This window comes from Aplidium turbinatum, chromosome 3, assembly GCF_918807975.1.
Source record: "Aplidium turbinatum chromosome 3, kaAplTurb1.1, whole genome shotgun sequence".
In the NCBI taxonomy this organism is placed as follows: domain Eukaryota; kingdom Metazoa; phylum Chordata; class Ascidiacea; order Aplousobranchia; family Polyclinidae; genus Aplidium; species Aplidium turbinatum.
Window position 1 is genome coordinate 37,877,252 of NC_137474.1, and position 72,089 is coordinate 37,949,340.

Genomic DNA, 72,089 nt, shown 5'->3' on the forward strand with positions numbered 1-72,089 from the left:
AAATTTGTAGATCAAACTAACTGTAACTAACATCCTACATTAGTTAAAAACAGTCTGCAACCACAATAATATCATGCACAGTTTCACCGTTGATAGTAGACAATATGAATATGTCTGTATTTGCATACCTCTCGACAGGGTACTGAAATTTTGTCGTTTTTTACGTTCTTACGTCACAGACAACGTAGCTTCTGATTGGCTCCAGGTTTTCTTGACAATTACTGAAACTTTGCTATTAAAGTGCTTACCGCCTCTGTGGGTAGCCACTTTAACAAGTCGAAATTCTGCCACTGAAATTGACTAGAATGAAACCGCCAACCAATCATAAGCTGCGGTTTAAGTGACGTAAAAAATGGCGAAAAGAAGATCATAGAAAGCAAATTAAGTGATGGATTTTTTGTCAGCTGGTTGGCTTAGGGGTTAGGGTTAGGGCCAGAAAGTAGTCATTTCATTGACGCGTGTTCGATTCTCACCTCTGCTATTGCTCTTTTTCTTCTGTAATTTCCAAATAAAGTTCAAAACAAGCATTAACTCTCTGGATGAGAGCTATAAGGGTCACAATTGGACGGTAGCCTCTTATAACACGTTCTGATTGGTTGGCGGTTGCATTGTAGTCAATTTCAGTGGCAGAATTTCGACTTGTTAAAGTGGCTACCGCCTCTGTGGGTAGCCACTTTAACAAGTCGAAATTCTGCCACTGAAATTGACTAGAATGCAACCGCCAACCAATCATAAGCTACGGTTTAAGTGACGTAAAAAATGGCGAAAAGAAGATCATAGAAAGCAAATTAAGTGATGGATTTTTTGTCAGCTGGTTGGCTTAGGGGTTAGGGTTAGGGCTAGAAAGTAGTCATTTCATTGACGCGTGTTCGATTCTCACCACTGCTATTGCTCTTTTTCTTCTGTAATTACCAAATAAAGTTCAAAACAAGCATTAACTCTCTGGATGAGTGCTAGAAGGGTCACAATTGGACGGTAGCCTCTTATAACACGTTCTGACTGGTTGGCGGTTGCATTGTAGTCAATTTCAGTGGCAGAATTTCGACTTGTTAAAGTGGCTACCGCCTCTGTGGGTGCTTATTTCAACTTTTTAGGGCTAATCTTTGAAAGTACCTACATTCATTGACCCTGTGTTTTGTTTTGGCTTTCAGATGTAGGAAAATAAATTATTGGGCCAAAGTTAGGTTTTTAGGTCCTAAGATTAGCCCATGCATCTTTTTGTAAAAAAAGTGCAGAAGAAGCTTTGTGACAAAAATGTGAACTGGTGCATTTTGAAGCTGGAGAGATAGTAGATGTTTTGATAAAACAATATTGGTAAATTTGTAAACAATGTAAAAGTTATGCAAAATTGAACATGAAAAGTGGGCTAAAGTTAGGAGGTTTTACGGTATCGGCCCGATACAGGCTTTGTAGGCTATCAGACAAACTGTACCATTTTGCCGATACAATACTGTACGTTGCCGGTATTGGCCCGATACAGTGCAAACGTTACCGATACACCCGATACACGCAGACACAAATACAGTATTGGCGCAATACTGTGATGTTTGCTGGGTTATTCATTTGTTGTTGGATTTCGCTTTTGGAACAGGCGTTCAGGGCATAGTCATCCGCGTACAGAAGTTCCTTAATGACAGTTTCGGTCACTTTGGTGATTGCTTTGAAGCGTCTCAGGTTAAAAAGTTTTCCGTCACAACGATAACGAATTGGAATACCATTACAGTCTTCATCTCTGAAAGCATCTATTAGCATTGCTGAAAACATCATGCTAAATTAGGTAGGTGTCAGGACACAGCCCTGTTTAACGCCGTTTGTAACTGGGAAGGCTTCAGAGAATTCATTGTCATCAACAACGTAGGCCATCATTCCATCATGAAATTGTCTTACAATGGAGATGTATATATGTGTTTGGGCATCCGTATTTGTGCATGATCTTCCACAATCCTTCCCTGCTCACTGTATCAAAAGCTTTTGTCAAATCGACAAAGACAGTGTAATAGACCGGGAGCCCGCGACGTCCACCCTAGGTGAAAAAGTTACCAATTTCTATTCATACAGCAATGTCCAGTAGTATGTGGGTACTCATAATCTGGAAGTCTGCCGGGCCGCCGGTGGTGGGTATGGGAATGGGGGGCATTTTTCATGGCCCAAAAAATGCGCTAGGTCAGCTGAAATAGTTACCGCTTGAAACTTAGTTGGTTGTAAAGTAAATTGTTTCTAGATGATTGTCTGGTATGTGACAGACATTTTCGGTGGTGGGGGGGCTCTGACAGACAAGTTTTATACCCCCCAAAATTTGCGCTAGGTCAGCTGAAAAAGTTACCGGATAAAACCAACTGATTATTAATCTGTGAGTGTTAAGCTTCACAAAAATATATGTGACAGACAAATTTGCTGGTGGGTGTCCCCTGACAGACGACCTAAAGTAGGTGACCCCCCTAACTGAGCTAGATCAGCTGAAATAGTTACCGGATAAAACCAACTGAAAATTAATCTGTGAGTGTTAAGCTTCACAAAAATATATGTGACAGACAAATTTGTTGGTGGGTGTCCCCTGACAGACGACCTAAAGTAGGTGACCTCCCCTAACTTGAGCTAGGTCAGCTGAAATAGTTACCGGATAAAACCAATTGACAATTAATGTGTGAGTGTTAAGCTTCACAAAAATGTATGTGACAGACAAATTTGGTGGTGGGTGTCCCCTGACAGAAGACCTGAAGTAGGTCTAAGTAACCCCTTCCCTTTTTGCGCTAAATTAATGACAGGAGTTACCGCTAAAAAAAAATTGAAGAAGTGTTTTGTTTTATGTGTGCACAACAAAAAATAAGTATTACTATTACGTATAACAGGCAATTTAACTACTAATGGAATACCAGAATAAAAATCATGCAAATTGAGCAATCACCCAATTTGGGTTAGGGTTAGTTAGATCTAAGTTACAATAACAATCACTGTTAAGGGTAGCCTATTTGTACTTGAAAAGTTTTTGTCTGAATTTTTCGTCAACACTGAACAGTCTAGCCTATATAAGAAAAAATGTTTGGCAATGGTGGTGAGTCATTGACTAAAAAAATAATTCCAAGTCAGATTCATCTTCCGAGTCGGAATCTCCGCTCCACTGTTCATCACAACTCTCAATGTCATCCTCATCACTTCTTTTCTCCGATTTACTAAATAGCTCAGATGGTGTAGCTGCGCCTTCAAACCAGCCTGGAATGATAACTTCATTTGTTTTCGACCAGCCATAATAGTGACATTTGCTCGTTTTCTTTAACAATTCTGTGATTGCGTAATTGTTTCGCGGCATGCCGGTATCTTCGGCTTGTTCTAAGCCTGCAAGATGACTAAAGTCTGTTACAGAAGCAGGTCTCTGTGTATCTGTGACACAACATCTTTTTATGGCACTTTTTGAGTTCCGAAACCCAATTATTGCTTTTACTTGCGACGCAGCGTCCCTATTCGCAGTTTGCTCTAAAGACTGATCGACTGCCGTCGTAGAGTAATCCTTTTTGGTATGGTACGCCTAACTGAGAAAGCACCATTATCCTGTATAGCCCTCAGTTTTGGATCCGCGTTTTTTAGTTTGTTGTAGAACAACGATCCTCATCTTGCATAATTTAGACCAGTGGTTCCCAACCTTTTTTGTTGCGTTCCTCCCTTTGCCTATTTTGGAACTATTCATTCCTCCCCATATTACTAAAAACAAAAAAGGGAGTCCTAAATTTTAGAAATCCTAGAATTTTAACTAAAATGGTTTCTCTACAATTCCCCCAGATTGTAATAGACACCATTATGTTAGGGTTCTAAGACTCTTTCCTAATTCGGATCGGAAGTAAAAACGGGATCGGGGACCGCACAGCCGGGAGTCTATAAAAATTACCGGATAAGCCAGTTTTTGGTTTGGCTTATCAAAACCATCGTGTCGATCATCCTCATTCTGCGCAAGCGGAACCCAAGGTATGTGAAGGTTTTTTAGTGGCGTGTTGGCGGCCCACGGTATCTGTCTTAAGGGTTTTTTCCCTTCACACGTAGGTTATGCTACATCACTACAAAAACAAAAAGAATTATTTGACATATCAATTTAGTTCACAGTAGCCTACAACTCAATGCGAAATTTGCTCTTGTCTGTGCTCTGTAAGTAGTTGTATGCGCGGTAGGGTGGAGCTTAAAACATACAAAAAAAAACAAATTTATATTTTTGAAAGTCTTACCCCTTGAATACGTTCCTTTTGATATAGATACAATGTGTATAAAGTTTCAGGCCTAAATTCCTACATTTAGAGGTAGCTCAATGACCTCAAAGATTATGAAAATGATAAAAATTCAATGGTTTGGGAGTAGGCCGTTGCAAATTTACTCTACTATCACCAATTTTTTCAATCCCTTCTAAAAGTTGCGATATGGTCCAACTAGAACACCCATAAAATTTTGGGCCGATTGTCCAACCTTAAAGGGTCCTTCAGACCTTCACCCCATATTTATGATTTCCGGATACTCGCAGGAAGTATTGCTTTCCAAATACTCATATTTTGGCTTAGGAATGACCCAAAGACTTGGTTATAGGCTTAAAACGTGCACAGTTGCCAACTTTATATTAGCTTGTATAACAACTCTAAGCTCTAGGAGGCTTTGTTTTTATGTTATTTGCGAAAAACTGTATTTTGAGCCAATTTGCGACCATTTCAATTTTTCGATAGATTAAATTCAATTTTTGATGATTTTATAAGGAAACAGTCAATAAGACACAATTTAAAAGTTACTAAGTCTCGTGGTATAGATTAGCAACTAAGAGTAACTCATTGCATTAATCAACTTCTTTGTACATCGCTCTCCTCTTCCATTCTTCAGCAAATCCTTCTGACATGTTCTTATCCCCTTGACAACTTGGAGCAAATGCTGCCGTTGTTCCAGGGATCTGGTGATTCTATCAAGATGATAATTGGTTAGCATACCATGGGCTCTCTCTGCTGAGTCGTTAATTACCTTGATTGAACTGGCCAGAGCCGACAGCATCTGCTGACCATCGTGGCAGCGGTTTAAAGAGGAATGTTGGCTCTATGCCACAAAGTCCAAAAAATGTCCAGGAATCAGGACCCACAAAGCTTTTCAGTCGTACTGAACTGAAATTCTTAGTGATTGGCTTATCCTGTGAGGCTGATAGTGTCTTCCCTTTATACCAGACAAGCTCCTTCGCCATCTCAGCCTTGTCTTTCTTGTCTGTGGTGTCGCTGAACAAGGCTAGTATAGCCAACCACTCACCCAGATACCACAAATGTGCTTGGAGTTTTTGCTGCACCACACACCAGCTCAGCAACATGATGTCGGCAGGCTAGTTGGAGCAACTTGCGACCGAAAATCTTCTCAAGTCTAACAACTATTCCTGTGATGCATCCTGAGTTTGTACTAGTGGTGTCGAATATCAGCCCAATGATCGATGTTCAGCTTCTTGAGGGTATCCACTTCACGTTGGTAATGGATTCAGCATCACTGCCGGAAACTGGTGGGATTTCTGAAACACATTGAATTATATAATCAGAAACTAATTACGGTGTGTTATTGTTTATAAGTTGTTATTGAAAATTAAAAAAACTGTACAAAAATAAGCTACCAATAAACTAGACTTACCAAGTAAGACTTCATCGCCCTCCAGCTCTAAAAGTATAGCCACCCTCTCCTCTGATTTACCGATGTGTGTGAAGCTCTTGAGATGTTTCCCGTCCCAGTGCAAAGTACAACCTCCAGTTAGCTTTTCCAAATTGCTTTTCAGGAATTTTGTCCCAGCTTCGGTTCTAGTTTTATCTCTCCTTCGTTTTGATGTAGCTGCAGAAAGAGTTATTTCATCTAGATCCCCACCTTTGTCCTTGTGAGCGACTTCAAAAAGCTCAGTCAAACCTCTCAACGAGATCTTGTGTTTGTCTGCTACTACACAAATACCTGGAGAGAATGGTGAAGATTTACCAGCTCGAGATTCTCGCGATCTCGTTGGAATGGGATTGTATTCATCATCATCATTTCGATATTCTGGTTCAGTCTCTATTGGATTGGTGCACGGTCGTTTGGTCGACAGACATTTGGTCGACAGGACGTTTGGTCGACAGGACGTTAGGTCGACAGAACGATTCATTTTTGGGTTAGGGTTAGAGTCAGGGTTAGATTAGGGTTATGGTTAGTTAACTAACCCTAACCCTAAAATAAATCGTTCTGTCGACCTAACGTCCTGTCGACCAAACGTCCTGTCGACCAAATGTCTGTCGACCAAACGTCCTGTCGACCAAATGACCGGGTACCATTGGATTGGGGGTCATCTGGTTCGATAATTTCAGCACGACTGTGAGATGGTCCACACTGTTTCGCTGCTGTAACTAGTTCCCTTTCGGCTTTCCTCGTCAGTCTCCGTTGATATTCAGTATCTTGGCAGCCAACACTTCCGTCACAGGTTATCTTCATGTTCTCGAGAAACTGTTTGTCTTCTACTTTTCTGGATCAATACTGTTTTCAAGTAGCTTCTCATAGTCAGGACTCACTGCCCAAAATGTTTTATTGAATTCTTCCAGGAAAGTATCTCTTTGTTAGCTGCTGTATAGTAGTCTTCTTCCTTTGAAAATAAAGCGTCTTCCAATTATTGTTTAGCTTCTCAATCATTGAAATAACGTTCTTCAATGTTTTCGTAGCAATATGAGTCCTCGCTCACCATTCAATAACTTGTTCTGCAGTTTGTTTGTAGGCATCTCTGAGTGAAGATGTTTCGTTAGAATCAGCCTGGAGAACGTTATGAGTCCCCTTAAATTTGCAAAGTACATCTTTTACAGTTGGAGGTTTTGACCCAGGGTTGAAAAAAACCTGGGTTTTTTTAAAAAAGCCCAACCCGCCCGAGTTTTTTTAAAAAAACCCGGGTTTTTTTGGGTTTTATTGGGTTTTTTTAAAAAAGATGCAAAAAAAGTAGATTCATGCTTATTTCACCTCAAAACTACTTTTTACGAGTGAAGTGCCTTTCACTCATAGTACATGCTTGCATAACTCAATAAAATAATGCACTAGGGCTGTTGTTGCTTGAATGTTGCATCATCCATTAGTTTCAAGATCAAGTTGGATGTTGCATCATCCACTGATTTCTATACCAAGTTGATGCTACCGTGGTAGAAATCACATTATTGCATCATTTGTTTAGATTTGAAGGCAAGGAGCATTTATGCCATCATGTTTAAATATTTTTTATCATTTATATATATATTATATATAGTAATGGATGAGCAATTGAGTGATTGCGTGGCCAATTAGGCAAATGCTCTGAAACAGCCATGCATTAGAATCCAGAATCTGTAATTGGTAAATAGCCTCCTAAATTGCATTTCACATCATATATACAGACTACAGTAGAGTAGTACTTTCACCAATTTAACTATAAGGCCTTCTTGCATAAATGAGTTTTAGTGTAGTATACACAAAGTGACATTACTTGATTTTTGTGTACTGTGCAATATCCACTACGTTTTCAGTTTATTCTTGGAAATTACTTCACAATCACATCCTTAAGTCCTAATTTAAAGTTTGTTGTAAGTGCCTTGTTGTGTTTTTGTAAATTTTTTTAATTTTCCAATAAAAACTGGACAAATATGATGCTCTGGGTTTTTTTATGGGTTTTTTTAAGTGGGTTTTATTAAAAAACCCACCCGGGTTTTTTTGGGTCGGGTAGAATACCAACAACCCTGTTTTGACCCGAAGAATGGATCAGGCGCATCAGCATTATCATCAAGGAGCCAGATCTTCTTTCTTCGATCTATTTTGAATAAAAGCACGTTCACCAATTATATACCAGTAGCCCACTTTCAAAACAAAATATATTATATATACTCTAACAAATGTAAATTGTTATTTTATTGACTGTTTCCTTATAAAATCATCAAAAATTGAAATTAATCTGTCGTAAAATTGAAAATTGGCCGCAAACTGGCTCAAAATACAGTTTTTTGCAACTAACATAAAAAACTAAGCCTATAAAGTTGGCAATTGCGAACGTTTTAAGCCGATAACCAAGTCTCTATGTCATCCCTCATTGAGCTACCTCTAAATAATGTTCAATTGCACTGATTTTTTTTCTCAATTGTTATTTCATATAAAGGAACAATTTGAGAGGGTAAGAAAAACATATTTCAAAAATCAAAAAATAAGCTCCACCCTAATGCGCGGCAAAGTTCGTGACAGTGCACAACATAGGTCATCCTCAACATTAATTTGGTTTCTTTGTTTGCTCTTAATCTGCAACAGAGCAGAAAATCCTGACTTACATTCACATAGGTAAGTCGACACAAAAGGAATTAGAATACGAAAAGCTGTTTCGGCTGTTTTGGGGAAAGAATCTTTGGTAATAATCTGCACAAGACAATGATATGTAACTAAAATATTGAAGTTGCAGAAAATTGCAAGTAAGCTACCGATAGAAAACTTGCAGCCAAATAAAAAGTTAAGGTAGCCCAAAAAGTCGCAAGTCGCCAATCCATATTTTTTGCAGCCTTGCCTTATAAAAAGTAGCTCAATCGGGCAACATTAGATGCTCCAATGCTTTGACAAAGAAAAAGTGTTTCGTCATCATAACAGCTGTGTTGTCGAACTAATTATGTAGTTACAAAATAAGAAACAGTACTCCATCGCAATTACAACACTTCACGATTATGCGATGCATGTGCTCGCTTGTCTTAATCTTTGCTCAATATTTTGCACTGATCTGAAGAAAATATTTAGTGGCATCAGTGCAGTAAAATTTTCAATGTAAATTATTTTAAAGTTTAATGAAATTCCTCCCCTGAACTCATGAAATTCCTCCCTAGGGAGGAATTCCTCCCCGGTTGGGAACCACTGATTTAGACGATTCAGAGCGAAATATATTTCTAGAAGTATTGGTACAATAATCATGTAACCACTTACGCCGTTCATCCTGACTCACCTCTACACTTCTCGATAGAGTTGGTTTATTAAGAACACGTATAGTGTCCAGAACTGACAGGTTTCACCAAACACTCCATTCATGGACCTGTTAAAGCATTCTTCATACTTTTCCCGATGTTCGGTGACGGCTGGATTGGCCAAGCATACTTCTACTTTATCAGGGTCAGTTGGAATAGTGGACATGACTTGCTGAAAGTTGTCAATTTCATCTGCATCTGAAGTTGTCAAGAATCGATCGTATAGCTTTCTTTCCATGACCTTGACTGTAATTTCGTGCACATGAGTACAGTACACCTGTTGTAAAATTTCTTATAATGAACCCTTGTAATGATCCCTCGGCAAGGATCTTTGACTCCGACAATATGGCCTCTATCCCGCAATCATTTATGAAGGTTCCTTCTGCTCCGAAAAATGCAAGATCCATATGAAAATTCCCAAGTATAATGAGGAGATTGTCAAAAAGAGGAGCTTGAATGGAGGCGGCTGTTTGTGCAACCAGGGGTGTGCAACAGCTACGTCAAACGTCACCACGGCACATTGTTGGTGAGTTTCAGTTGCAACCTTCATGGTTCTAGCCAGTAACCAGTTTTTCTTTAAGAACGTTATTGTTGGTTGGTAATCTTGTTATTGGGTCCTTGTAACATATTCGCTGTCCCGGATTCGGTAGACGGTAGACAATCCACAAGAGTAGCGGTAGACAATCCACTCTATTATTGCTCATGAAACCAGCATAGAGTGGAGTTGCAAAATCTCTACTTTTGCTGAACCAATATATATCTAGCGGTTTCATTTTGCATGTCAAGATGGACTCTTTATCCATTATTTCCTTAATATAATCAGACGCTTCTCCCACGGAGCGTGATTCTTACTTTCTGCCTGTGCTAAAAGCGGAGTATGCAAATTCCGGTTCTAAACTTTTCACATCATTGTAGCCATGTGTGGCCTACCCTGTTAGGTATCTGCAAAGTTAACTTGGAACCTGTCATTGCTCCTAAGCCAAGTATTGTGTGCTTCCATGGCTTTACATGACCTCGACTGACGTTATACACAGCATCTGACTACATTGATTCTACTTTTCTTTCCATTGTGTGTGTGAGAATCACTGAATTTGGATTTCAACCCGCATAATAGTGTAGTATAAAAGAGTTGCAATGATTCGGAAAGTTTTGGGCCATATCCTTCAAGCTCTCTAGGTTTGTTGGATATGAGGTTTTGGTTTTGAGTAGCTTCAATATTTCACCTCGTAAGAGAAGTGCCACTGTTCGAATCTGATTATCTTGATTGGCCTTGTAATCACCTATCAGAGCATATTTTTCTTCTTGGGCAAAGAGAAGTGAGGTGTAAATAAAATTGCCTACTTATTGTTAGTGCTTTACCAAACTTATGAGAAATTTTCCTCACAAGGTTCTGTGTGGTGTTAGACCATAGCTCAACATCATTTCCTCCATTTTACCAAATGCTCATCTTTGTAAAGATCAAATAATATTGAATATAGCATTGGCGTTTGCTTTTGCATCTCTTCCCCAACAAACTCGCATATTGTTAGAAAAGGAAGGTTGTGAGTTTGGCGAGATGAAATATTCCAGTTTGTGGTGGTTTGGGGATTGCTTTTAGTCTCTCTATCAAAATGAACCCGGCAAGACTTGTGATACTCTGCTTCTTTGGCAATTAAGTCCACACCACTACGAATAAGTGATTTAATCCTTTCGTTTTTAGAAAACACTGCTCTTGAATAAAGTGATTCGCATCCATCCATCGTTGAGACCTTAACGGTATTTTTTTTTTGTATTTCTTTCGCTTACGACAGCAAAATATACAGAATCCTTTCAATAAACCTACTTTGTCTGACTTAAGGAGCGAGCTTCTGCATCTTGTTTCAACTTTAGCAGAAGATGAAGCAACTGCCTTAGGTTGAAATGTTCTTTTAACTGCTGTACAGGTAAACTTTTTGTGACATGACTGATGATAGACACCTATGGGTAACGCAGAGGAACTTGTCTGAATGATTCTACGTGTGGTGACAGAACAGCAATCGGATGATAATAATTGTAGTCGAATGCTTGCAATATTTTTCCATGATGTCCAAATTGTTACATTCACAACTTTACATTTTGCATCGTCTGACGTCGTGCTACAGCAAATAAAACATAGGTGATGTTCTCCAGGTCTTTCCTAATTGACCTGAAAAAAAAATTGTGTGAGCCTAAAGAGTTTGACCTATGTCAACGTAAAGTAAAATTAGCAACATGTTGGTTACTAATCTATATTTTGCGTTGCCAATCGCGATATAATTGTATACGAGTTAATCTCAAACCAAGCGCTTCCATGTCGCGTACGAAATACCATCCTTTATCGTGATAGTTACTATGCAGTACGGTACTTTAGTCGCATCCTCATCGGTTGGCGGAGTTACGATGACTGTAGGCAACTGAACAATGACACACTCTTCCATTTGGTAGTTGTTTGTCTGTAAAATATCACTCCGAAATTCGGACACTCTTTTGAAGTCTGTCCAGTTAAGTTACTGCTGCTTTTCCAACATGCTTGTTACAAAAAACCTTGCCAATCTTTTGAGTAACTCCTAGAATTATGGGTAAATAAAACCTTGGTGTGATAGGCGAAACATTACTGGCTTGAAAATAATAAAGTAGCAAGTCACCTGATAACTCTTGTAAAGTTAGGAGTACGTATTGCAGACATTACCTGGGCATTACCAGACATAAATATCGAAACTATACAAATAGTAGCAATACTTGTATTGGCTAATAACGTACACTAATTACTCCCAGACATCAAATCGTTTTTTTTTATTGATTCAACGTCTGCAGACGTTGAATTGATGTAAAAAACGGTTGATTTGCTGTCAATGTTTTTTCGAAAGGATGCTTTTTACACTGTTTTTGTATCATATTCTTCAACTTAGCCTACTAATATTTATCCATACTCGTTGGATCGCTGATTTGTTGCGTACTGAATTGTCACTGACTGCCTCTTTGAAAAGTCTTGTTCATGGAAAAACGGTTTGGAGGAATAAAAAACGTAGAGTACAAGATTATTTATCATTGTAATGTCATACAGTAGCTTATTGTAGGGAGTTTCGAAAAAAGTGTTATCACATAGCTAAACGGTTAGGGTATAGTCAGATGATCAAGCGCTTTGAGGAGTGAATTATTAGTAATGTGTCGTTGCCCGCTGTGACACAAAGGCAAATGATCCCTTTCAAACTAATTTAACAGCTTGCACTAGGGCTGTAAAATTCCAATCACCAAACTTGCTAAAAGTAAGACAACCTGATTTCTCTATCTCAGACAGCAAATCAACCCTTTTTTAAATTGAATCAACGTCTGCAGACGTTAAACCAATGTAGAAAACGGTTGATTTACTGGCTGAGATTGTAGTGAGCCAAGCAGATGCAAAAACACTTGATATAGTTCCTTGCACTGAAACTATTTTTATTTGTGTGGACAAATGAAGTAAATAAATCACGTTGTGTCACTTAGTTTTGTATACCGTACTTCAAAAGCACAGCTAACAAATAGCTCCTATCAATTGACTTAGTGCAAACCTGGGGGTTACCTAGGCCTACTTCAGGTCTTCTGTCAGGGGACACCCACCACCAAATTTGTCTGTCACATACATTTTTGTGAAGCTTAACACTCACACATTAATTGTCAATTGGTTTTATCCGGTAACTATTTCAGCTGACCTAGCTCAGTTAGGGGAGGTCACCTACTTTAGGTCGTCTGTCAGGGGATACCCACCAACAAATTTGTCTGTCACATACATTTTTGTGAAGCTTAACACTCACACATTAATTTTCAATTGGTTTTATCCGGTAACTTTTTCAGCTGACCTAGCTCAGTTAGGGGGGTCACCTACTTTAGGTCGTCTGTCAGGGGATACCCACCAACAAATTTGTCTGTCACATATATTTTTGTGAAGCTTAACACTCACACATTAATTTTCAATTGGTTTTATCCGGTAACTTTTTCAGCTGACCTAGCTCAGTTAGGGGGGTCACCTACTTTAGATCGTCTGTCAGGGGACACCCACCAACAAATTTGTCTGTCACATATATTTTTGTGAAGCTTAACACTCACAGATTAATAATCAGTTGGTTTTATCCGGTAACTTTTTCAGCTGACCTAGCGCAAGATTTGGGGGGTATAAAACTTGTCTGTCAGAGCCCCCCCACCACCGAAAATGTCTGTCACATACCAGACAATCATCTAGAAACAATTTACTTTACAACCAACTAAGTTTCAAGCGGTAACTATTTCAGCTGACCTAGCGCATTTTTTGAGCCATGAAAAATGCCCCCCATTCCCATACCCACCACCGGCGGCCCGGCAGACTTCCAGATTATGAGTACCCACATACCACCGGACATCGCTGTATAAATAGAAATTGGTAACTTTTTCACCTAGGGTGGACGTCGCGGGCTCCCGGTCTATAAAGGTCTTGGTGTTGGAGGGGAATCTACATTAGAATCGTTGCACCACGCAATAACTGCTTTATTGGGATTACAATCCAGTACTGCGGGACTATCTAACGACACTCGCACGAGTGTCTCCAATGTGGCTGATTTTAAAGAAGTTCGCCACTCCCCTAGAATTCTTTTTAGCAACGAAAAACAACGTTCGACATGACGTGTTGACGATGACGGCAAGGTAATAAAATAAATATTTCAATGATGTGAGTGAAGGACATTACTGAAAGAAGCATAATTTTTGCAAAATATGATCAAAAAATGTTTTTCCCTCGGATGTCAACTAACCTAGTTCTCCTTTTTAACAACGATTCAATGTCCGACAACATCAAATCGACATAAAAAACGACAATATTGCCAACCGATGTAAATTAGCACTTCGGATTAAGACTTTGTTAAAATAAACGTCGGGAATTACAAACAAGACTTACAGCGCTGGTGATCGCAGATGGATATATTCCATCAATGACAAATATTCCCACACAATGCAACAGTGGCGATTATGACGCGCTAACCTAATTTTGCGTCACTCTTTGATACTAACTTACATATTTTCGACAGTTAATCCACGATCATTCTATTGCGAAATTAAATAATTGGCTAGAAGAGACCGGCGGCCAAACTTGGCCGATTGAGGAGGTAGCACCGGCGGTCATTCAAGCACTACTTAGCGTCCATGGCCGCAGGCTGTTTTAAGGCTTGACAGTAGGTTACATCATTATAACATAGCATGATGCCCTTTTTTGTATACCGGACACTTGTAGGCTATCATTACTCAATAAATAGTGAGCTGATAGATTAGCATTATCGCTATATCTTATCTTAACACTTGAAAAAAAATTTGCTTTTTAGTAAACAAAAGTGCCCTTTTTCGTAATCTTGCCCCCCAGTCAAAAATCGTTCCGGCGCCCTTGCTAACATCATAGTGACGTAGGCTAGCTGGAAAGAAAATTGTAGAGGAGAGACAAATGTTGGGGGGAAGGGCAAACATTTCAATATCGGTAAGCCTACTTGAAATAAAGAGTTTGTTCAAAAATATAGCTGTTGAATGTAGCCAAAAATTTATGAAACGTCATTCAACATGTAACTTAATTAAAACGTTTTAATAGCATTAAAAACACATTTTTTGTGGATAAAGATAAACTTTTGGAAAGTGCAAATTGCTCAAGCAGTGAAAAAAACCCTCAAGCCATTCGTGGCTACGCCCCTGCCTAATAACTTTTAGCAGTTTCGCACACGTAGCCTACAGACGTACGGTAAAGGTTTTGAACCACAAACGACGATCACCTACAGCTTAAAGTTTTCGCTGGTTGAAGTGTTGTTGCCTTTAAAATTCGTCCATCGACTAGCAAGTTCCGCTAAAGAACAAAACATACATAGCCTACACCTACAAAATCATGTGAACACCTTCTGATTAACTGAACAATATAACTTAATATGAGCAACAATTATGTTGAAAAGGTTTAGTGGAGTCAGATTAGTTAGAATTAGATTGGCCGAATTAGTTAGAACATTTATTTGGCAGGCACATAAGTTAACTAAATCAATTAAAATATAACAAAAAAAAAAACTCTAAAATAAATGTAACAAAAGTCAAATAAAAGTGACCAACAAAGAACTTATAAACGTACACACAAACATAGGATTAATAGGTAGGCTATGGTAGCTTTTTATTCTTCATCTTGCTTAGGCCTAAGTGTCTGCAATAAACTTGCGCTTAAGAGATCTACGAGAGTGAACTGCAAAAGCATTATCGCGTTTAATAGACCAGCAATAGTCAGCTAGCATGGTAGCATCCCATCTCTTTTGATATTTGACTTCCATCTCACTAATGTCTTGATGAAATCGCTCCCCTTGCTCGTCAATCAAATAGCTAAGATTATCAGGAAAGTAGGCTAGTCTAGATGATTGTGCAGAAAATAAAGTTTGATGCTTATTAATATAAATATCCTGGAGTCTTCTGAGTAAGTTAGACACGAGCTCTTTGTAATAGGTTGCCTTTTTATTTACCAAAAAATTCTTAACAACTTTCACAAAAGCATCCCAGGCACAGTTCTTTTTCATTCATAAAAGATGGAAATTTGGGTCATTAATTAATTTTCTGATTTAAGGCCCATCACATATGCCGGCTTTTAACTTTTCAATTGTTAATCCTAGAAATTTTGTGCAAATATATCTGAAACAATTTCCATCTTTATCGAGTGCTTTCACAAATTGCTTCATTATACTCAACTTCCTACGTAGGTACGGTAAGTTATCATGAAGGTTTTTTTGAAATGAAGGTGAAATATTAGCATTACTGTGCTTGCAACGAAGAGGAGGAAACATAATTTTTGATCGTTCCACCAGAGAATGAGCTTAAACATTTTTCTCGCCAGGAATCATTTCACTTCTCATGTAACGATCCATTATTGCGTCAGATACGTTTTACTTCCTAACAAGTGAACCATTTTAACCTACCTACTACACGTCATCTTCCAAAGATTTTGTATTTTTCAATCTAAGCTAACTTGCTGTAAAAGGAAAAAAGATAACAGAAAATAAAAACTGTTCACATTCGCCTTTTGAACACACAGTCACCAGTTCAGCTCCGCTTAGAAAATATCAAATCGACTGTGTACTTTTAGTTTTATATAACATTTGGGCGACTACTAAAATGTACTAATTCGTAATAAAGCTTTACTATCCTGTAATGTTTAATTTCAACTTCTGTCATAAACCTACAATATAATATGAACACCTTCCGATAACTAGAAATTATAATTCGAACAACAATTGTGTGGTAAGAAATAAAGTGACTGACAAAAGCAGTGGTTGAGAACTATGTGGCAGGAACTAGTGATGCGGTACTGATGAGCCCAGCCTCATGGACGAAACACGTGTCTATCGCTGAGTTCCTGCTACACTCGACTGCCGAGAAACACATGTTTTTAGAAAAGTCTTGATGGCTAGTGTAGTGTGGAGGCTACACTGGTATGGTTAGCGAAACACAATGCTCGCTGTTCTATAGTGAGTAGTCAGGTAGTGCTGACGCCAGGAAGATCGCTCCTTTTCAACAATTGTGTGGAAATTAGTTAATGGAGTCAGATAGCCTAGCCAAATTAATAGAATATCCGTTAGACAGACATAATTTCATTAGATAACTAAATTTAGACGGGTAGAATTTTCATCAGGTAGAAGAAATGTGGGACCTATTCAACAATGCCGTATTTAGACCTCTGCAAAAAACATTCATTTGATTTTGGTGTTTCCAAGTTTTAATTTCATAAAGATGATGCATTGTGGGTTTTCTTTACGATCAGGCACGCAGTTAAAGAGAAAAACAAAGTTTTCGATTTTGAACGTAAAAAGTAATTTTCGAAGGGTGCAGTTAATCTTTGATTTTAGTCTTAGACAGCACACAGACCAAGCCTTGATGTTGGTTAATATTGCTTGGCAGTTAGTGTAGGCAGTTGCATAGTTTCATATCTGACACTATTACAAGTAGAACGTTTTTAAGTAAAATATAAAAATGGCTGGTTGTGGGACCTATTCAACACTCGACTCAGGGACCAATTCAATAGTAAACAGACTGTTGAATATTTAAGTTCTCATCTGAAGGGACCAATTGTGTGGTTTAACCAGCAAAACCGTTGGTGCCATAGACATTCACTTGTCACATGGCTTCCCAGTGGCGTCGCCAGCTTATCAGGATCGGAGGATCAAACATCAATTAAATGGGAGCGGAATTTTTTCTTTATTGAAAAATTTTCGGCGTGGGGAGCGCCCACCACGCTGGCGAAGCTCCTGAGGTTATAACATATTCATGTGCGTGTAAAAATACTTTTCTTTTTGCATTTTTTTTTATTAAAAATAAAAAATAATAATCAGACGTTTTGGTCGGATTGATGTTGAATTGGTCCCCTGGGGGTGGGACCTATTCAACAATTCAGAAAAAAATATAATTAGAGAAAAAATGTGTTAGAAGTTATTAAAAAATTTTAATCTTTTTACGGAGCGTAAACGTTAATGTTATTTGTGCTCGGAACAAGTTTCGGGAAATTCGGATGAAAAATAGAGCTTCCAGGCAAATAAATCAAAATTTGTTGAATAGGTCCCACATCTCCCCTACTGTAGTCAGACAGCCTTAATATTAATTCAAATATAAACAAACATTAGACCTTAAATAAATTAATAAAGTAAAACCACACTCATAAGCCAATGTTTCCTTTTCCAATGCTGATCTCTTGCCCTGCTGTCCCACAAACAGAGAAAACAAGGAAACTTTTCGTATCCACCTTGCATTCCAAGCAGAAATCCAATCAATTTCAAATTAACGCATAGTCCAATTGTGTTCACAATATGAAATTTTTTCCAAAACAAATTTGACTTCGTTATAGCCTAGGCTACTTTTCTTTGAGAGTTGTTGAATGTCCAAGTACATGGTACAGATCCATAAACATTTCCATTATGCAGTAAAACATATTTTAGACTTCGTTTATAGCTGTCAATATAAAAAGTCGCCAATCTTGAGGATTGTATTCTGCTGCACCAAACTTTTTAAGAAGACCTTCCACATCGATAGCCTACAGTAGGCTATACAATATCATTTTCCTGAGAAAAATAGGGCAAAAATTCGACGTGGCGTTTCCAATAGAAAGTGATTACAGTACCTAGTTCAACAATATTTTTTTCTTTGAGTCTTGAAGCCAGTAACTCAGAAGATTCCTTTGATAAATTTAAATCCCTCGCCAAGCTATTGAGTTCTCCCTGAGAAAAAAGTTGACAAGGTAAAATAGCAGGAGAAAATTTGATTTCAGCAAGGGTGGAATCGCTGTCAGTGGAAGCTTGCAGGATCAGAAAGTTTTTCTCTGGGTAGCACTAGCCTGATAACCTGATTGCTGAAGCTAGGTTTGGACATTGTTTGTTTTAAAATGTCATAGGCTACAAGCAGAGGTTGGCAGTAGCGAGCTACTTTTTTGGTAAAAGTAGCGGTAGCGGCGCTACTTTTTAGTTGGAGTAGCGGCTGCAGTAGCGACGCTTTTTTTCCAAAGTAGCGGTAGTGGGAGAGGAGCTACTTTTTTTCAGTCGCACTCTCGCTACCCGCTACTTTTTAATTTAAATTGAAAAAAAATGCTTGTTTTTTTGCAATACTGGCGTGGTCAAGCAGCTATATAATCGGTTTGGTTGCAAAGTTTCGGTCTTTTCTAGCTGACGTCAACTTCTTCGGCGAATATCTCCGTGTGATGAAGCCCAACTGCCAGGTTTTAGACATTTTCCAGGGCGAGTCCAAAACATATTACGGAGTCTTGCTTCCAACAATCACAATTTGCGGGAAAAATAAAGTTGACCGAGATCAGTGATTTTGTGACCTATGAGGAGTTGAAAGTGAAAGTCCTTGAAAGGGTGAAGAAACGATTCAACAAGTGCTTCAACGACATGAAATGCGTTATGGCATCATGTCTTCATCCCTCCGTCAAGACGTCCTGGCTACATTTCTGCAGTACGTTTCCACGGATGATGCTGATGCACTACGAAAAAAAGTCAAGACAGATGTAATTCGACTGTTGCGGGAGACATCAAGTCAGGGTGATACCGAAAAGAGTGACACCAACACCAGTCATGACTCCGAGGATGTATTTTTTGGAGTGTTTGCGCCATCCCGTGAAACGTCGGTGCAAAAGGAAGCAGCAATTGTGGACGCCTTTTTTTCGGACAAGAGCAAGTCCGAGCTTTTCGAATACCGAATTAAAACATCTGTTCATTAAATACAACACCCCCATTCCTTTCAGTGCTGCGGTGGAGAGACTTTTCTCTGTTGGAAAAGATGTGCTTAAGCGAAAGCGGGCAGGACTTATAGGCTAATGACTCTCATTTTGAAATGCTTGTGTTTTTGAAAGATGCGTAACAATAAATTTCCCTTAGAATGTGTTTTCTATAACGATCGACGTTAAAATGACAGCGTAAACGAATGATAACATTCGTTTTCAAGGCGATCATTTTTGCGTCACTAGGGACTTGAGTGTTTTCTAGTGTCATTTTATTAGACAAAAGTAGCGGAAGAAGTAGCGGTAGCGCACGATACTTTGGCCCGATTAGCGGGTAGCGTGCTACTTTGGTCCAAGTAGCGGGTAGCGGTAGCGCGCTACTTTAAAATTAGCGGGTGCCCACCTCTGAATACAAGAGTAATAATAAAGGTTGTAATCCCACAATTACAGCAATAAAATTAACTATTGTATTTGACTACTTTGTAGGGCAATTGCAAAAAAGTCAAAATCACTGTAACTTAAAAAGTTGACTTGATGGAGAAAAACTGATTGCATTTTCAGAGTCAGCGCCCCAATGTTAGTTTAAATCAGTTCAAAAACTGCCGGCACCAAAAATTGTGTCGGCCAGTGTTATCTATCATATTTACGATGTCATCACATTAATGCCCACCTTATTATCACTACATCATGCAAGAAAGAACACAATATGGATCAGAAGCGTTTTCAAAGTCTCCAGTGTGACCTGACCTGGAATCGATCTCACATCTGCCAGCACTGGAGCCGAAAACGAAATCCTTCAGCTCCTGAGCTGTAGTTACGCTTCAAAGAGGCCATCATAATCACCAATCAAGGACCGAAGGTCATGCCAGGTTGTTTCACTTTTTGACCATCACAACAAAGTTGAGAGAAGAATTGCAACACTCAATCTACCCGTAGGCCTACTAATAAACTGATTCGACAAATTACAGTTATCACGCCTGACCGCCCACAAGCTCAACACACCGCAATTTGGCAGCAGCCTCAAGCCAAAAACAGGAACCCTAATAAAACATGGATACTCAGACTCCAACTGCATTTCGAAAGCTTGTAAAAAACTGTACCCGCTTCATTTGACTGCAACAAATCGTTTTTTTCCACACTTGAGAAACATCTATTATGTTGAGGGCGGCACATTGCTCTTTTCCACAATTTTTGGAAAAAAAATGTTTGACTGACGCCGTGTTCTACCTGTTGAAAGCAAATTGTTGCAATCAAAAGTGACAAAAGCAATGATTTTTAATTAAGGATAAAAGTGTATATCTTTGAGACAGTTTTTGTGTATATATTTGTGGTATTATGGAATGCCCAAATTATTATCATTTACAGCACAATAAGGTGTTGGTTGAGGTTTATAGCTACGATTTATAAGATTTTAAAACTTAGTTAATTTTGTAGCATCTGGTGAGACGCCAGAAGATTTACTTCTGGCAACAACCTATTTGAGTGATCATCTGGCAACATCGTTAAGTCATTTTATGTATGATCATAGACTTTACATTTACATAATTCAATTCAATTTATTTTTCTTTGTCAGAATGCAAAAGAAATGATATTGTGAAAAAGAAATACAGTAACAAAACCAACAAAAGGAAAAGGTGGCAAAACCTTTAATAATGGTTTAAGACGTGCATGAAAGGATCTAATATTGCGGTATATGCATCAATAAATATAGTTAAGCACGGCCACCAAACCTGATACTTTAAAATAAGTTGATGAATTAGTTAAGAATCAGTCGCCTCCTCGTTCCTGGAACAACTGGAGCGCCAATTGTTAAAGCAATGAGAACACGACTGAACCCAACATCACAAAAACAAACTAATATACACAGTTACACACACATATTGAAATTACGTAACGGACTATCAAAACAAGGACTATTTACAGATTTCATACAGAAATAAAGTGTTCGCAGCAACAATGGTATGATGTATCAGAAACAGGGCTCCCAAGTCCCATTCCTGGATTTTTTGCTACCCGTGTGGGTTGTTAAGTTGTTTTTTTTTTTATAAAACGTTGATATCTGTTTTTTTTTCTGCACTTTTAACTTTTCTTTAATATCTATTGATTTTGCATAAAATTATAGGAATCGCGAGCTGAATTAACCATTCTAAGTAATTATTTTGCTGCAAAATATAGCCTAGGAAATCTAAAGTAAATTCTGTCTAATTTGAAAGCTATAGGCTAGTTCCACCTCCTGATCACAAGTAAAGCATTCAGTTTCTAGTTTACGGTAAGTAATGAGTGAGTACCGGTACCGTATCGTACCACTAGTTTTGGTTCAATTGCTAGTTTTGTGGAAGATTTGTTGATAGCAAAACAGGCCATAAAAAGAGCGGGGCAAAACTGGTATACCGTACTGTACCTAGGTACCTAAAAGAAAATTGGTGAACGAAGTAATAGAGGGTGTTTGGCTGTTAGCCATCAACGTTATGAAAAGCAAAGGTAAAGTAGTTTCACCCTATTTGTTTGGTTGAGTCCTGTCTTTGTCATGAGTTATCAAGGGGGGGTGGGGGGGAGGGAGACTTGTATACCAGCTCCCAAAGTTTATAGATAGCAGAAAGTGTAGTCGACATCTCGAAGCTTTTCTAATAGCTACCGTATATTATAAACATCTGGGTTTTTTTAAGCCACTTTGTTTTTTTTAGATAAAATCTAGGTTATTTTCAAATTTGTAGATGGGACTACTAATCAGTAGGGACTAGGGTGGAGTGAAAATAACTTTTTTGCAAAATTCAAAAACATAGCCCCCTAAAAATTTGCTTTTGTTCATGAAAAACACATTTGTGAAAAAAAAAATAATGTCTTGATGAAGCTCAATCCACAAATCAAAGATGGCCGCCAACTTTGCTTGAAAATACAGTAAATTCACCATACCTTTGCCAATACTTGCCCAATTTTTATCATACTTCAACAAGCTTTCCTCGTTCATGTCATAAAACACTGGAAATACATATGATGACAGTCTGAGCAAATTATGACATCACCAAATCCAATATGGCCGCCAAATTCAGTTTTTCACATTTCCTATCCATGTTACACACTTCTTCTTCGATTTGCTCCAACGTTTGACAGTTATATGGTTATGCTGTCTTCTGTCTTCTTCAATCGTATCCATACGATTGTTCCTCAATGATAATAGTAAATACAGATATGGAAGCTTTAATTAGTAGCCTATAGTATTCATCTAGAAATTAAAAATACCTTCAATAATTGCAACAGAGTAGGATATGACGTTAAGCCCGTAGAATTAACCTTTCCAGTTCACGCCACATGGAGGCAGTCCTACATGTGAACGTTTTAGGGGACAAACCGGGGATGGAATACATTTGTCGCATAAGAGCATTCTGGGAAGTCCAAGGGATATGAATTTCACCTCAGAATGACCTGTTCAATGTAACCTTCACTGAAATTCTAAACTTTGCAATCAGCCTTGCTGTCAAACTTTGGCATTTTGCGTCTGCTCTCTAATCGAGCCCTGATGAAAACATCTCTGTTATCTTCTCCACAAACGGGGTCCACGTCTTTTAGGCGCAGACAGTTAGGCGTCGGTCAAATAGGCGCGCACACTGTGGCGTTTGGATATTTAGGTGCGTAGCACTGTGGCGCCCGTTCATTTAGGTGCTATTCCTAGTAAAGTATGCAGATTGTATCAGCTTGGCAGATAGGGCAATGCTTTTCACACAAAATGTTTTATTGAACAGAAAAATATATTGTTTTGTTAATGCGCGTGTGAAGATGACGTGCGAGACAACGCTCTACTACTCTTGATATTAGCACATCTCCACAGGACATTTGCTATTCATCCTGAACACCGGTTGCAGCCAGATGGAACTCTACTTAATCTGTTATCTTTCGCAATTAGGCTACTTCTACTCGGGATGGATTGGTCGTGTGGCGAGTAGCCTACTTATGAGACAATGCTCTACTACATGAATACATTTCTATAGGGCATGTGAACCCTGGCTGCAAGCATAATGGTGCGACTTCGCTGGTTATTAAACATGGTCAGGGTTTTGACGGAAAACTAAGTTACTCTTCACTCAAGCCTACCAACCATCCGCTTGAATATAGGCTATTTTATTATATTTTTTACTGATGTTTAGCGTAGATAATTATTTGACTTACCTAACTAAAAGTGAACTCAGTCATGTTTGGAAACTTGAATAATTTATTGATAAAACTTTCGCTGACGCAAACCTGGACTAACAACAACTAAATACCGAACATGCGCAATTGCGCATTAAAATACAATATATTTTTCTGTTCAATATAACATTTTGTGGGAAAAGCATTGCCGGTTTTAAGCAGCATTTGCCGGTTTAAGCATTGCCGGTCACTCACGGAAGCCATGACATACCGTATTTTTTTGTTCAATATAACATTTTGTGTGAAAAGCATTGCCTTACCTGCCAAGCTGATACAATCTGCATACTTTACTAGGCATAGCACCTAAATGAACGGGCGCTACAGTGCTCCGCACCTAAATATCCAGACGCCACAGTGTGCACGCCTATTTGACCGGCGCCTAACTGTCTGCGCCTAAAAGACTTGCTCCCACAAACGGAGCCTGAAGCCTCTGTCACAAGCTTAACATGGCGTTCCTCAGCCTAGTTATGACAGGGAAAACTTTCAACTGTGAGAGGACTCATCGTGAATGGATTTGTTTTGATCATATTAATAAAATCTTTATTGCTAAGGTTCTTGATGTGAGGAGGTTCAGTGATATCTTCGGTCTGCCAGTCAATTATTTTTATATAATTCCTAGCGTGAAGGTTCAAGGTTGGCACTCTAAAAACTCGCACTGTATTGCTGCTCTTGCTTTCTCTGGACTTCAGTATTCACCTGAGAGCCTGTTCTCTGATACTGATGTTGTCGTCTGCCAACAATCCCAACATTGCCAGCAGAACGTTTTCAGGGTGCGCAAAAAAGGCATTTCTCTGGATAGCATTCATAACAACTTCCTTAAGCTCATCCTCAAGATATCTGGCCTTGTCTACCATGTTGTACACAAAGATGCCTGCAAGTTGCAGGCTAGAGGCTTTAAATCACTGACGCAGGCCTGGTCACCAATTGACAGAGTGAAGTTTCCAATTGATGTATAAGACTTTTATGATACTATAAGTGCTACAAGTAGAAAACTCTAAGAAAAATCTAGATTGTGGTTTATTTTTGTGTTGGAGTCAATATTCCCAAAGTATCTGGAACAGAAGTGGATTTGGAGTTGCAAACTTTGTAGTGAGAATGGAGCAGGAGTCCAGAAAACCTGACTCCTAACACCTCTACAGATCTTATGAAGCATGAGAGAGAGAAATAACTTTATTTACGGTACCTATCAGATTTTATAATAGTAGCCTATGTACTGTAGTATGTAGGCTACATAATAAGATTACATCACAACAACACACAATTCCGAACATGAAGCTGGGTGCATAGGTACCCAGAGGATGCAACCTATTTCGTCCCTGAACACTGCGTCTCCCGATTTTGGCCCTTGAAAAGATCGAGAGAAAAAATAGAACAAAATCAAAGTTGCTGATTGGAGTTCCGCAAACATTTTAAGATAAGACACCACAAATTAAGTGTGACTTTTTTTGTAATTTTGCCTAGAAATGTTAGTTGGAAGTGAATAGATCATTCCAGTGTGATAGGTCATGATCATTTGTAATTGAGGGGCCTCATTGCTACAATTTTAATTTGATAACCCTAACTTGAAAGTGAGGTGCGGTTTATCAAAACAACCCCAACCCTAACCCGAAGTGAGGTTCAGTTTATCAAAATAACCCTAACCTGAAGTTCGGTTTATCAACTACGGTAGCCTATCATTTTAAGATACTTAGCGTTGTCAACTGTTTTGGAAACTCCGATCAGCGACTTCGGCACGTCCGGATTTTTTTTCAGGGAACGAAATCGGAGGACAAAGTGTTCAGGGGACAAAACAGGTTGCACCCTGTACCAGAGCTGGTAGAGCGGCAGGTTAACATTTGCAATGTTTATATACTTGTTTAGTTTGATTTTGTGAAACTCTCTGATTTTTAGGGGATTATATCAGAAACTAATTTGTAATATTTCCCTATCATATTTTTTATTTTAGATTTCAGGCCTGGTAACTTTGCACATTGTGCAATTGCAAAGTTATATAGTATAGCCAAAGCTATACCTGATAAGTAGATCTCCATTGGCTAATTAAAGAAAAAAAATTGACCTTACTGAATACTGAATCTTACTGAATTTGCTTTAATAGTTCACATATTCTTGTGCAACTGAAACTAATAGCCGATTACATCTAAAACAAGATTTTTAGAAACGTCATGGCAAGTAATGATGATCACAAGGAACAGGATTATTTAACAGGTGAAGTTAATTGTTTGTAGAAATATTAGGCATATTCTTAGATTGAAAAAGTTGCAACGGTGTACAAGTCTCCACACTGGTAAAAATATCATGACGTTATAGAATATAGATAGGAGTCAACCACAACACATTGGTTGAAGTGTGTGAACAGTAAAGCAAAAGTATAGTAGTTTTACCCTGTATGTTTGTTCGATTCCTGTCTATGACATCATGGTACTTTTTGACCAGGGCGGAGAATTGTACACCAGCTCCAAAACATTTCTTCTGACCTTGATCTTAGTATGGTACAGTGGTTGTTCAATGTTCATGCTTGTATGTGCTTTGGTATATACAATGCAGTCGATCTGTGTTTGATTAATTCAATACGTCTTTGGGGCAGGGTTTAAACTAGGTCCATTTTAAAATTCTTGGATTTTTAAATTAAAAAAAAAATGTGGTTATATATATTTACTATGTGGTTATCGTTAGATTTTGAGTTATAGCGATTTTGCAAAACCTAATTCTGGTGGCTGAGGAGGTGGTGGTAGGGGAGTCCAGTGGCCCGGTGGCCCCCTTATTCTTTTGGTTGAGTCTGACCAGGCATGGTCTGGTCACCATTTCCCAATGACACAAGTTGAATTTCCAAAATGAGAGGGAAATGATGCACCCTTATGTGTATGTATAATTGTATATACATTAGAATGAACATATTAAACAGAAATATATATATATATATTGAAAAATATGCGCATTGAAATAAATTTGTTTAAATTTTTACTTATCAAAATTATCTGTGTTCAAATGTAATGTGAAGCATAATAGGCAATGTTAATAATCTATGTATAATTGTATATATAATTGTATATCTGAAGATCCTTTAGCCCTTTGAAGTAAAACCTTTTTCATTGTGTTAAGCATAAAACTATTCATGTAAATTGTAAAAATTACATTAAACGTAAGTCCAAGATTTTGTCTTACTCAAAGAGCCGGCTGTGATAATAAAATTATTTTTAGTTATTCAACACTTAGTTTTATATGATTTTATTTTTAGCAATGCCTAATCAACAATTTGATGAAGCTGTAACAACAATGCAAAACTCTATACAAAGCGAGGTACTTCATTACAGTAAAGTGTGTTATAATTTGATACCGTTCTTTTGCATTCTGAAAAAGTAATCTCTGCTTTGGTTTATATAATTTTCTTATGATAATGTTTGAATAGGCTCGCCTACCGAATCTGTATAACTCTCACGTAACTAATGTCGTTTATCTGTTTTCAAATATCATATTAAGGCTTTCAATCAACAATATGTTTGAAAGTAGAGTGTTGCAAAATTGACAGTGATACCGGAAGACATTATTAGCATTATACCACTGGTGATTTGTAGATGGCTATACTGGTAATTGTAAATGTTATGGGTAAGGAGGAAACTACACTGATATAACCTGAGTATGCAGTATACTCTGCTAATAAGTGCTACCCCTTCATGCTGATAGCCAGGAAGAACCGCCTCTTTTTACTACGGTACTGTTTGATACCTTTTATTTGTGAAAACTGAGGGAAAAGAACTACACGTGTGCTCTCTACCAGTGCATAAGTCGAACTGATTAAACTTAACATAAACACGTTGCAGTCAGCGCAAGAATGTAGCTTCTGGAGAATCGGACATTCCTCGCGCTGATTGCAACAAGCAGTGCTTCCAGCATATTATTGCAAATACTACAACACCTCCCCCTTAAGTTCAATGACACTACAAAATACAACACCAAAATTAATACATTCCACCAGGCCGGTTAAGGCCAACTCGGATCTTCAATAAGTCGATTCGGTCTCTTAACCTGTCTGCGCGGTCGAGCAGGCAAGTCCACATTGACACTAGCGGAAGGTCTGACATTGTCCGGCGGCTCGATGGGCCAGGGGATAGACTCAGATATTCTTCGTCGAATGAATCTGCGGTTTCTAATTAACAATCGGCCGCTAGCAGTTTTAACAGTGTATTTCCGGTAGTCGTCCACAGTGACTATTTTCCCATAAATGTCCCATAGTCCGGTGTTCGAATTTTGTACGGCGACGTGAGTTCCGATCGGGAATTCAGGAAGACGATGAGCACGATTGTCGTAGTAGGCTTTGGTGTCTTCAACGGACATCTCTTTTCGCGTTTCAGCTTGTTGCCTCTCGCTCTTCCATTTATGAGAGAAGGCCCGTAGTAACCCTAGTAGTAACCCTATCTGCGGTTTCTAATTAACAATCGGCCGCTAGCAGTTTTAACAGTGTATTTCCGGTAGTCGTCCACAGCGACTATTTTCCCATAAATGTCCCATAGTCCGGTGTTCGAATTTTGTACGGCGACGTGAGTTCCGATCGGGAATTCAGGAAGACGATGAGCACGATTGTCGTAGTAGGCTTTGGTGTCTTCAACGGACATCTCTTTTCGCGTTTCAGCTTGTTGCCTCTCGCTCTTCCATTTATGAGAGAAGGCCCGATGATGTACTGGAAGGGTGTCTTGAGTCGGTCGTCCGTACAGTTTCTGAGCAGTTGACAATCCGTCCTTCCTGCATGGCGTATTTCGATACTGCATCAATGCTTTTGCTAGTTGATCTTCGTCGAGGTAGCGATGCGTCCATGAACGACGAATTAACTTTTTCATGCTCTTTACGGTTGCTTCAACTTTCCCATTAGATTGCGGATAGGTTGGAGTAGAAGTACGATGCCGCACTCCCCATTCATGAAGAAATTTGGCGAATTTCTCAGACTTGAATTGGGGTCCGTTGTCAGACCAAATAACATCTGGTATTGCAGTGCGAGTAAAATGGTCACGTAAAGCTTTGATGATCACAATAGACGTAGTGCTATGCCTCATGAAATAAATTGACGGCCAGTCTGTAAAACAATCTACCATAATTAGATAGTGTTGTCCATTAAATTCAGCTAAGTCAATCGCTAGTTCCTGAAAAGGGCAAATGGGTTGATTTCTCAACACCATTGGCTCTTTGCACAACGAGGGGAGGTCATCTTGACATTTTTGACACGATAAAATTACGGTTTCAATGTCATGGTCTATGCCGGGCCAATAAACGGCCAAACGAGCGCATTCCCTGGTACGGGTAACGCCTTGGTGAGATTCATGTAAATTAGCAAGTATCTCACTTCTAAGTTTTTTCGGAATGAATAATCGACCACCATACACAATAAAGTCATTGTCGACTGATAATTCATACCGTATCTTCCAAAAGGGTTTCAACGTATTAGACAATTGAGATTTATAGTTGGGAAATCCATCGACGATGATCTCCTTTAGTTGGCGATAACGTTGGTCGTTTGATGCGACTTCTTTGAGATTGACAAGCCTTAAATTTAATCTACGCAAGCGTTGAGTTCTGCAAACCTGTGCACAGATTGGATACCGTTTTCTGCTATTTCATCATCTGGTGTAGGGTCCGACACGGGGCTTCGAGACAGGGCGTCAGCGGCTTGATTCGATGCACCTTTTTGCCAGTGAGCAGTGAAGTTGTATTCCATGAGCTTCATCCTCATGCGCTGTAACCGTGGATTCTCGATTTCGTCTAAACGCTTGTGGTTTAAAATCGAAATTAAAGGGTTATGATCAGTTATGACGTCAAAATGAGGCAGGCCTGCAAGAAATTTGTGGCATTTTTTTATCGCCCAGGTGACACCCAGCATTTCTTTTTCGACTGTGGCATACCTAGTTTCTGTATCCGTCAGAAAGCGCGATCCGGCTTGAACCGTACGCCAGGTGCTGTCACTGCATTGTTGAAGTAAAAAGCCTAGACCACTGTTCGAGCTGTCAGTCTGTAATCGCGTAGGTTTGTTAACGTCGTAAAAAGCAAGAAGAGCGATTTCAGACAACGCTTTTCTCGCTTGTTTAAAACTTTCAGTAAATTCCGGAATCCAGATAAATTCGTTTTTACTGCTAAGCAGGGGTCTCAAAGGCAATAAGTACTTGCTTACAGTTTTGCTGTTGCTAGACAACTGGTTAGCGAGACCAAAAAACGAACGTAAGTCAGTGACGTTAGCAGGTATTGGGAAGTCACTAAGTGCATTACACAAGGAGCTATCAATTTTATAGCCTTCCTTGGATAGTTCGAATCCAGCAAACTTAATGCGTTGTTGACAAAATTTGAACTTATCCTTATGAAGAGAGATCCCTCGTTCTGCACATCTTTGAAGAAATTTTCTTACTCTATTGATGTGATCGGTTGCTTTAGAGTCAAATATAATAACGTCATCTACTACCTTTCGACAGTTGTCTAATCCAGAGAAAGCTTCATCCATTCTTCGATTGTAATGTTCAGAGATTGAGCAAATACCAAATGGGGCACTTAGAAATTTGTACCGGCCAAATGGAGTGATAAAGGTCGTTAGCAGTTGGCTATTGTTTTCTAAAGGACACTGGTAGTAACCCTTTAAAGCATCAAATGTTGTGAAAAAACGTGATTGCTCTGCATCAATGTCGGCTACAGCTTCAGTCGGCGAGGAAGATGTATAACGTTCACGTCGCACAAATTTATTTAACTTGGAGAAATCAACGCACAATCTAATATTATCCGAATTCTTTTTTGGTGCGACCACGATAGGTGCACACCATTCTATAGGTTCCGTCACGGCCTTTATAATGCCTTGAGATTCCAGAAGCTCTAACTCTTCTTTTAATTTATCTCTATACGCATAAGGCACCACCCTAGGGGTACTCACACAAAATGGTTGCGCTTGATCCATTATGTCGATGCGAAATTCTTCCCCTTTCATTACCCGGATCTTTCCATCGAAGACGGTTGGAAATTCTTCGACCAAGTCTTCCAGTGTAGTGCTCGTCGTTGCTTTCCGTGATACACTATTAATCTGCTTAGGATAAAACGATGGGAGGATTTGCAAAGTTTTAGCTGTTCTCCACGAGATTAACATGCCGCCTGGAATAGAAGAAAAAATGTGTAAAATGTCTTCAGTAGTTACTTCACCCAGCGTCAGCTGTACTTTGAGCTGGCCAATCTCCTTCAGTGTTGATCCATCGACTGTGTATATAGTTCTTGGTGCTGTGGCACGGCTCATGTTCCGTACGTCTTCTCCGAGCAAACGTAAGGTCGTTTCATCCGCGGCCGAGATATCCGCTCCTGAGTCCGGCAGGATGGTGATTTTCGCCGATCCATTAGGTGACCTAACTTCCAAATTTACTCGTGGTGCGCTACCGATTCCACGTAGTGAACGCGTCGTTTCTTGAAACGTCATCAATTTTAGAGCTTTATCTGTCTTATTAGTGCTTAGTAACTGCAATTTATTACCAGATCTTGCCATGTGGTTCTTACATTGAGCCGAGAAATGGTTAAGTTTGCCGCACTTAAAGCAGGTTTTACAGCGAGCTGGACAGTCTTTTAAAGTTTTTATGCCACGGGCGGCCACACATGCTACAAGTTAAGCTTTCTTTACTCGCCGTTGTCCCTTTAGCTGTCTGAGTAAAATTTCTTTTGTTCCGCTTGTAGGCCGAAGCGTGGTTTACTCGATCTACTGTAAGATCTGCTCTTTGCCGACGGGCAGATTCGCGAGCTCGACAAATTACTACGCATCTGTCCAATGTTAAAGGCTTCTCTCTCAATAACTCTTCGACGGTCTCTTCAGCGTGAGTTTCTTCCACGATTTGATCCCTCAAGGCTTCGTTTGCGCATTCTTCATTGCAGTAATTACAGGTTTTCACTAAGTTACGTAACGATACTAAATATATAGTCATCGAAAGACTCTTGCGGTCCCTGCAGACGTTTTTTTAAATTTCTGCGCTCCACAGTTTCGTTTATAGACCCCTTCACATAGGCTTTCAATGCTTCTATAATAAGTCTAGGGTTTTTCTCTTCGTCTTCTCTCAACCCCAAGTTGCTAACGACGTTGGCGGTTTCTCTTGAGAACGAAAGTCTTAGTACATTGTAAACTGTGAGATTATCTTTGGCGGCTAACCCAGACACTGCTACATAAGCGTTCCATTCTTCTTCCCAAGCGTTGAAAGAAGCGCCTCTGTCAACTTCCAGGTCTAGCCTAGGGACGTCGCTTTTTCTAAACGTGTAAGCCATTTCACTTTATTTTTTAAAACGATTGTTATCCTGTTCGCAGCGCCATGTTTGATACCTTTTATTTGTGAAAACTGAGGGAAAAGAACTACACGTTAGGGTGGCCAAAAAAATTGAAATTTTTTATTTTTGTTTGCACACCCTCTCATTTGAGGAGGATTCATGACACTGTGAAAATTTGAAGTGAATCCGACAAGAGGAAGTGCTCTCCCATCGACCGCAAAGTTTGCTTTCTTTGGCATAATTCGTCAAAATTCCTTGAATATGTGATGTAATTCTTTTTTTACTTATCTACATTGCAGTTGCAGCATTTTTGTGTTAACCATTGTTTTACTCTGAATTCATGATACAATAAGTGTTTCCACATGCAGAAAAACAGAAATAATCCACAAAACAAATCACATTAACAAGCGTTTGGTATGAAATTAAATGCACTAAACTTTAGCTAAAACCGCATAAAAGTACGTTCACCAGTCACGATCGCAATGCTTCAGGTGACAACACATTGCCCAGAAATTGCAAGAGAAATGTTTGTAAAGAGTCAAGCCATTGGTTGACTTTATTGCACTTGTTGGAAGCAGCTTTCTGTGGTGCTCGACCACTTGATAGAGGAGCTGGTGCTGTTGTTCATGTTTTGTAAGGACTTCATTGAAGTCAGTAGCTAATTTAACTGCCCGCTCTGCACAATCATTGACGGCTTTGAGATGACGCCAAACTTTGCATGCTTCTTTATAATCATGACGATCACGCCATGTGTCGACAGAAGCAGTGACTCGAAAAGGTTAAGTGAACGCTGTGTTACAAACTGTGCCAAAGAGAGACGTTGAAACTTGACAATTTTTATTTGGGGCAACACGGCGGACATCTTCGGGAAATGGGTTTTAAGAGCATTAACGATTGCCTTCTTTTCATCATCTGTGTTATCACTGAATAAAGGCAGTGCAGCAAGATCCTCACTGATGTACCACAAGCGCAACCTCAACTTTTTTCTGCCACTTGAGAAATTGCATTGTCAACCTCTTTATAATCCTCTGTGAGCTGTAATATTGCTAGGTCATTTGTAGGGGCAGATATTGATGGAGGTGCTGCAAATCAAAAAGTGGCATAGATGGTAGTAGTTAATATTACTTCATCTGCAACTGTACTGCACGCAAGTGGCAGTATAATCTTATTGACCTTCATCTCGTAGTAGAGACGGCGAAGAACCACACCCCATACAGGCAGCTGACATGGCCCTCAAGAGAGTCAACAAATGGACACCCACTCTCCAGTGTTGACTCTCTTGAGGGGCCATGTCAGCTGCCTGTATGGGATGTGGTTCTTCACCATCCCTACTGCGAGATGAAGATCAATAAGGTTACACTGCAACTTGCTTGCAGACTTGCAGTACAGTTCTTGTGAGTGAAAGCTAATATCGCTACCACTGCAAAGACTCACGTTGTTACCAAACTAAAACGCTTCCAACAAGAGCATATTGGAGAATCAAAGCACAAAGGGAGGCGAAATTCAGCTTCCCAGCTGACCTCAGAAGCTGACTTCACCCAGAGCTTAAGTGCATTATTTGATATTGCACATGCTAACTGGAAATGCCGCACAACTATACCAGAAGACTGCCAGTTCTTGATAGACCAATGTGGTGCATGACAGATACTGATGACAACAGAGGACCCAATGCATCGGCAAGCTGCTGCAAAGTATAGAAAGCGCAAAGATGATGAACAGAGACACAACAGAAATCGCATTGATCCAGTACCATCAAGTGCTGCTGCTTTCTCATCTGAAAATGATCAGCAGATGATGAAGATTATTCCAGTGACCCGCACACCGTAAATCCAAATAACACCAAAACAAAAGAAAACCCAGTAGGAGCAGCCATTACCAAAACGCTGCATTATCGATAATCCACTGTTTAATGCAGCACTGATTCTGAACAGAACTATAACATCAAGTCATCAAGCAATGATGATCGTCACTCCTGCTCTTGCTGCAGCTGGAATTGATATAAATGAATTGACAATGTCACATTCCTCTGTCATGAATGCTCAAAACATCTCACGTGAAAGCCTGGCAGCTGCAGTGCGACAAAAATTTAAACCAACAGTTCCACTTGTTGCTCATTTACATGGTAAACATTTGACTAATGCCAATGGCACAAAGTGCGACTCTTTGGCCATTGTAGTTTCTGGTATGCATGTTGATTGTTGAGATACTGCTTGGCATTTCGAAGCTGCCTGTTGGAACGGGATCACTAATGAGCCAAAAAGTAGTGGAATTCATACACGAGTTGTAGCAGAGCATTTAGCTGCACTTTGTTTTGACACGACATCAAGCAATTTACGAGAATCCACACTGGAGCTATCACTGTCGTGCAGCAGGCATTTAATCGAAGGCTGCTATTTCTTGCATGCCATGATCTCAAAGTCGTTAATGATTGTGCAGAGCGGCACTGGGCAGTCACATTAGCTACTGACTTCAATGAAGTCCTTACGGAAAATGAACAACAGCGCCAGCTCTTCTATCAGGTGGTCGAGCACCACAGAAAGCTGCTTCCAACCAGTGCAAGTAAAAGCCAACATGCCAACAGCTCCATTAAATAAAATCAATGGGTTGACTCTTTGCCAAGAAATTGCAAGAGAAATGTTTGTAATGTGTTGTCACCTGAAGCATTGCAATCGTGACTGGTGAACGTACTTTTATGCGGTTTTAGCTAAAGTTTAGTGCATTTAATTTCATACCAAACGCTTATTAATGTGATCTATTAAAAACAGAGAAGAGACTGTTCACCAGGCATTTGGTAATAAAATTAATTTGCGTTCTTCTGGTGACTATTTACTAGGTTACCTCGTGATGTTAAAGATGATAACTAGCTTTTTTTTTCCGACGTTTCGTCAGTCAGCACGACTGACTTTATCAAGGTGGCTAAAACAGGTTAATACAACCTGTTCAGCAACGATGGCACAACACAAAAACATACTGATAAAATGAGTAAAGTAAAGCAGCAAGAATCAGAATTAAAACACGCAACAAGATACCTAGAGGTTAAACTAAATGCAGTGAATGCCTAAAACCAGTAGGCTACTTCCCGCAGCGTAAATTTATCTATCTATTGGGCCACTGTCAAGAAACGTTGAAAAGACATCAGACAAGACAGAAAGCAATGGGATTAGCAATAACAATGGTAGAGAAGACACACTGAGAATGGAAAAGGTGAAGCTAAAGTTAAAGTAATTTGTTGTACACAGAGGGGAAATTCTGACCATCTTTTTGGTTAAGAGCATGTTGTGCCTTCTGGTTTATGTACCATTTTTCTGTGAACAATCTTTTTGTATAATCCTTTTCAGTTTTAAGAATGGTGGCGTTGGTCCAAGTAATTTTATGGTCTGAGTTTATAGAGTGTTTGCAAAGAGCGGAATGCTCTGGACGTTGAAATTTAATAGCTCTTTGGTGCTCGTTGATTCTAGATTTACGTGATCTTAAATCTAGAATCAACGAGCACCAAAGAGCTATTAAATTTCAACGTCCAGAGCATTCCGCTCTTTGCAAACACTCTATAAACTCAGACCATAAAATTACTTGGACCAACGCCACCATTCTTAAAACTGAAAAGGATTATACAAAAAGATTGTTCACAGAAAAATGGTACATAAACCAGAAGGCACAACATGCTCTTAACCAAAAAGATGGTCAGAATTTCCCCTCTGTGTACAACAAATTACTTTAACTTTAGCTTCACCTTTTCCATTCTCAGTGCGTCTTCTCTACCATTGTTATTGCTAATCCCATTGCTTTCTGTCTTGTCTGATGTCTTTTCAACGTTTCTTGACAGTGGCCCAATAGATAGATAAATTTACGCTGCGGGAAGTAGCCTACTGGTTTTAGGCATTCACTGCATTTAGTTTAACCTCTAGGTATCTTGTTGCGTGTTTTAATTCTGATTCTTGCTGCTTTACTTTACTCATTTTATCAGTATGTTTTTGTGTTGTGCCATCGTTGCTGAACAGGTTGTATTAACCTGTTTTAGCCACCTTGATAAAGTCAGTCGTGCTGACTGACGAAACGTCGGAAAAAAAAGCTAGTTATCATCTTTAACATCACGAGGTAACCTAGTAAATAGTCACCAGAAGAACGCAAATTAATGTGATCTATTTTGTGTATTATTTCTGTTTTTCTGCATGTGGAAACACCAATTATATCATAAATTCAAAGTAAAACAATGGTTAAAACAAAAATGCTGCAACTGCAATGTAGATAAGTCAAAAAAGAATTACGTCACATATTCAAGGAATTTTGACGAATTATGCCAAAGAAAGCAAATTTAGAGATCGGTGGGAGAGCACTTCCTCTTGTCGGATTCACTTCAAATTTTCACAGCACTTGTCATTTTTTCATGAATCCTCCTCAAATGAGAGGGTGTGCAAACAAAAATAAAAAAATTCAATTTTTTTTGGCCACCCTACTACACGTGTGCTCTCTACCAGTGCATAAGTCGAACTGATTAAACTTAACATAAACACGTTGCAGTCAGCGCAAGAATGTAGCTTCTGGAGAATCGGACATTCCTCGCGCTGATTGCAACAAGCAGTGCTTCCAGCATATTATTGCAAATACTACAACAGGTACTGTATCAGATAGTACTATCATATCCTCTTGTTCATTTTCATTTATTGTTTCTTTGCAGATTGCAGCCTCATCATTGCTTATAGGAGAAAAACAAGATATTTCTTCATTGGTTAAAGAATATTCAGCTGATGATTTACAATATTTAAGCAAAATTGAGGTGAAGAGATTCAAATTTCATTAGAAGTTGTAACTTAACATCTAAACATGCCATCTGGCAATTGTACTTAAAGATTAGTGCAAGCAAATAACCTGTGAACTATAAGAATGCACTGTGATCTAAGGCTAGGTTTGGTTTTATTGGGAATTGTTCTGCTTAGTGTTTGAAACTTTGCACCAAATTTGGAATGCAACGTTTTCCAGATCGTAACGAAAGGAGTTCAATCGACATTGCATTGTGTCAAAATAATATTGAAATGCACCACTACTTTGCTGTTGCAGGAGCTGGGTACCAAGTATAGTCATGTGAGAAAAACCAGAGGAGATGGAAACTGTTTTTTTCGTGCATTTGGTTTTGGATATTTAGAGCACATGAAAAAAGATAAAAAAGATTATCCAAGGTATTAATTGCTGCCATCATTAACATGTCTTGGACTGTTATATATTCGAGAAATCACCTAAGAGAATTAAAATTCAGATTGCTCAACCTACTGCAGATCTACGACACACTGCCAAATTTTTTGTCAGGTTGCAACTCTCATAGACACGTTACATTAATTTTGAATGTGTATTGTGTACTTACTACTTGCGCTATGCAGCATCATAAAAATGTTTATTGGTTATTAAGGTTTAAAAAGAATGCGAAAGATTCGTTTAAAAAACTGATGGATCTCAACTACCCAACATTCACAGTTGAAGATTTTTTTGAAAATGTAAGTTTTGCTGTGGGCAGTTGTGCTGATGGATTTATTGATGGAAGTGAAGTCAGTATAAGTGCTTAGAGAAAAAAAAACTAACTCCCTTCCTCATCATAGTACTTATACGCAAGACCTTTGTCTCAATCTCCTTCATCACTATTCATATGATTTGTCTATTTATGTCAAAATGTAACAAACCTGTCGATTTCAACTTATTTGGATGTCATGCGATCCAATATTAATAAGTGAACTGTAATCTTATTCTAGCTGATTCTTTATAGACGAGTCAATATACGGAAAAAAGGCACCTAACCCCAAAAAAATTGATACAAAAGGTTTTTCAACGGATTCTGTTACCAATGGGCATACTAAATAACATACTAAAAGTCTACCAAAATCGGACTCCCAGAAAAGGGTCATTTTCAAGGAAATGTACGGCATATTTCTAAATAATTTTGCGTATTGGGTAGATGGTGGTATTCAAGTTTTTATTGTTCTTGTGTTTGTGACATCATAATCACATGAATGCGTGCATAGTCGCATCACAATGCAAGCAAAGTTATCGTTTTAAAGTCGAAAAGATTTATTCCACCAGCACTTATAAAAGAAGTACCGGTACTAGGGACTCTGAGGGTCTGTTCAATACCAAGACTGATTGTCTTTTCTGTGGAAATAATGTTCATGATGGAAGTGAAGACTATAGTTATGTGAAAACTGATATCTTCGCAAAGGCAATATTGGATTGCAGTGAAAACCGCCATGATGAGTGGTCTTTGAAAGTCAAAGGTAGAATTGAATACTATTGTGGTGATCTACATGCTGCAGACTGCGTATATCACAAAGTATGTAGCAGCCATTTCAGGTGTAGCCGTGACGTCCCCTTGCAGTTTCAGACTGATCGCGATTCAAAGCCTAGGAAAGCTGGAAGACCAAAGAATGAGGATCAAGAGCAAGCCTTCACAAAGATGTGTGCGTACCTAGCCATGAATGATGAAGAACAGCTGACTGTTTCTGATCTAAGGTGTGAAATGAAAGAGTATTTATCTGAGGACGGTTCCCTCCCTTATGGCAATCAATACCTAAAAAGTCACCTGAAGAAACGGTATGGAAACTCCATAATTATTGCAGAAGGAAAAGGTTTAGAGGACATAGTGACGCTGAGAGAGAAAACGGGAAGCATCCTCAGGTCATACTTCGTAAGCACAAACCAAGAAGGTGATGAAGAGTCACAGAAGAGAGCATTAATTGAAGCAGCTGCCAGGCTCATAAAGAGTGACATCAAGACAAATGTGCCATCCGTTAACGACCAGTACCCGACTACAGAGACACTTAAAATCCAGGCGGCTCTTGATTATATTCCAAAATCACTCTACGTTGTGTTCAATGCCTTGTTTGTAGGTAAAGGCACTCAGCGAAAAGTTGCTATTATTGGTCATGCAATCATACAGGCAGTCCGACCACGAGCTGTTATTGCCCCTTTGCAAATTGGCCTTTCAGTGCAACTGCACCATCTAAATCGATCGCGGTTTCTTTTGGATAGCTTGTGTCAGATGGGGTTCTGCTCTTCGTATGGCGAAATGCAGAGGTTTGAAATGAATGCCGCAAATTGTTCTGCACCAAACATGCTTGGTAAGGATATTGATGTGTTGGACAACAACTTGCTATTCGCAGCAGACAATGTAGATCATAACATTCTCACAATTGATGGGAAAGGAACGTTTCACGGGATGGGCATGATAGCCGCCTTGACACCAGGACAGGAAACAGGCCAGATTATCCCAAGGCACGAAACGTTAAAACTGAACATTGTAGAGACGTCCAAGGTTGCGATAATTGAGCATCGTTTTGCAAAACATAGCCTATACGACAAGACATCACATTCAAAGAACTTCCGATTCTCACTGCATGTGCCAACATGGTTGATCTGCTTTGGGAGTTGTCATTCAACTTCAAGCAGACCACGCCAGGCTGGCAGGGGATGATGCACACTATTTATCAGGGAAAGGAACACCCAGGCCAGTCTTTAGTAAGGTATCTGCCAATGATAGACATGTACTCCGGGGACAAGACAGTATAAGGGCCTTTATTTCAGGTCAGACAAGTCCGAAGCTGATGGCAGTACCAAAGTATACAACATCAACCGTTTGAAAAAAATCTTTGGACATGACATGTGTTCTGAGTTGATATTTATCCATGCCATGACTGGTTGTGACACTACGTCTCGGATATTCGGTGTTTGCAAAAAGACTGCTTTTCGGAAACTTGTGCATGGAGATTCTGTTCTTCGGTCTTGTGCTAAAGCATTCACTGCCCCAAACCAGACCACAGAGATAATCGATGACCTTGGGTGCCAAGTTTCAAGTTTCAATAAGTAATGGCTGTCTTCTTTGATGGCCAGAGCACAGATTCCCTTGCGACAATGCGATACAACACCTTCAGCAAGAAAGTTGTCTCTGCTTCATCATTTGTAACGCCCGAGAGTTTGCCACCAACTGAATCTGCTACCCAATTTCACTGTCGTCGAGTTTACTACCAGATAATGGTCTGGATGGGAAAAGCAGAGAGTATGGATGTCATGAATTGGGGGTGGAACCTGCAAAAGAATCGGCTCATCCCACTTATGTCAAAAATGAAGGCTGCTCCAGACAGTCTCTTGAAGGTTATTCATTGCAACTGCTCCACTGCCTGTAAGACACTCCGCTGCTCCTGTAGAGGATACGGACTACCATGTACCGCTGCATGTGGACCATGCAAACTGCAAGAATGTGACAATCCACATAACAAGTTTCTTCTAGACGAGTCGGAAGATGATGAATAGAGACAGCCGTAGGCAATAACACAACAAACCGGTAGATCACCCTGGTTTACGATTTACCTTTGTAGCCTACTGTTGTAATTCCGATGATTTTCTGAATGTGTCTGTGTCCAGACTTTAATGGTACGCCATTCTTTAGAACAGATTAATCCCCTGTATTCATCTGCTGTAGGAGGCCAAGTATGAGCCTCCTGTTGGTTGCAGTTTTTCTTAGATGCCTGTATTGATAGTACCTGTTATGCCGCATGTAATATGCTGTTATGATAATTCCATCTTATTAGGGGAGATTGGGGATACTACGGACGGATTTTCGAGTGTTTTGTTTTCGAAAAAACGTTTTATTTTAAAGTTTACTGGAAACCGTTTTGCACCAATACATATGGAATTTATTCAGATGAAAAGTGAGGAGTTGTCTCTGAAAATTTTACCACTATTCGGCTTATCAAGCTGCCAAAAGTATAGAAACTGGAATGTTGGAAAACCACTTTTCTCAAGCTTGTGTTACATAATGGAAGTCAAGATGATTTTGTTTGCGGTTTATCTCAAGCCTCAAGTGAATTTGCTAATATCGTGCTCTGCTCTGTCTGATGTTGGCCTATCGCTGCGTCCGAAATGTCCCCGGGCTCCTCCAGGTCGTATATTATATACAAATCATACGTATCTCAGTAGATAATCAGTCTATCGTAATTTAACCTACTTAATTCGATTGATTGACCCCGAAAACCTAGGGATAGACACCTAAACCGCCTTTCTAGCTTAAATAGCAATTGAGATATAGGCAATATAACATCTCGGCGGCCATCTTGAACGCCATCTTGAAAATGACCCCTTTCTGGAGGTCCGATTTTGGTAGACTTTTAGTATGTTATTTAGTAGGCCCATAGGTAACAGAATCCGTTGAAAAACCTTTTGTATCAATTTTTTTGGGGTTCAACCTTATATTGACTCGTCTATTAATTGTCCGACAAACGTCCGTATACTCCATTGGCTTATGATGTGATTAAAAACTCAGCTGTTTAAAGAGGGGTTCCATGGCACACAATGGAGGCCACCAGTGTTGCCATAACGCTCAGCATTGTGAAAAGCACTGGATTTGTTGCGTTGTTTATTTAACGTGATTTTTATATGTCTTCAGTTTTTAAGCAGTAGTTTTCAATTTCTCTTTTTCAGTTCATAAACGTTGTCGAATCTGTTGAAACCGACAGCTCTATTGAAGAACTTGTGCGCACTTTTCAAGAAGAGGGTTTATCTAACTACATTGTTGTTTACCTTCGCCTAATGACTTCCTGCCAACTACAGTCAGAATACGAATTTTATCAAAACTTTGTAGACGGAGGAAAAACTGTGGTAGAATTTTGTAAAACGGTACGTAATAGTTTTGTGATCCTATTGTTTTATAACCCATGATCTGCAAATTGATTCTTCTAAATAGAAGTCGGAAGGATTAGCTTTTCCAGACGTTAATCTAAAAAATATGCGCTGTTTGGTATTTTTGTTCCAATCCTTCATCCTTAATCAATGTAACACATTTTTCGTCATAAAAGTGGCTTTACATTTGTATTCGTTGAAGCTCTGAATTGATCGATTGCACAATAATAGCCGTGATATTCAACTTAATGATGTAGGCTACATTTTTTCACAACTATTTGATTGAAATTTTCAGTTTAAAATCCATAACTAATTTGTAACGGTTATGCCGTGAGACCTATCATATCAAGATCATCATTAATAAAGATTTTTTTTTTTTAGGAGGTGGAACCCATGTACCAAGAAAGCGACCACATTCACATCATAGCGCTAACAAGCGCTCTTGGTGCAAGTGTCCGTGTCGCGTACATGGACCGCGGAGGAGAAGAAATTAGTTTTCATGATTTTCCTGATGGCTGCCAGCCATCTCTCCATCTACTTTATAGGCCTGGCCACTATGACATTTTGTATCCTAGATAATGCAGTTTTGATATCGTTACATTGCAATCTGTTAGTGTATTACTGTGACAAAGCACGTTTAAACAAAAGTTCCATCGTTTACAAGTAGGCCTAATCTATAGAAAACAGTTCTTTGTAGCCTATTGCATATTTAAATTGACCATAACAAGATATGATTATTCTACTGATACATGATCCAAGTAATTATGCAGGTTCAGAACGAAATATGGTTAGTTCTGTACCTAATTGATGTATCTGTTAGTTAAGTTGATAAAGCATTCACTTGCAAGTTCTGTATTTTTTTTTTTGAAGGTCTGCCAATGTGACCAGCATTGAAATCAGTATTACTTGGAGATCTATTGAATGAGCCTGTTTCAAAGATTTATTCTGGCATATGGAGTTTTGTAATATGAAGTTTTGTAACAATATAGCCTCACCTACTCTGCTTTTGTGTGTTGGCTTGTTGGTTCAAAAGTAAACCTTGCCTTTCTGGTTATTGCACCACAAGTTACGTGGTTCTGTTCTCAAGTAGATTGGTTTGAAAGCAAGTAATCTTTTTGTATTTTAGACAGTTTCTAAAAGCGGGATTATGGCGAAGTAGGAGGGTTCGGTTTTCGGACTACGTTGTGTTTCGTTCTTTTATTTTATTGTCATTAACGTTTCCAGGACGAAAAAGATAATTGCTACAATAGTCGATATACCAGCAGGTCAATGGACGGGAAAACGTGGCAGAACCTTGAATGGTTATATCCTAATGGTATATCGACTATTGTAGCTGGTACGGTATCTTTTTTGTCCCGAATGCGTTAATGACAATAAAATGAAGAACGAAACACAACGTACTCAGTTCAGTTTACTTTTGTTTTTGAGTTCTAGCCATCAAAATTTATTTCTGTTCTGTTTCTGACAACCAGAAGGTAGAGTTAGGGCGAACTACCATTATTGGGGATTCCACTCTCGTGTGTAAAGATCAGTAAAGTGAACAAAAAAAAGGGTCATGTTTTTCAATCTTACAAGGGTCATGTTTTTCAATCGGGCGCGTCATGAAAAGGAAGTGGCATATTGCCTTCTTTTACAGTGGATCTTAAAACTTACAAATAGTTTAACTTAAAACGTTGGTAGCCTATTAAAGCGTTTTTAACCTGGATAGTCCACACAAAACCAGCAAGAGGTCTACCGAATACCAGCAACATATTCAAGGCCTTAGCCTATCTAGAGTGATTCAAACAGTCCTATGGTACTAACATAACTTTGTAAGAGAACAAAGTAGGCCTATCACTTCACCGTACAATTAAAAAAGTTGTGATTATATGAAAGAAACTACGCAGAGAGAGTTCCACCACGCGGCTCGCATTAAAGCCACAGGTCAATGATCGCCATCTCTTACACACTGTAGTCCTTGACGCACAACAACGTCAACGCCTGCCTTCCAGGCGCCCTTTTTCTCGACACATTGTGGCGTTTCATGAAGATCGCTTCGACCTTATGAAGTCATGGAGAGACTGCTGGGAAACCATCTCATGGCCCAACCAATTCCAAGTCACACCAGACTCTACAGTACCACCTGGCTCAGACCTGCCAAGAAAAGAATGGGTGACTTTGAATCGCCTTCGTAGGCTACTGGTGTTGGTCGCTTCAAACACAATATGTTTGCCTGGAGATTGTGTGACTCACCAGCCAGTGTTTGTGGTGGATTTCAAACAGCACACCATAAATCACTGTCCAGTATTTCGATCTGCAGAACATGTGGATCTCATAGACCGTAATATGAAGACATTGCACTGGTTGCCACACTTGGGAGATGTTGCCTGAATTGCTGCCTCATAAGCAAGAAGATATAAAAATGATGATTGAGATATGGTAGGCACTTTAACAAGCAGATTTCTAATAAACCACGAACCAATCAGAAGCTACGCTGTTCATGACGTCATCAAGGTTGTGTTTAGGAAGAATAAAGTAAAAATGAGCAAGAAAAACTTGTTTGCGTTGGAAAAACTTGCAATTTATGAATGATTAAATCTTTATCCTTGGAGGAAAAAAGTTTTTTGAGAGCTTAATCCTGCCAGTTTCGCATACTTATAGAGGCTTTGATCCCCTGACGCGCAGGCCCGGTCAAAAAGATTAACGGAGTGGAGTTTCCACTTGTTGTTGAAGTATTATCTGGGAATTGTTCCACCCACTTGGTGCCGCTATATAGAAAGAAGTCTTTAGATTGCGTTGCTCAAGTGCACATCTTGAGAGTCGTACCAACCCCGTTGATCTCGAAAAGTTTTTGTTCACAAAGTCAGGCGCTTAACCAACAAAGAAACGTGTCATGTAAATTGCCTCTATGAGTTTCCCTCACTTATGTAAGCCTATTACTCCATAGTTACATATTATTGGAGACAACTGCGCTACACTTCAGTTAAATAAATCAGAACTAATTTTTCAATAAAATAACAGGACTATTTGATACAAATAACAATTTTTTTTCAATGAGATCATCGCATGTTTAATTGTTTATTATGCTGAACTACAGTATTAATTGCAGTAGCTATATAATTTAATTTGCAAGAAAGCACAGGATTAGGAAACAACATGACTGTCTTTATTTACTCGTCATGCTTCAGTTGAGCTAAATAACGCATCATATGAGCTCAGTGTAGTCTTGCCAAATGAAAAAGTTTTCGACAATTTGGCTGGTTGGTTTTGAGTCTTTCTCTTCGAACTGACAAAGCCTTGATAAGTTATTCCTGGTGGTGCACACTTGGAGAAGCTTTTGACGCAGGAACAGCCACTGAGATTGGCAGAGTAAAATTTTCCGATGGTTGAAGTGTTTTTGCCGGGTTATTATTCCATTCACTAGGTGCCGCTGAATTAAGGGCTGTAGCCTAGCCTACATTACGGGACGCGCAACTACGTTTTCCTCTAACATTAGAAGAGTCGATTTTCAATTTGACATTTTTTACCTTTTACTGCTGGCTTACTCTCAATTAAAAATCTTAAATTACCAACTTCAATTATTACGCTGGATGGAGCAGAGCAGTCCTGAAATGCGTTCCTCATAAGCGCACACTCCGAGAGCCGAACCAGCGGCGCGTGATCTTGAGCAGGGCGCGCATCCACTAAGCTAAGGGGGAACTCACATGTTTTGTGTAGAAAAAAGCATTTTTCCTGGAAGTCAGCACAATGATGAGCACTAACGAGAACAGCGAGCAATTGGAGACTGCTCGCTGCAACTGGAAAACTAAAGTTCCGGAAAATTGCGGAGGAAAGGCTAGGATTGGAAAATTAGCTAGACCGGTGTTTTAGAGCAGGGGTCCGCAAATACTTTTTGGTGCGACCCAAAAAGCAATCGTTCGAAGTCTTTGCGACCCAAACGTTTCGGAAGCATATAATTTTTCGCAAAAACACTTTGCAAATTAATATCAATTCCAATACGGTCGTCCCCACTTATTAAGGCCACATCGGGACCGGACGATTTTAGCTGCGGGAGACAATTTTCTACCACTCCTATACCTTCAGTAATTCCGGAATGGACCAAATTGGGCTTAATAAGCGGGTGGACCTATTAACCGTGCGCTTTGTCGTCGTGCAAGCCTCTGGGGCCGAGGGTCTACTTTATCCTTTTACCAGTCAAGACTCAAGATGTTCCCAGACTACACTGGAAGGCTACTAGAGAGTAGCCAGTATTTAGTTTCATCATCCATGACACGCAGACTTTCCACTCCGTTAGGTGGCTTGAAGATGGTACAGTTATTGATGATGTGGTCTGCAGTCTGTTCCTCGGCACCACATTCACAGGAGGATGAAGAGGCCAATTCCCCAACGGCGCATGGTTGAGCGGAAAAGCCCGACGCCCGTGCGAAGACGGTTGAGGCGCACCCATGCTTGTCTTTGTAGTGTCAGGCCGATGGGGCATGTGTCGGTGTTGGGGATGAACGAATGAAGTCCGGTGGTAGGCTACTTGACTTCCTTTCAGAATTCCATTTATAGTCCGCCCAAGTAGCCGCAGAGATAAAGTTCATCTGCTGCGTTGATCAGAAGTTGAGCGGCTGGCACGAATGGTTGTCTTGACTTCAGTCGACGGGGTGCTGGTTTGGGGAAGCAGAGATCTTGTGGTGGAGAAGATGGTTAGGTTTTAGTGCCCGTCGGCCAAGAAACAGAGTGGTTTCTTCGCGACGAGCTCAGCAGGTTGGATGCCAGCGAGAATGGCAAAATTATCCAATGGTGTGTGGGACGTAGGCATCCGGTAACTGTGCGCAGGGCGCTGTTTATGGCAGTGCCGATGTTATGGCAGTGTGCACTGCAGCACCAAACAGGTGCACAGTACTCTGCTGAAGAGTAGACGAGAGCTAAGGTTGCTATACGCAAAGTGTCAGCCCTCGCCCCCCAGCTGTGGCCTGCCAGGCGCTTGAGTAGTGCAGCGTGGGATGTCATTTTCTTGCGCAGTGACACCAAATGGTGGCGGTATGTGTACGATCTGTCTAGTGTCACCCCAAGATATTCTGGTTCGGGGCAGAAGGTCAGAGGTTTTCCATTGTTCTAAACATGTAGCTCACGATCAGCTTCCCGATTGTATAGGTGGAAAGCTGCCGCCAAAGTTTTGTTTTCACTAAGTTTCAGTCGCCAGTTCTGGAGATAGGCTGAGAGAGTTTTCATGCCCTGGCTCAAGCTGTCTTCCAGGCTAGATATATAACCGTGGGCTTAACTACTGTACTACAATCGAAAGTATAAATTTTCTTGTAGCCTACCAAATTGTACGAAACTCAGCACATCAAAGACTATATAATTGTATTTATTTTTGCCATACAAGTTATATTTATGGTAATTTTAAACCGTTTGGCGACCCACTGTGAATGGTCTCGCGACTAGAGTTGTAAATGCAAAAAAAACGAACCGTTTTTTTTTTAAAAAAACGTGTTTTTTTTCAAAAAAAACTTGGGCCAAAAAAACACGCGTTTTTTGTTTTTTTTTTTGTTTTTTTTTGTTTTTTTTCATATTTTTCTGAAAAAGTTGCAAATTTTTTGCAATTTGCAGCTTAATTTCATTATAGTGCTCTTGAAAAACATTAAACTAGTAAAATTGGTTTTATTGGTGTGCTGAAATTCCAAAGTGTGTGTGCTTGGCAGCAGCATATGTTTTTTGCATAGCTCTATAGCCTACGTTGTTTCACTTTCTTTTTCATTCTCGGCATGTTTGTGGCAGTAGACCTGACAACATTTAATTAGCCTAATGCAATTTGATACATGACATAATGTAGATGAGTTAATTTCTTTTTCCTTTTATGGAAGTGCCCTTTATGGAAGGTAGCCTACGATGCTAGTATACCGGTAGGCCTACTGGTTATTCTTGTACACACTCAATGGGTTGACGAAATTTTGGCAAAAACAAGATGGCATTATTCAGAACACACATTACCTTGTTTGTGGTAATTTACTAATGCAAGCTATTGCCAATAGCTTGTTTAAACAGGTTTTTTAACTGATAGCTTAACAACGATGTATAAATTGTAGGCTATATGCTTTATAAATGTTGAAACAGAAGTATTCTTTTCGTGTGTTGTAAGGTCTTAGACGCTTTGTCATTGATGCTTCCTGCATATCATTTGTGACATAATGCAAGAGATCTTATCACTGATATTTTTAGCTGTCAAAAGTAAGCGAATTTGTCAGAAAAGGTTTAGGTTAATGTTCCTTTCAAATGCCCACCACCCATGTTAACTATTGCTAGTAACTACTAACCATGAATGAAGAAAATTTCCCTTTAAAGTGGAGTTTTTCAGCACTACTCAGTGTTCACATAGTGAATAAATGCTTCATAATACTTTTCCTGACAAGAACAAAGTTTTACCCATATTAGGCTACCGCAATGCAGGATAAAGATACAAAACAAACATCAAAGATGAAAACTTATTTTATTTGGGAACTACGCTGGAGTAAAAAAGAATGAGAATTGACCTCTTGTCGTTACGCACCAATAAAACCATGATGCGTAACTTTAATTTTTTTTTTTTTTATTGGGTAGAGGAAAGATTGATGAAAAGTTTGGCAAAAGTCTGGCAAAAACAGAAAAGTGCTTAAGTCTCAAAGTCCTGAAAACTACAGTAGTTCAATTTGGATGGATAAGTGCAACCATGCTTCTTTTAAAAATGTCTATGACAGCACAATGGTGTGATTAAGGGAAAACAAACATGACTATGACATCACAAAGGAGTATTGAACCTCTTCAAGGAAAATAAAAAGCATCAAAATGTTTCCATCTTTCACTACATTTAAATGTGATTTGGGCTAAAAGTTGGGGCTTTAGCACTACACTGCTTTTGCCAAACTTTTCATCAATCTTTCCTCTACCCGATTAAAAAAAAAATTTTTTTTAAAGTTACGCATCATGGTTTTATTGGTGCGTAACGACAAGAGGTTAATTTTTTTTCATCTAAAAAAGTAGTCGTCAAAACTTGTTTTAATGTTCATAAACAGATAGCCCACCCCAGAAAACATGGGGTAGAGGTAAAAATTATCCAAATATGTTGAGCGGTTCTTGAGATATTGCCATTTTTCTATTGCTCCTTATCTATGAAGCCACCTAGTGGCTAAGGTTACTTCACTTATAACTCGAGAACCGCTTGTGTGATTTTCATCAAGTTTGCACCAAATGCACATCAACTGGAACAACCTCTTGGCGTTGTACTGGAAAAGGTGTGGAGTGCTGGTCAAAAGTACCTTTGTTAAGTAGAAAACAGGACACTGACCCACCTGGTCCTAACATGCCCATTAACCAAAATCCCAGGTGGTTTCGAAACTGTACACGAGTGTGGTACTGCATTTAACAACTGGCTGGACCAAATTACAGACAATACTTGAGATGTGCCAACCACAGGACACTGTTACTACTATTTGAAACAGTGAGAAATCTTTATGGCTCGTGTGTTGAGACTTGGGATCTACAAAATTGCAATGAAAAAATAGGCCTATACCAGACATATAGTCTGATTTAAAGTAAGTTATACGAGTTATGAGACTGTTTCTTTGTTGAAAGAGACGCTATTGCAATGAGTTTACCCTAATTGCTGCATATTGTGACATTTAATGTCAAAATAGGTAAAAAAGCAAAAAAAACAAATAAAAAACAAAAAAAACGATAAAAAACAAAAAAAACGAGCTCGTTTTTTTTAAAAACAAAAAAAAACGTTTTTTTACATCTCTACTCGCGACCCAAATTTGGGTCGCGACCCACTATTTGCGGACCCCTGTTTTAGAGGACTAAGTCTGTTTGAGATATAACCTTGAAGTTGGCAAATAATACTCACGAGTCAAAAAATATTTCAAAGAAACCCACAGTGAAATAAAATTGAGAATTGAAATTTTCGATGAGACCGTGTGAAGTTTATTCAGTGCCATCTGGCAACTCTTGTTTTAACAATTTTATATTTTTATTCTCAAATTTCAATTTAGCTTCACTCCAGAGTTGCCAGATTGGGCTACTTATTGCGAATTGGGCTACTTTTGATTCGCTTCGCGACTTGAATTTGAAGGTTTGCGATTTTTTGACATTTGCGACTTTTTGGGCTACTTTTTACTTCCCAATGCCTAACAAAGATGAAAGTGGAAAGAATCACAGAATAATCGACTTGTATCACGTCTCTCACTTTTGAGCGTTTTTACGTTTTTCTCTTCTCTCTTTTTTTGGTAAAAATGGCGTGATGACCACGTCCACGTGTACTGTTCCTAGCCAATGGGCGACTTGCTGAGTTACCCAGTTGTTTTTTTTGTTTTTCATATCTTTATCCTGCATTGCGGGAAAGCGGACTTGAGCTTGAGCGCTATGCATCGGTGCCAGGCGCGGATCTAGGAGTTTTTTTCGGGGGGGGGGCCAGAAAATTTGAAAATCAATTAAACGGAAAGAAAAAGATAAAACAGATATGAACAATGATACTACGACAGTAGCGTAGCCAGGAATTTTGAAAGGGGGAGTTTTGACAGCCGGCGGGAGAAGCCCGTCGGTGTCTTCTTCAAAGACGACACCCAGCGGCAGGGGGTCTGGGGGCAGCCCGCGGAAAATTTTGAAAAATTACTTTGAATTTGGTGCATTCTGAGAGCATTTTCAACAAAAATGTGGGTATAAATATTCCTGTAAAATGGTGCTGTCCGGTGGCATATCAAAAGGATAAGATCACGTTTTCGATAGCTAGCTCAATTGGTTAGCGCGTCACTTCTGGAACGAAGAAACTTCAAGATCAAGCGTCGCTGGTTCGACTCTCGGGGTGTGCGCTTGAGCAACGCACGTTAAGGACTGCTCTCCATTCAGCGGCATCTAATGGATGGAATAGTTCCACAGCAACAAGACTTCAACAATCGGAAACTTCACTCTGTCAATCTCGGTGACCGGGCCTGCGTCAGTGATTCAAAGCCTCTACAAGTATGCAAAACTGCCAGGATTAAGCTCTGCATTGAAGTTTTCCCAGTCCGAGGATAAAAATTCAATCAATCAATCAATCAATCAATTCTTGGGCATTTTTCGGAAATAAAGCTAAGTCTCTATGTTTTCTTGTTGCTAATTCCTGGCTGAGATATTTGAATGTTTGGTATTGGCAAAACTCGCTCTTTTAATGCAGTTTCGTTTAAAATTAGGAAAACTTTGTTTTGAGGCATAGAGACTGAAAGCATCATTCTCAATATCGTGATGTCACACGCGTGCCAAAGGGGGTTGTAACTTCCAACCCCCCCCCCCCCCCCCCCCTTCCCTTGGCTACGCCACTATACTACGACATATACGATATGCCATAAAATAAAATAGACATTAAAAGAAACAGCCATTTCATCAATTGTGAATGTTTGAAAAATACATTTTGCTTGAATAAAAATTGCTAAGCATGCAAAGTAAACTTGAAATCTGGTTTAAAACCCTGTATGCAGTGTCCATGACCAAATGGATGTTTGTATGTTTGCAAGCATAGACGGCAATTGATTGAAATTATAGTGAAGACTAAAAACTATAAAACAGCCATTCAAGGTTTCAGATTGTTTCAACTGACGTCATTTGGTTCAGCGTTGGTTTCAGCTGAGTCAGCTTCAACAAATTTTGCTATTAAAATGTATTTGCAGTTGTATAACGGAATAAAGGAGTCTGATCGATGGATGATTTTAATCATAATAATAACAAAAAATTACCCCCCCCCCGGATAAGTTTAAGTCCGCCGTGGGACTAATATCAGCTGTTTAGACGCATATTAAACGATTTGATGCGGATACATAGAATTTCAACAATAATTCTTCACAACATTTCGGGGGGGGCCCGGGCCCCCTGGGCCCCCCCCATAAATCCGCGCCTGATCGGTGCACACCTTCCGACGTGCACCTGACGGCAATGTCTGTTTCCTGGTTGTCTACTCTAGGCTACTCATTATTATGACTTAAATTTGGTACTACCCATTTGTGTCTACTCTACTATTATGACTTAAATTTGGTACTACCAATTACTCGAAATCGATCACTGGATAGAGGCAATTGTCGTAAAGTTTCTTGCCCAGAGAAACAACAGCAAGTGCGGGTGGCTGGAGTCGAACATGCAGTGATTCAAAGCCTCTACAAGTATGCGAAACTGCCAGGATTAAGCTCTGCAAGAAGCTTTCCCAGTCCGAGGATAAAGATTCAATCAATCAATCAATCCCTCGACTGCGAGCCCAACGCGCTAACAACTCGGCCACTGCTGTATTGTAGGCTGAAGCCTCTATCCGGTTCTAATACATTTGTTAAAATGCAGAAGTTTCTCAGGGGTTTTTGACCACCGTCATTCTGGCAGAATAATTCTGCGCGATCCGCCTAAAAAAATGATCCGTAAAAATTTGCGCGATAAACAATGCGATGAAAGTAGCAACACTCGGAAGCTGATAAAATCACTTCTCGTTACCACATCAAAGCAAATCTTATATTTTTTCCATAGCCAAATGAACAGTGAACACAGAAATTTAAATAAAAAACTCGACTTGTCAAAGATAAAGCAACTGCAATTGCGAAAAGTTAGACAAAAAATCGTATCTATTAAGACTGCTATATGTGATATGGCAAGAAAAGTAAGCATCACAAAAACAACTATAAAAATACTTTCCCGATATATTTTTCGGAATTTTATTTTTGAATCGTGTTCAGAATTAAATTTCCTTTCCAGGGATGGCAAGCTCGTGGTGGGGCAGACGAAGGAAACGCGAGCAGAATGGTTTAAAAATGAGGGAAATGTCTTACGTATTTAAAAATAAATAGAGATTTTAACGGTTATAGACGCCTTCAATTAGGCGTCTATAAAAATATTTTCCCGATATATTTTTCGGAAATTTATTTTTGAATCGTGTTCTGAATTAAATTTCCTTTCCAGGGATGGCAAGCTCGTGGTGGGGCAGACGAAGGAAACGCGAGCAGAATGGTTTAAAAATGAGGGAAATGTCTTATGTATTTAAAAACAAATAGAGATTTTAACGTTTATAGACGCCTTCAATTAGGCGTGTATAAAAATATTTTTCCGAAATATTTTTTGAAATTTTATTTTTGAATCGTGTTCAGAATTAAATTTTCTTTCCAGGGGTGTCAATTTCGTGGTAGGGCAGACGAAGGAAACGCAAGCAGAATAGTTTAAAAATGGGGTAAATGTCTTACGTATTTAAAAACAAATAGAGATTTTAACGTTGATAAACGCCTTCAATTAGGCGTCTATAAAAATATTTTCCCGAAATATTTTTCGGAATTTTATTTTTGACTCATGTTTTGAATTAAATTTCCTTTCCAGGGGTGGCAAGCTCGTGGTGGGGCAGACGAAGGAAACGCGAGCAGAATGGTTTAAAAATGGGGTAAATGTCTTACGTATTTAAAAATAAATAGAGATTTCAACGTTAAAAGACGCCTTCAATTAAGCGTCTATAAAAATATTTTCCCGAAATATTTTTCGGAATTTTATTTTTGAATCGTGTTCAGAATTAAATTTCCTTTCCAGGGATGGCAAGCTCGTGGTGGGGCAGACGAAGGAAACGCGAGCAGAATGGTTTAAAAATGGGGTAAATGTCTTACATATTTAAAAATAAATAGAGATTTTAACGTTTATAGACGCCTTCAATTAGGCGTCTATAAAAATATTTTCCCGATATATTTTTCGGAATTTTATTTTTGAATCGTGTTCTGAATTAAATTTCCTTTCCAGGGATGGCAAGCTCGTGGTGGGGCAGACGAAGGAAACGCGAGCAGAATGGTTTAAAAATGGAAGAAATGTCTTACGTATTTAAAAACAAATAGAGATTTTAACGTTTATAGACGCCTTCAATCAGGAGTCTATAAAAATATTTTCCCGAAATATTTTTCGGAATTTTATTTTTGAATCGTGATCTGAATTAAATTTCCTTTCCAGGGATGGCAAGCTCGTGGCGGGGCAGACGAAGGAAACGCGAGCAGAATGGTTTAAAAATGGGGTAAATGTCTTACGTATTTAAAAACAAATAGAGATTTTAAGGTTTATAGACGCCTTCAGTTAGGAGTCTATAAAAATATTTTTCCGATATATTTTTCGGAATTTTATTTTTGAATCGTGTTCAAAATTAAATTTCTTTTCCAGGGGTGGCAAGCTCGTGGTGGGGCAGACGAAGGAAACGCGAGCAGAATGGTTTAAAAATGGGGTAAATGTCTTACGTATTTAAAAACAAATAGAGATTTTAAGGTTTATAGACGCCTTCAATTAGAAGTCTATAAAAATATTTTCCCGATATATTTTTCGGAATTTTATTGTTGAATCGTGTTCTGAATTAAATTTCCTTTCCAGGGATGGCAAGCTCGTGGTGGGGCAGACAAAGGAAACGCGAGCAGAATGGTTTAAAAATGGGGGAAATGTCTTACGTATTTAAAAATAAATAGAGATTTTAACGTTTATAGACGCCTTCTTTTCGGAATTTTATTTTTGAATCGTGTTCAGAATTAAATTTCCTTTCCAGGGATGGCAAGCTCGTGGTGGGGCAGACGAAGGAAACGCAAGCAGAATGGTTTAAAAATGGGGTAAATGTCTTATGTATTCAAAAATAAATGGAAATTTTAACGTTTATAAACGCCTTTAATTAGGCGTCTATAAAAATATTTTCCCGAAATATTTTTCGGAATTTTATTTTTGAATCCTGTTCAGAATTAAATTTCCTTTCCAGGGGTGGCAAGCTCGTGGTGGGGCAGACGAAGGCAACGCGAGCAGAATGGTTTAAAAATGGGGTAAATGTCTTATGTATTTAAAAACAAATAGAGATTTCAACGTTAAAAGACGCCTTCAATTAGGCGTCTATAAAAATATTTTCCCGATATATTTTTCGGAATTTTATTTTTGAATCGTGTTCAGAATTAAATTTCCTTTCCAGGGATGGCAAGCTCGTGGTGGAGCAGACGAAGGAAACGCAAGCAGAATGGTTTAAAGATGAGGTAAATGTCTTATGTATTTAAAAATAAATAGAGATTTTAACGTTTATAGACGCCTTCAATTAGGCGTCTATAAAAATAATTTCCCGATATATTTTTCGGAATTTTATTTTTGAATCGTGTTCTGAATTAAATTTCCTTTCCAGGGATGGCAAGCTCGTGGTGGGGCAGACAAAGGAAACGCGAGCAGAATGGTTTAAAAATGAGGTAAATGTCTTACGTATTTAAAAACAAATAGAGATTTCAACGTTTATAGACGCCTTCAATTAGGCGTGTATAAAAATATTTTCCCGATATATTTTTCGGAATTTTATTTTTGAATCGTGTTCAGAATTAAATTTCCTTTCCAGGGATGGCAAGCTCGTGGTGGGGCAGACGATGGAAACGCGAGCAGAATGGTTTAAAGATGGGGTAAATGTCTTACGTATTTAAAAACAAATAGAGATTTTAACGTTTATAGACGCCTTCAATTAGGCGTCTATAAAAATATTTTCCCGAAATATTTTTCGGAATTTTATTTTTGAATCGTGTTCAGAATTAAATTTCTTTTCCAGGGATGGCAAGCTCGTGGTGGGGCAGACGAAGGAAACGCGAGCAGAATGGTTTAAAAATGGGGGAAATGTCTTACATATTTAAAAATAAATAGAGATTTTAACGTTTATAGACGCCTTCAATTAGGCGTCTATAACGTCTATAACGGGACGAGTGGTGCCTGTTCTGGTGCTATGAAATCTGAAACATGTACGAGTGGTGCTGGTCCTGTTGTTGTGAGGTCTGCTAAAAGGACGAGTAGTGCCGGTCCTGTTGTTGTGAGGTCTGGTACAGGGTCGAATGGTGCCTGTTCTGGTGCTGTGATGTCTGCTTCCGGTACGAGTGGTGCCTATTCTGGTGCTATAAAGTCTAATACAGGCTCGAGTGGTGCCGGTCCTGTTGTTGTGAGGTCTGCTAAAAGAACGAGTAGTGCCGGTCCTGTTGTTGTGAGGTCTGGTACAGGGTCGAGTGGTGCCTGTTCTGGTGCTGTGATGTCTGCTTCCGGTACGAGTGGTGCCTGCTCTGGTGCTATGAAGTCTAATACAGGCTCGAGTGGTGCCGGTCCTGTTTTTGTGAGGTCAGTTACCAAGACGAGTGATGTCGGTCCTGGTGCTGTGATGTCAGCTTCCGGTACGAGTGGTACCTATTCTGGTGCTGTTTTGAAGTCTGACACACGTACGAGTGGTGCTGGTCCTGTTGTTGTGAGGTCTGCTAAAAACATGAGTGGTGCCGGTCCTGGTGTGAGGTCTGCTACAGGGACGCGTGGTGCCAGTTGTAATCCTACTCGAAGCTTTGTTTCGCAAAATCGGTTTTCTCCACTTGAAACGTTATTTCATTTTGATGAAGTTTGCCAAGAGAGCACCTTCCCGAAACGTAACAGCAAAATGTTGACAATGAACTTTGGAGGTGCTTCTGATGACTTAGTAAGTCAAACGGCAAAATGAAATTGGTAGGTATTTAGCGAAAAATAATTTGCATTCCCTGAGAAACAAATCAAACCGTGTAGAGTTTTTAACGTCTTCGAGTTTTCGTGCAAAGTGTGCTGCTTCTAAACGAGAGAAATATTTGTTGACCTTTTGTCGAAAAAATAAAAACTTAATAGATCATTTTAAAACAAATTCCGCTTCGATATCACAAACTGTGCCCTCTCAGTTAGATATTGAATTAGCAAATTCCATCAGCAAGCATATGGACGACTTCCCTCGCGATGACTACCTTCCTGGTTCATGTGGCGCAGCAATGCTAAAGGAAAATCATTGGCCTGCTTCCTTTTTTCGCTCTGAAGTGAGAACAATTAAATCTAGATGGCATCGTGATTCTTCTTTAGGGAATCGGTAAAACTACTATATGTTTCTTCTAAACAAAAAAATATAGTGAAAGGCGTGACATCTCAACATATCTCCTCAACGCTAGGTGCGCAAAAGTTTTGCGATGTTGGTCAACAGAATAACCCAGATCAAAACGAAACAACTGTTTTTGTTGCCTATCGAAGTGACATTTCTTTACAAAATCATGAAGACAATCTTCTCTACTGCATATGTAACAAGCCTAATGACGGATCCCTATATGTGTGCGGTGGAACTTGCTTGAAATGGTTTCACCCTCGCTGCATATTCTCACCAAATAGTCCGGCATTAGCTATTACAGAAAAACAATGAAATTGTGCTAATAGTCATCTTGTATGCGAAGGTGAACAGATAGTGTTGCATTCTTCAAATTCCGTGTTTTGTCATAAACTTGTTGGTGTAAGCAACAAACCCATTCAACATTTAAATGTCTTACCTCCAGTTTTCCAGCAGAAATCTGATTTGCTTTGCTGTAACGTTAGTAAATCTGCCTCTCCAACTAATTCTGATGATTTACAATTGTCTGATAATAATAGATCAAACTTACTTCTATCTAACTGCGACAACAATTTGGTAAAGACCGAAACTAATCACCTAAAGACCGAAACTGACAAAATAATCGAAATTGATGATCTAAAAGCAAAAGTTAATAATAATAAAAAAAAATTTATTGATGTAAAAGTCACAGTTGATGAAACCTTAAATGAAACAGATAATCTAAAACCTGATGACAAAGCTGAAGATGATGTAGGCCTAAAAGTTGATCGCCAAAAATTATTTATTGATGTAAAAAACAAAAATAATGACCCAAACGGAGTAAATGATAATGAAGGTAGCATTTTTAGATGCTCCCAAAATCAGAAGCCTTGGATTTCTGATGAAACATTGAAGGAGTTAGGGGATTTTAAAGAGCCAGTATCGCAAAAGCGTGAACGACGTTGTGAATTGGTTAACATAGATAGTAAGTCATTATTCCTCACGTTAGATGAATGGAAAGAAATGACTTCCAGTCGCACTGCGCATAGATTTTCATCTGGTTTATATCGCGATATTATATGCAAAAAAGTTAGAAAAATTTATGACAGATGTGTTTTTTGTTTCAGAAATCATTATTTGGTAGAACCAGCAGCAGTTGAGTCTCTAAGTAGCGGCGATACAAAATTTTACAATGGCCATGCTAACATGTATTGCAAGCACTCGCGTTGTTGTGAATGCTCAGTAAAGGAAACCATTCGTATATTTTCGTACGTTGATAAAGTTGAAATAGTCGTAAGTGTGAAGGGGAAGCGTAGCCATGAATCGCATTGCGTTAAACGAAGGCCGGTCGCAGGAGAACAACGTAAATTACTTATGGAACAATTACAATGTAAACATCCTAGCGAAGTTGGCCGAAAGTTGGTAGATGACTTAACTGAAGATGAACTATTTTACGGAGCGTATAACTTTGCTCCTGCCTCGTCTGTTTTGAGAAATATAAAAAGTGAAGGTAAGCTTTGCAATAGATACTCAAAAAATTGGATGTATAACATCAATCGCCTGAGATACGAGTTTGAAAAGAAAAATCGAACCTTTATAAGACAAATAACTACACATCCACCAGGCGTTACAATGTATTCAAATGCACAAGTGAAACTTTATTGGGATTTATGCCCCAATGATGTAGTTTATTTCGACGCATCTGGAAGTATAGTCAGAAAACAAGAAGGTGAAAAAGACTTTCAAATTTATTCGCTTTTAGTGAGAAGCCCATACACCGGGGGTCCAGCGCTCCCGGTGGCAACAAACATCGCAACAACTCATAATTCTGAGAGTAGCCTATACGGAGTTTTCTGAGAACATTTTTAATGGACGTTGTAAAAATTTGCGGGAAAGTAAAAAAGTCGGCATTGATGATGATTGACGGTTCCATGGCTATGTGGAATGCTGTATTAAGTGCTATGTGCAATGAAACAAGGTTAGATTATTACAACAGATGCTGGAGAGTAGTTACAGGCGAGGCAATAACGTAGCCTACGACTTAGAAAAAACGTTCGTTCACAATTGTTTAAGTCATGCCATGCGTGCAGCTAAAGTTATGGCAAAAAAACATTACAAACATAAACAACACAGATTGACTGCAATGCATTGGATTTCGTTGTTATTTGCATGTACAACCCTGCGTGAACTGGACGAAATAATGGAAAGCATTATTTGTTTGTTTATCTTTATCCTGCATTGCGGGAAAGTGGACTTGAGCGCTATGCATCGGTGTAGCCTACGCCTTCCGACGTACACCTGACCCACGCTGCAGCCGACGGCAATGTCTGTTTCCGGTTGTCTACTTTACTTATGACTTAAATTTGGTACTACCCTGGGTAGATTTGGTACTCGAAATCGATCACTGGGTAGAGGCAATTATCGTAAAGTTTCTTGCCTAGAGAAACAACAGCAAGTGCGGGTGGCTGGAGTCGAACATGCAGGCTTTTGACTGTGAGCCCAACGCGCTAACCACTCGCCATTGCTGCCATTGGGTAACCAATTGCGAACGAACGTCTTTTCAAGTGGACTATCATTTTAACAGACTGCATCAAGGCGTTAAACCTTACGAAACTAAATCAAAAGTAACAAATGAAATTGAAGAAACTGATGTAAACGACCTGACTGACCATTTTCATACCAGCATGCGTGAGGATCAAAAACAAGAATTGAAATCTCCATTTTACTTACGCTACCATAACCGACTTGTCGCTTTTTTAGATTCTAATAACTTTTTGTATCACCTTAACCATTGCAATTCAAAGCTAAAGCACAAAAATGTTTATATGGACAAAACCTTTTGTTCCCAACTCATTCGAATTGTTTTAAGTCGAATTAGTACAACTTCGCAGCTAATTCTGGGAGACTTATCCCGGCATTCGTCTCATCATCAATGCCCAAATGATCAACTCTACTTTCGGTATTCCTCTTGGTTTAAAAATGTTATTTCTTCCGACTTAAGATATATTTCTCGGGATAACTTAACTCAAGGAATCATTGAGCAGCATTTTTGGGATTTGAAACAAATTTATTTAAAAGGAAAGCGAGTTGTAAGTATCGATAATTTTGTGGAACAATATGAAAATGAAATCAGAACTAGTGAAAAAATATACTCTGCACATTATATCCACCAAGGTTACAGAAAACCTCACATTTCTTCCAAAAACAAAAGCGACCAAACATTGAAAGATCAGTCAAACCATTGCACTAGTCTGGTAGTTTCTAAATTTAGAAAACCAAAAAAACGTCGTTCAACTGGGTTTTACACTAACATGAATCAAAAAAGCATATTTGATACGGCAATGTCATAAGTGACTCCATGTCCACATCGGCTGTTTATAAAAACACTGCTTTTGCAACCTCTATGTGTGATGACAAACGGATAAATGACTTTTGGACTGCTATAAAAAAAGATTTCGGGTACATGAAGGAATTTTCAACAAAGGTGTGGCACGGTTTGGCAATAAATCGTAACTGTTTATCTGATACCGCTCTCGTAATAGACAAAAACCACGAAGTGTCTTGGCTAGATTTACTTACGGCGTGTAATAACCCCTGTAGGAAAATCAAGAGCGAATTGGAAAAGCACCATACATATCCATCGGCCGTTGGTTGGCTAAGCAAACGTCTGGTAGACGCTTACATTTTGCTAAAAGTCAATGAACCGAGCAACATTAACGGCATAGGGGCTTTAGACTGCGATTCCACAAGCAAGCTTCTTCAAGGAACACCCGTAAAGTCAATAAAATTTTTCAAAACGGCCATGATAGAAAACGAGGACAAACTGCGACCCGTCGTTCTTCTGCCTTTCTTGTGCAATGGTCATTTTCGCTTGTTACATTTTTCCATCCAAAAGGAGTTGTTACATTGCTATGATTCATTAAACAATGGCATGTCCAGTGATGTTTCAAAGTTCTTTCGTGACGGCGTAGATTGTTTATTAAATGTCTTGGTTGATTACGGGCTATGTAAGGACGATTGTGCCGTAGACACTAAACACATCTTGATGCAACCAGACAACAATACTTGTGGAGTGGCCGTTTACATGACAGCGGATATTCTTTGCAACAACAGCGATGAAAAGCTTAACCAAAGAAATTTGGATGTTGATTTTTTCACAACCTATCGACATTGGATGATATATTACATCGTTACAAACGCTATCAAACGTTATACAAACGCAAACGCTATCTGGAACTCCTAATAGCAATCTTCCTCCTGGCTTAGTAAATGTAGGTAACTTATAATGCATAATTTTATTGTTAACAGAAACGTAGAAGAAAAACTACTTAAAAACACGTTGAATGATATAAAAAGTAAATTTCCACTGGATTTGCAATATGACCCTGCCGAATTTTTTAGCGAATCGTCATTGCCATTGTTATTAGAGCGGTCTGATATAACATTGGCACTGGAATACGTCACGTATCACCAGTGTATTGAATGCGGTTCAAAAAGTGAGCTTCATAGAAATAACGAAAAAGTATTATTTCTACCAATGTACCACTGGATTTCAGAAAATAATCTTTTATCCTTATTTCTAAAGAACTTGCTCGTTGACAACGAAATGTCACCATGTTGTAAATGTACAAGTGTGAACTGCACTACGAGTAAACAAATATTTAGTTTCCCCAAAGTTTTGGTTCTGTCTTTAGGTAGAAATACTGGTGTAATCAAATCCAAAAGATGTGTCACAGGTCACAGCAGATGAAACTTTTACTCTTGAGGATGCAAATGGCGTTGAATGTAATTACAAATTCGTAAGTGCCATTGCACATTTTGGTGAAGGGAAGGAAAACGGCCATGACATTTGTTATTGTCTAGAAGGAACCAATGTAGTTTGGGAATTTAATGACAAAAAGTTCGATGTATTTCGTTCTGCGAAATGACAAAGGTAATACAGGATCGCGGATACTTGTTTTTCTACGTAAAAGCTAAAGACTGAATATAGCAAAAGAATCCGCAGCCCTACTCGATTTGCTGAAAAAATGTTTAGAAGTTTATGTTGTGCTCAGAGAATACAAATTATTCTTCATTAACTGATACCTACTACATAGCCGAGTGGTGAGGTCGGCTGCATAGCCGAGTGGTGAGAACTTGGAAAGGCAATCGAAAGAGCACCGGGTTCGACACCGTTCAAGAGCATGCGGGTGTGTCTTTGGCAGGACACTTAAAAGCATGCCTGAAAGTGGACACGAAGATTGGCTTCATTGCTTTCGTGTCCACTTAATCCAAATCTTCAACCACCAGGTGTAAGTCTGGATACGACAAACAAACCTAGTGATTTCTAAATCAAATCATTGTAGATGCAGTAATCTATTAAAACTTAAAAAATACCCATTCGAAATGTATAGCCTATAATCGCTTTCTAGAGAAATTTAAGATTTCAAATTAGGATCTCTTAAAGTTACACATCATTTTGTCAAATTCTGAAAAGTTCAATATTGATAAAGCATTAACTATTCTGTACAATTTTTTTGCACTACTCAAGATGTGCTGTATAAGCAGGTGTAATATGGCTACTGGCTACAGGTCCTGCGTGAACAAAAAACCTAACGACCGTATAAGGTTGCCTCAAAGGTGCGGTGGGAAAACCTTACAACAATATAGAACTTAATAAACAAATGTAATACAAGGAATTTATTTTTGTACAGGTCTTTTCCATTATTTTCTGTAATTTCCAATTTTTCAATTTGTCAAAACGTCAAAATCCTTATTTAATTTTAAATACGTAAGATATTTCCCCCATTTTTAAACCATTCTGCTCACGTTTCCTTCGTCTGCCCCACCACGAGCTTGCCACCCCTGGAAAGGAAATTTAATTCAAAACATGATTCAAAAATAAAATTCCGAAAAATATTTCGGGAAAATATTTTTATAGACGCCTAATTGAAGGCGTTTATCAACGTTAAAATCTCTATTTATTTTTAAATACGTAAGACATTTCCCCCATTTTTAAACTATTCTGCTTGCGTTTCCTTCGTCTGCCCCACCACGAAATTGACACCCCTGGAAAGGAAATTTAATTCTGAACACGATTCAAAAATAAAATTCCGAAAAATATTTCGGGAAAATATTTTTATAGACTCCTAATTGAAGGCGTGTATAAACGTTAAAATCTCTATTTGTTTTTAAATACGTAAGACATTTACCCCATTTTTAAACCATTCTGCTCGCGTTTCCTTCGTCTGCCCCACCACGAGCTTGCCACTCCTGGAAAGGAAATTTAATTCTGAACAAGATTCAAAAATAAAATTCCGAAAAATATTTCGGGAAAATATTTTTATACACGCCTAATTGAAGGCGTCTTTTAACGTTAAAATCTCTATTTATTTTTTAAATACGTAAGACATTTCCCCTATTTTTAAACCATTCTGCTCGCGTTTCCTTCGTCTGCCCCACCACGAGCTTGCCACCCCTGGAAAGGAAATTTAATTCTGAACACGATTCAAAAATAAAATTCCGAAAAATATATCGGGAAAATATTTTTATAAACTCCTAATTGAAGGCGTCTATAAAGCTTAAAATCTCTATTTGTTTTTAAATACGTAAGACATTTCTTCCATTTTTAAACCATTCTGCTCGCGTTTCCTTCGTCTGCCCCACCACGAGCTTGCCATCCCTGGAAAGGAAATTTAATTCTGAACACGATTCAAAAATAAAATTCCGAAAAATATATCGGGAAAATATTTTTATACACGCTTAATTGAAGGCGTCTTTTAACGTTGAAATCTCTATTTGTTTTTAAATACATAAGACATTTACCCCATTTTTAAACCATTCTACTCGCGTTTCCTTCGTCTGCCCCACCACGAGCTTGCCACTACTGGAAAGGAAATTTAATTCTGAACACGATTCAAAAATAAAATTCCGAAAAATATTTCGGGAAAATATTTTTATAGACGCCTAATTAAACGCGTCTATAAACGTTAAAATTTCTATTTATTTTTAAATACATAAGACATTTCCCCCATTTTTAAACCATTCTGCTTGCGTTTCCTTCGTCTGCCCCACCACGAGCTTGCTATTCCTGGAAAGGAAATTTAATTCTGAACACGATTCAAAAATAAAATTCCGAAAAATATATCGGGAAAATATTTTTATAGACGCCTAATTGAAGGCGTCTATAAACGTTAAAATCTCTATTTATTTTCAAATACGTAAGACATTTACCCTATTTTTAAACCATTCTGCTCGCGTTTTCTTCGTCTGCCCCACCACGAGCTTGCCATCCCTGGAAAGGAAATTTAATTCAGAACACGATTCAAAAATAAAATTCCGAAAAATATATCGGGAAAATATTTTTATAGACGCCTAATTGAAGGCGTCTATAAACGTTAAAATCTCTATTTATTTTTAAATACGTAAGACATTTCCCCCATTTTTAAACCATTCTGCTCGCGTTTCCTTCGTCTGCCCCACCACGAGCTTGCCATCCCTGGAAAGGAAATTTAATTCAGAACACGATTCAAAAATAAAATTCCGAAAAATATATCGGGAAAATATTTTTATAGGCGCCTAATTGAAGGCGTCTATACACGTTAAAATCTCTATTTATTTTTAAATACGTAAGACATTTACCCCATTTTTAAACCATTCTGCTCGCGTTTCCTTCGTCTGCCCCACCACGAGCTTGCCATCCCTGGAAAGGAAATTTAATTCAGAACGCGATTCAAAAATAAAATTCCGAAAAATATATCGGGAAAATATTGTTATAGACGCCTAATTGAAGGCGTCTATAAACGTTAAAATCTCTATTCATTTTTAAATACGTAAGACATTTACCCCATTTTTAAACCATTCTGCTCGCGTTTCCTTCGTCTGCCCCACCACGAGCTTGCCACCCCTGGAAAGGAAATTTAATTCTGAACACGATTCAAAAATAAAATTCCGAAAAATATATCGGGAAAATATTTTTATAAACTCCTAATTGAAGGCGTCTATAAAGCTTAAAATCTCTATTTGTTTTTAAATACGTAAGACATTTCTTCCATTTTTAAACCATTCTGCTCGCGTTTCCTTCGTCTGCCCCACCACGAGCTTGCCATCCCTGGAAAGGAAATTTAATTCTGAACACGATTCAAAAATAAAATTCCGAAAAATATATCGGGAAAATATTTTTATACACGCTTAATTGAAGGCGTCTTTTAACGTTGAAATCTCTATTTGTTTTTAAATACATAAGACATTTACCCCATTTTTAAACCATTCTACTCGCGTTTCCTTCGTCTGCCCCACCACGAGCTTGCCACTACTGGAAAGGAAATTTAATTCTGAACACGATTCAAAAATAAAATTCCGAAAAATATTTCGGGAAAATATTTTTATAGACGCCTAATTAAACGCGTCTATAAACGTTAAAATTTCTATTTATTTTTAAATACATAAGACATTTCCCCCATTTTTAAACCATTCTGCTTGCGTTTCCTTCGTCTGCCCCACCACGAGCTTGCTATTCCTGGAAAGGAAATTTAATTCTGAACACGATTCAAAAATAAAATTCCGAAAAATATATCGGGAAAATATTTTTATAGACGCCTAATTGAAGGCGTCTATAAACGTTAAAATCTCTATTTATTTTCAAATACGTAAGACATTTACCCTATTTTTAAACCATTCTGCTCGCGTTTTCTTCGTCTGCCCCACCACGAGCTTGCCATCCCTGGAAAGGAAATTTAATTCAGAACACGATTCAAAAATAAAATTCCGAAAAATATATCGGGAAAATATTTTTATAGACGCCTAATTGAAGGCGTCTATAAACGTTAAAATCTCTATTTATTTTTAAATACGTAAGACATTTCCCCCATTTTTAAACCATTCTGCTCGCGTTTCCTTCGTCTGCCCCACCACGAGCTTGCCATCCCTGGAAAGGAAATTTAATTCAGAACACGATTCAAAAATAAAATTCCGAAAAATATATCGGGAAAATATTTTTATAGGCGCCTAATTGAAGGCGTCTATACACGTTAAAATCTCTATTTATTTTTAAATACGTAAGACATTTACCCCATTTTTAAACCATTCTGCTCGCGTTTCCTTCGTCTGCCCCACCACGAGCTTGCCATCCCTGGAAAGGAAATTTAATTCAGAACGCGATTCAAAAATAAAATTCCGAAAAATATATCGGGAAAATATTGTTATAGACGCCTAATTGAAGGCGTCTATAAACGTTAAAATCTCTATTCATTTTTAAATACGTAAGACATTTACCCCATTTTTAAACCATTCTGCTCGCGTTTCCTTCGTCTGCCCCACCACGAGCTTGCCACCCCTGGAAAAGAAATTTAATTCTGAACACGATTCAAAAATAAAATTCCGAAAAATATTTCGGGAAAATATTTTTATAGACGCCTAATTGAAGGCGTCTATAAACCTTAAAATCTCTATTTGTTTTTAAATACGTAAGACATTTACCCCATTTTTAAACCATTCTGCTCGCGTTTCCTTCGTCTGCCCCACCACGAGCTTGCCATCCCTGGAAAGGAAATTTAATTCTGAACACGATTCAAAAATAAAATTCCGAAAAATATATCGGAAAAATATTTTTATACACGCCTAATTGAAGGCGTCTTTTAACGTTAAAATCTCTATTTATTTTTAAATACATAAGACATTTACCCCATTTTTAAACCATTCTGCTCGCGTTTCCTTCGTCTGCCCCACCACGAGCTTGCCGTCCCTGGAAAGGTAATTTAATTCAGAACACGATTCAAAAATAAAATTTCGAAAAATATTTCGGGAAATTATTTTTATAGACTCCTGATTGAAGGCGTCTATAAACGTTAAAATCTCTATTTGTTTTTAAATACGTAAGACATTTACCCCATTTTTAAACCATTCTGCTCGCGTTTCCTTCGTCTGCCCCACCACGAGCTTGCCATCCCTGGAAAGGAAATTTAATTCTGAACACGATTCAAAAATAAAATTCCGAAAAATATATCGGGAAAATATTTTTATAGACTCCTAATTGAAGGCGTCTATAAACGTTAAAATCTCTATTTATTTTTAAATATGTAAGACATTTACCCCATCTTTAAACCATTCTTCTCGCGTTTCCTTCGTCTGCCCCACCACGAGCTTGCCATCCCTGGAAAGGAAATTTAATTCTGAACACGATTCAAAAATAAAATTCCGAAAAATATATCGGGAAAATATTTTTATAGACGCTTAATTGAAGGCGTCTTTTAACGTTGAAATCTCTATTTGTTTTTAAATACGTAAGACATTTACCCCATTTTTAAACCATTCTGCTCGCGTTTCCTTCGTCTGCCCCACCACGAGCTTGCCACCCCTGGAAAGGAAATTTAATTCAGAACATGAGTCAAAAATAAAATTCCGAAAAATATTTCGGGAAAATATTTTTATAGATGCCTAATTGAAGGCGTTTATCAACGTTAAAATCTCTATTTATTTTTAAATACGTAAGACATTTACCCCATTTTTAAACTATTCTGCTCGCGTTTCCTTCGTCTGCCCCACCACGAAATTGTCGCTTCTACCTTTTTCTCGACCTTTGCTATGTTGACGTGTATTGTTTTGCTATGATGGTCAGAAATAAAAAAAAACAACTGAACTGACACCCCTGGAAAGAAAATTTAATTCTGAACACGATTCAAAAATAAAATTTTGAAAAATATTTCGGGAAAATATTTTTATAGACGCCTAATTGAAGGCGTCTATAAACGTTAAAATCTCTATTTGTTTTTAAATACATAAGACATTTCCCTCATTTTTAAACCATTCTGCTCGCGTTTCCTTCGTCTGCCCCACCACGAGCTTGCCATCCCTGGAAAGGAAATTTAATTCAGAACACGATTCAAAAATAAATTTCCGAAAAATATATCGGGAAAATATTTTTATAGACTCCTAATTGAAGGCGTCTATAACCGTTAAAATCTCTATTTATTTTTAAATACGTAAGACATTTCCCTCATTTTTAAACCATTCTGCTCGCGTTTCCTTCGTCTGCCCCACCACGAGCTTGCCATCCCTGGAAAGGAAATTTAATTCTGAACACGATTCAAAAATAAAATTCCGAAAAATATTTCGGGAAAGTATTTTTATAGTTGTTTTTGTGATGCTTACTTTTCTTGCCATATCACATATAGCAGTCTTAATAGATACGATTTTTTGTCTAACTTTTCGCAATTGCAGTTGCTTTATCTTTGACAAGTCAAGTTTTTTATTTAAATTTCTGTGTTCACTGTTCATTTGGCTATGGAAAAAATATAAGATTTGCTTTGATGTGGTAACGAGAATGATTTTATCAGCTTCCGAGTGTTGCTACTTTCATCGCGTTGTTTATCGCGCAAATTTTTACGGATCATTTTTTTAGGCGGATCGCGCAGAATTATTCTGCCAGAATGACGGTGGTGGTTTTTGTAAGTACGGTAGTTGCTATTAGAGATGCAGCGAACCCAAAATTTTTATCCGCACACCGCACCGCAACTGACTCATCTATCCGCGCACCGCACCGCACACCGCAATTTATCTGGAACTTTGACACTGCACCGCACCGCACACCGCAAATTACAAAATTAAAAAAAAATATTTTAACGAGTTATTGTTTAGAAAGTCAATTGTAGGAAAAAGCATCCATGGCATATAACTGGTAACCTAGTACCAATACAGTTGTGCACTAATTGGCCAGGCTAACCAGATCATATTCTCTTATCAGCAATGCATCTAAGTTCTAAGACATAATACAAACTAAGACAAATAGAATGTTCCTGGATCCAGTATCAGGACTTTTGAACACTTTTTGTAAGCAATAATGCAATTATAATGCCAGTGGCTATATGAACTACACACACAAGAGTAAAACTTATAGCCTGAACTCACTGGGCTAACTGATATAGTAAATAATGCGGTAGTTGCGCTAGGCCTATAGCCTGGTAACTGAGCTTATCAGCTAGGCTACTAACCAAAAACATTCGTACAGCTTCCCTGACAAGCAAGCCCTAAAACCCTGTCAACTGCAAGCCATTTGCAATTTGCATTTGCATAGCTTTCCATCTTAGGGTTTCCGAAGGGAAAAATAACTGATCCGTGTTTCCAATTTAAATTTGAAGTTTCATAGCTGATTCTTGAAAAGTTGAAAGTTTACGTTTACGAAAGTTTAATTTCTTGAAAGTTTACGTTTACGAAAAATTAATTTCTTGAAAGTTTACGCGGCAAGCGGCGCGGCGCGGCTTTGTCATTTCAACCTTCCACGCGGCGCGGCGCGGCACGCGGCGAAAAAGTCAAAAGCGGCCGCGTACGCGGCGCGGCGCGGCTTGCATCACTAGTTGCTATTGTTAGACTTAGAGAGTGAATTTTGTGATAGACTTATTTTTTGTAGTTAAGAGTTGGGTTTAGGTTTGAATTAGTAAACTTTAGACAAGATATGTATAGTTTAATTAGACAAAGACTAGAGGTGTAGTGGGTAGCAATGTAGCAAATCTTATTAGCCTAATGTAGGCTAGCTGTGACAGTCTTATAATATTTTAAGTCAGCAACAATGGTAGCACAATAAAGGGAGCTGGTATAAAAGTCCCCTCCTCCCCCCCCCCCCCCGGTAACTCATGACGAAGAGGAATTGACCAACACATGTGGATTGAAGTGTGTGAACAGTAAAGCAAAGGTAAAGTAGTCTCACCCAGGGGCGCCGGAAGCGGGGGGGCGGATGCCCCCCCTGCCCTCAACTTTTCTGCAGATGGAGGGGCAGGGGGGGCAATGGTGCCCTTTTAAAGTCGTGTAAGCTACTGCACAATTTGCAATATAACAATCTCTGCTATTCGCTTTTAGCCTATTTATAATCTTTCATTTTTGCCTCAAAATAAAACTTACGGCACAAAATTTTGCAACTGCAACACAGTACAGGTCTTAAAACTCGTTTTTTTTTCGGCAGCCATCGTGGCCTACCGGGAGCTCCTTCTCGGCGGCCAAATCTGCGTGCTTGGAGGCCAAAATACAAAATAAAAATAACGATAGCACAAGTAAATAAAATTAAACTTGCAACAATGCTAAAATGATCACTTAGCGTTGTTGAAGTCTGGGCCTGTTGAACTGCTTTATCGGGATTGTAATCCAGTACTGCGGGACCATCTAACGACACTCGCACGAGTGTCTCCAATGTGGCTGATTTTAAAGAAGTTCGCCACTCCCCTAGAATTCTTTTTAGCAACGAAAAACAATGTTCGACATGTGTTGACGATGACGGCAAGGTAATAAAATAAGTATTTCAATGATGTGAATGACATTACTAAAAGAAGCATAATTTTTGCAAAATAACTTATGATCAAAAAATTTACCCCTCGGATGTCAACTAACCTAGTTCTCCTTTTTAACAACTATTCAATGCATAGCCGTACGAGCCAGGGGGGCAGGGGGGGCAGCCGCCCCCCTGTTGTTTCAAAACGTCGCGAATCCGGGCAAAATCTTAAAATTATTAGGGCAAAAATTGCTATATAAAAAGCTACAAAATTGCATGAATTAAGAAAAACTATAAATTAATATCTTTTACCTATCAAACTAAGTACGGCCTCTTATTTGCACAAGAAATGTGCCGCAAAATTTTCATTTGGCACACCCGTACTGATGTATTGTATTGCATGGTGATCAAACTATAGTATGAAATGCATTTAACCAACTGCATCATGCCAATTTGGGCAGCCACCAAAATATGTCTCTAATACTTTTGTGAAACTGCCCAAATCAAAACACAAAATTTGCTATATATATAGCTAATTTTATTAATTTTCACAAATGCATCGTGTTGATTTGGGCAGCTAAAAACATGAAATTATTTGATGAAACTGATTAGTCTGTCTGTTTATGCAACTGCCCAAATTAGCGTGAGGCAGTTTACCCAAAATGAACAAATTCATTAATTTTTCCCATTTACATAGGCCTAACTGTATCGTTTCGATTAAGGCAACAAAAAATATGAAATTATCTGATCATAGTCTATTTATAAAACTGCCCAAATTGGCTTGATGCAGTTGCCTCGCATCAAAATGTACAAAGTCTTTAATTTTTTTCATAATATCCATAAATGCATCATCTTGATTTGGGCAACTACAAAATATGAATTTATATAAATCTGGTGAATAGCCTACCGGTACTTTTACAAAACAATTCGGGTGGGGAGGTCACAGTACTTTTTCAACCATAAATGGACATAGCTAAGCAACACGGGCGTCTTTAAATGTCGCAAACCTAGCAAACCTCGCAAACCTAGCAAACGTAGCAAACCTAGCAAACCTCGCAAACCTAGCAAACGTAGCAAACCTAGCAAACCTCGCAAACCACAAAGTTGCCAGATGGTATTTTATTAATTTTTTTTTTTTTAATTTCTTGGCGTTTTATTTGTCTGGTGCCTGTTTTTTAAAACCCTTTTAAATATGTTATTTGTTTAGTATTGATGTGCTATTATCATCTATAAAATGATATCAAAATCTCTGCTTTGTTGTTTATGGTTAGTTTTGATATAAATACGTTTAAAGCAATGCTTTTGCGATCAACATTTGTGAGATGTTGAAAGTTAATATTAACGCAATATTTGGTAGTCAGACATTCGGGAATCAGTATTCCCTCCCTTAAACCATGGTTGGGTGAGTTCACTAATCACTGGTTCTCTAAAAACCGAGCTGCAGATGATAAATAAAACTTAACTTTTGCAGGCAACCGTAGTTCCTGCCCTTGGCTACGCCGTGTGACACACAATGAACAACGAAGAAGTTCCTAATGACAAGTTTTTGTGTGTGTTTAGAAAGTAAGGGATATTTTGTGAACGAAACCGGTTTTTCCAAAATTCTTTGTTATTTCAAGTGTGTTTAAAATACCTATATGCTTTGACTCCTTTTTGGGCTACTTGCAAAAAAATATTGGTTTATTTTTGGGTTTGGTTTGAAACGTGTTTTTGGCTGGGTAATTTTTTAGAATCTGGCAACTCTGCAAGGCTTGCTTCTTTAAATGTAGCAAACCTAGCAAACCTCGCAAACCCGACAAGGTTTTACTATCTAGGCTATGACTTTGAGGAAGGTTTGTGCATTTGTCAATTGATAGTAATGAGGTTTTCTCAGCGGGTGTCTTTAAATGTCGCGAACTCCGAATTCCTCGTAAAGCTTGAGAAGGTTTCTGCATTTGAAAGCTTACCCCAGTAGGTTTTCATAGTCTCTCAAAAGAAGATAGATTTAGATTAGCAGCAAGTAATGGTAAGGTTGTCTTTAGTCTAGGCCTATCTATTTTATGCAAACTATAAACAGTTGAAAACCTCATCGGCCATCAATTGTAGAAACCTTTCTCAAGATTTGCAAGGTTTGCTACATTTAAAGAAGCAAGCCTTGCAGAGTTGCCAGATACTAAAAAATTACCCAGCCAAAAACACGTTTCAAACCAATCCCAAAAACAAGCCAATTTTTTTTTGCAAGTAGCCCAAAAACGAGCCAAAGCATATAGGTATTTTAAACACACTTGAAATAACAAAGAATTTTGGAAAAACCGGTTTCGTTCACAAAATATCCCTTACTTTCTAAACACACACAAAAACTTGTCATTAGGAACTTCTTCGTTGTTCGTTGTGTGTCACACGGCGTAGCCAAGGGCAGGAACTACGGTTGCCTGCAAAAGTTAAGTTTTATTTATCGTCTGCAGCTCGGTTTTTAGAGAACCAGTGATTAGTGAACTCACCCAACCATGGTTTAAGGGAGGGAATACTGATTCCCGAATATCTGACTACCAAATATTGCGTTAATATTAACTTTCAACATCTCACAAATGTTGATCGCAAAAGCATTGCTTTAAACGTATTTATATCAAAACTAACCATAAACAACAAAGCAGATATTTTGATATCTTTTTATAGATGATAATAGCACATCAATACTAAACAAATAACATATTTAAAAGGGTTTTAAAAAACAGGGACCAGACAAATAAAACGCCAAGAAATTAAAAAAATACA

At 38.6% G+C, this 72,089-nt stretch overlaps 1 protein-coding gene across 2 annotated transcripts; it reads left to right on the forward strand.

The window, feature by feature from the left end:
• The first annotated feature begins 25,290 nt into the window (after positions 1–25,290).
• On the forward strand, positions 25,291–42,280 carry LOC145767207 (ubiquitin thioesterase OTUB1-like). Of its 2 annotated transcripts, none has more exons than XM_082578981.1 (7): positions 25,291–25,569; positions 26,600–26,661; positions 36,299–36,397; positions 36,679–36,797; positions 37,025–37,109; positions 41,080–41,274; positions 41,659–42,280. In XM_082578981.1, the coding sequence occupies exons 1-7, from the start codon at positions 25,527–25,529 to the stop codon at positions 41,854–41,856; spliced, it is 801 nt and encodes a 266-aa protein (XP_082435107.1). In that variant the 5' UTR covers positions 25,291–25,526; the 3' UTR covers positions 41,857–42,280. The 2 variants fall into 2 exon arrangements, with proteins under 2 accessions (XP_082435107.1, XP_082435108.1); XM_082578982.1 differs by lacking the exon at positions 25,291–25,569 and adding an exon at positions 26,138–26,223.
• The last annotated feature ends 29,809 nt before the right edge of the window (positions 42,281–72,089 follow it).

Coding starts and splice junctions, on each gene's coding strand:
- LOC145767207 (XM_082578981.1), top strand. CDS start 25,527: ATGGCAAGTAATGATGATCACAAGGAACAGGATTATTTAACAG. Junction 25,570..26,599: donor GGAACAGGATTATTTAACAG/GTGAAGTTAATT, acceptor TTTTATTTTTAG/CAATGCCTAATCAACAATTT. Junction 36,798..37,024: donor GATAAAAAAGATTATCCAAG/GTATTAATTGCT, acceptor TTGGTTATTAAG/GTTTAAAAAGAATGCGAAAG.